Source organism: Lissotriton vulgaris, unplaced genomic scaffold (assembly GCF_964263255.1).
Source record: "Lissotriton vulgaris unplaced genomic scaffold, aLisVul1.2 SCAFFOLD_8166, whole genome shotgun sequence".
Lineage (NCBI taxonomy): Eukaryota > Metazoa > Chordata > Amphibia > Caudata > Salamandridae > Lissotriton > Lissotriton vulgaris.
The window spans coordinates 87-72175 of record NW_028255805.1 but is presented as its reverse complement, the minus strand read 5'-3'; the positions used below and the strand labels follow the sequence as shown (position 1 = coordinate 72175).

General features: G+C 44.9%; 1 protein-coding gene across 1 annotated transcript; it reads right to left on the bottom strand.

Annotated features, from left to right (window-relative positions):
• Window positions 1-35185: 35185 nt before the first annotated feature.
• On the bottom strand, window positions 35186-60517 carry LOC147658890 (uncharacterized). Its single transcript, XM_086952054.1, has 8 exons — window positions 59742-60517; window positions 58960-59060; window positions 57543-57634; window positions 56233-56306; window positions 47061-47120; window positions 37889-38326; window positions 36920-37135; window positions 35186-35443 (listed from the first exon to the last, which is right to left on the bottom strand). The coding sequence occupies exons 6-8, from the start codon at window positions 38324-38326 to the stop codon at window positions 35186-35188; spliced, it is 912 nt and encodes a 303-aa protein (XP_086808180.1). The 5' UTR covers window positions 47061-47120; window positions 56233-56306; window positions 57543-57634; window positions 58960-59060; window positions 59742-60517.
• Between the last annotated feature and the right edge of the window lie 11572 nt (window positions 60518-72089).

Sequence of the window (72089 nt, the reverse complement as noted above, 5' to 3'; positions counted from 1 at the left end):
CTCTCTGTGTTTCTTCTTCTCTCTGTCTCCCTTGTCTCTCTGCCCCTCTGTTACTCTTTGTCCTCTCTCTTCTCCTCTCTTGAGAAGGCTCCTCTCTGTGTTTCTTCTTCTCTCTGTCTCCCTTGTCTCTCTGTTACTCTTTGTCCTCTCTCTTCTCCTCTCTTGAGAAGGCTCCTCTCTGTGTTTCTTCTTCTCTCTGTCTCCCTTGTCTCTCTGTTACTCTTTGTCCTCTCTCTTCTCCTCTCTTGAGAAGGCTCCTCTCTGTGTTTCTTCTTTTCCTCTCTGTCTCCCTTGTCTCTCTGCCCCTCTGTTACTCTTTGTCCTCTCTCTTCTCCTCTCTTGAGAAGGCTCCTCTCTGTGTTTCTTCTTTTCCTCTCTGTCTCCCTTGTCTCTCTGCCCCTCTGTTACTCTTTGTCCTCTCTCTTCTCCTCTCTTGAGAAGGCTCCTCTCTGTGTTTCTTCATCCCTCTGTCTCCCTTGTCTCTCTGCCCCTCTGTTACTCTTTGTCCTCTCTCTTCTCCTCTCTTGAGAAGGCTCCTCTCTGTGTTTCTTCATCCCTCTGTCTCCATTGTCTCTCTGTTACTCTTTGTCCTCTCTCTTCTCCTCTCTTGAGAAGGCTCCTCTCTGTGTTTCTTCTTCTCTCTGTCTCCCTTGCCTCTCTGCCCCTCTGTTACTCTTTGTCCTCTCTCTTCTCCTCTCTTGAGAAGGCTCCTCTCTGTGTTTCTTCAGCCCTCTGTCTCCCTTGTCTCTCTGCCCCTCTGTTACTCCTTGTCCTCTCTCTTCACCTCTCTTGAGAAGGCTCCTCTCTGTGTTTCTTCATCCCTCTGTCTCCCTTGTCTCTCTGCCCCTCTGTTACTCCTTGTCCTCTCTCTTCACCTCTCTTGAGAAGGCCCCTCTCTGTGTTTCTTCATCCCTCTGTCTCCCTTGTCTCTCTGTTACTCTTTGTCCTCTCTCTTCTCCTCCCTTGAGAGGGCTCCTCTCTGTGTTTCTTATTTTCCTCTCTGTCTCCCTTGTCTCTCTGCCCCTCTGTTACTCGTTGTCCTCTCTCTTCTCCTCTCTTGAGAAGGCTCCTCTCTGTTTTCTTCTCCTCTCTGTCTCCCTTGTCTCTCTGCCCCTCTGTTACTCTTTGTCCTCTCTCTTCTCCTCTCTTGAGAAGGCTCCTCTCTGTGTTTCTTCTTCTCTCTGTCTCCCTTGTGTCTCTGTTACTCTTTGTCCTCTCTCTTCTCCTCTATTGAGAAGGCTCCTCTCTGTTTTCTTCTCCTCTCTGTCTCCCTTGTCTCTCTGCCCCTCTGTTACTCGTTGTCCTCTCTCTTCTCCTCTCTTGAGAAGGCTCCTCTCTGTTTTCTTCTCCTCTCTGTCTCCCTTGTCTCTCTGCCCCTCTGTTACTCTTTGTCCTCTCTCTTCTCCTCTCTTGAGAAGGCTCCTCTCTGTGTTTCTTCATCCCTCTGTCTCTCTTGTCTCTCTGTTACTCTTTGTCCTCTCTCTTCTCCTCTCTTGAGAAGGCTCCTCTCTGTGTTTCTTCTTCTCTCTGTCTCCCTTGTCTCTCTGCCCCTCTGTTACTCTTTGTCCTCTCTCTTCTCCTCTCTTGAGAAGGCTCCTCTCTGTGTTTCTTCATCCTTCTTGTCTCCCTGCCCCTTTGTTTCTCTGTGTCCACTCTCTTCTCTCTTAAGAAGGCTCCTCTCTGTGTTTCTTCTTCTCTCTGTCTCCCTTGTCTCTCTGCCCCTCTGTTACTCTTTGTCCTCTCTCTTCTCCTCTCTTGAGAAGGCTCCTCTCTGTGTTTCTTCTTCTCTCTGTCTCCCTTGTCTCTCTGCCCCTCTGTTACTCTTTGTCCTCTCTCTTCTCCTCTCTTGAGAAGGCTCCTCTCTGTGTTTCTTCTTCTCTCTGTCTCCCTTGTCTCTCTGCCCCTCTGTTACTCTTTGTCCTCTCTCTTCTCCTCTCTTGAGAAGGCTCCTCTCTGTGTTTCTTCATCCCTCTGTCTCTCTTGTCTCTCTGTTACTCTTTGTCCTCTCTCTTCTCCTCTCTTGAGAAGGCTCCTCTCTGTGTTTCTTCTTCTCTCTGTCTCCCTTGTCTCTCTGTCCCTCTGTTACTCTTTGTCCTCTCTCTTCTCCTCTCTTGAGAAGGCTCCTCTCTGTTTTCTTCTCCTCTCTGTCTCCCTTGTCTCTCTGCCCCTCTGTTACTCTTTGTCCTCTCTCTTCTCCTCTCTTGAGAAGGCTCCTCTCTGTGTTTCTTCTTCTCTCTGTCTCCCTTGTGTCTCTGTTACTCTTTGTCCTCTCTCTTCTCCTCTCTTGAGAAGGTTCCTCTCTGTGTTTCTTCATCCCTCTGTCTCCCTTGTCTCTCTGTTACTCTTTGTCCTCGCTCTTCTCCTCTCTTGAGAAGGCTCCTCTCTGTGTTTCTTCTTCTCTCTGTCTCCCTTGTCTCTCTGCCCCTCTGTTACTCTTTGTCCTCTCTCTTCTCCTCTCTTGAGAAGGCTCCTCTCTGTGTTTCTTCATCCCTCTGTCTCCCTTGTCTCTCTGCCCCTCTGTTACTCTTTGTCCTCTCTCTTCTCCTCTCTTGAAAAGGCTCCTCTCTGTGTTTCTTCATCCCTCTGTCTCCCTTGTCTCTCTGTTACTCTTTGTCCTCTCTCTTCTCCTCTCTTGAGAAGGCTCCTCTCTGTGTTTCTTCTTCTCTCTGTCTCCCTTGTCTCTCTGCCCCTCTGTTACTCTTTGTCCTCTCTCTTCTCCTCTCTTGAGAAGGCTCCTCTCTGTGTTTCTTCTTCTCTCTGTCTCCCTTGTCTCTCTGCCCCTCTGTTACTCTTTGTCCTCTCTCTTCTCCTCTCTTGCGAAGGCTCCTCTCTGTTTTTCTACTTCTCTCTGTCTCCCTTGTCTCTCTGCTCCTTTGTTACTCTTTGTCCTCTCTCTTCTCCTCTCTTGAGAAGGCTCCTCTCTGTTTTTCTACTTCTCTCTGTCTCCCTTGTCTCTCTGCTCCTTTGTTACTCTTTGTCCTCTCTCTTCTCCTCTCTCGAGAAGGCTCCTCTCTGTGTTTCTTCATCCCTCTGTCTCCCTTGTCTCTCTGTTACTCTTTGTCCTCGCTCTTCTCCTCTCTTGAGAAGGCTCCTCTCTGTGTTTCTTCATCCCTCTGTCTCCCTTGTCTCTCTGTTACTCTTTGTCCTCTCTCTTCTCCTCTCTTGAGAAGGCTCCTCTCTGTTTTTCTACTTCTCTCTGTCTCCCTTGTCTCTCTGTTCCTTTGTTACTCTTTGTCCTCTCTCTTCTCCTCTCTCGAGAAGGCTCCTCTCTGTGTTTCTTCATCCCTCTGTCTCCCTTGTCTCTCTGTTACTCTTTGTCCTCTCTTCTCCTCTCTTGAGAAGGCTCCTCTCTGTGTTTCATCGTCTCTCTGTCTCCCTTGTCTCTCTGCCCCTCTGTTACTCTTTGTCCTCTCTCTTCTCCTCTCTTGAGAAGGCTCCTCTCTGTTTTTCTACTTCTCTCTGTCTCCCTTGTCTCTCTGCTCCTTTGTTACTCTTTGTCCTCTCTCTTCTCCTTTCTTGAGAAGGCTCCTCTCTGTGTTTCTTCTTCTCCCTGTCTCCCTGGGCTCCCTGCCCCTCTGTTACTCTTTGTCCTCTCTTCTCCTCTCTTGAGAAGGCTCCTCTCTGTGTTTCATCTTCTCTCTGTCTCCCTTGTCTCTCTGCCCCTCTGTTACTCTTTGTCCTCTGTCTTCTCCTCTCTTGAGAAGGCTCCTCTCTGTTTTTCTTCTTCTCTCTGTCTCCCTTGTCTCTCTGCCCCTCTGTTACTCTTTGTCCTCTCTCTTCTCCTCTCTTGCGAAGGCTCCTCTCTGTGGGCCTTATTTATGAAGGACTTGCGCCGCCGGTGCGTCACTTTTTCCCATGTTAAAAGTGACGCACCGGCGGCGCAAGTCCTTCATAAATAAGGCCCCGTGTTTCTTCTTCTCTCTGTCTCCCTTGTCTCTCTGCCCCTCTGATACTCTTTGTCCTCTCTCTTCTCCTCTCTTGAGAAGGCTCCTCTCTGTTTTTCTTCATCCCTCTGTCTCCCTTGTCTCTCTGTTACTCTTTGCCCTCTCTCTTCTCCTCTCTTGAGAAGGCTCCTCTCTGTGTTTCTTCTTCTCTCTGTCTCCCTTGTCTCTCTGCCCCTCTGTTACTCTTTGTCCTCTCTCTTCTCCTCTCTTGAGAAGGCTCCTCTCTGTGTTTCTTCTTCTCTCTGTCTCCCTTGTCTCTCTGCCCCTCTGTTACTCTTTGTCCTCGCTCTTCACCTCTCTCGAGAAGCCTCCTCTCTGTTTTTCTTCTTCTCTCTGTCTCCCTTGTCTCTCTGCCCCTCTGTTACTCTTTGTCCTCTCTCTTCTCCTCTCTTGAGAAGGCTCCTCTCTGTTTTTCTTCTTCTCTCTGTCTCCCTTGTCTCTCTGCCCCTCTGTTACTCTTTGTCCTCTCTCTTCTCCTCTTTTGAGAAGGCTCCTCTCTCTTGTTCTTCTTCTCTCTGTCTCCCTTGTCTCTCTGCTCCTTTGTTACTCTTTGTCCTCTCTCTTCTCCTCTCTTGAAAAGGCTCCTCTCTGTGTTTCTTCTTCTCTCTGTCTCCCTTGTCTCTCTGCCCCTCTGATACTCTTTGTCCTCTCTCTTCTCCTCTCTTGAGAAGGCTCCTCTCTGTGTTTCTTCTTCTCTCAATCTCCCTTGTCTCTCTGCCCCTCTGATACTCTTTGTCCTCTCTCTTCTCCTCTCTTGAAAAGGCTCCTCTCTGTGTTTCTTCTTCTCTCTGTCTCCCTTGTCTCTCTGCCCCTCTGTTACTCTTTGTCCTCTCTCTTCTCCTCTCTTGAGAAGGCTCCTCTCTGTGTTTCTTCATCCCTCTGTCTCCCTTGTGTCTCTGTTACTCTTTGTCCTCTCTCTTCTCCTCTCTTGAGAAGGCTCCTCTATGTGTTTCTTCTTCTCTCTGTCTCCCTTGTCTCTCTGCCCCTCTGATACTCTTTGTCCACTCTCTTCACCTCTCTTGAGAAGGCTCCTCTCTGTGTTTCTTCTTCCCTCTGTCTCCCTTGTCTCCCTTGTCTCTCTGCCCCTCTGATACTCTTTGTCCTCTCTCTTCTCCTCTCTTGAGAAGGCTCCTCTCTGTTTTTCTTCTTCTCTCTGTCTCCCTTGTCTCTCTGCCCCTCTGTTACTCTTTGTCCTCTCTCTTCTCCTCTCTTGAGAAGGCTCCTCTCTGTTTTTCTTCTTCTCTCTGTCTCCCTTGTCTCTCTGTTACTCTTTGTCCTCTCTCTTCTCCTCTCTTGAGAAGGCTCCTCTCTCTTGTTCTTCTTCTCTCTGTCTCCCTTGTCTCTCTGCTCCTTTGTTACTCTTTGTCCTCTCTCTTCTCCTCTCTTGAAAAGGCTCCTCTCTGTGTTTCTTCTTCTCTCTGTCTCCCTTGTCTCTCTGCCCCTCTGATACTCTTTGTCCTCTCTCTTCTCCTCTCTTGAGAAGGCTCCTCTCTGTGTTTCTTCTTCTCTCAATCTCCCTTGTCTCTCTGCCCCTCTGATACTCTTTGTCCTCTCTCTTCTCCTCTCTTGAAAAGGCTCCTCTCTGTGTTTCTTCTTCTCTCTGTCTCCCTTGTCTCTCTGCCCCTCTGTTACTCTTTGTCCTCTCTCTTCTCCTCTCTTGAGAAGGCTCCTCTCTGTGTTTCTTCATCCCTCTGTCTCCCTTGTGTCTCTGTTACTCTTTGTCCTCTCTCTTCTCCTCTCTTGAGAAGGCTCCTCTATGTGTTTCTTCTTCTCTCTGTCTCCCTTGTCTCTCTGCCCCTCTGATACTCTTTGTCCACTCTCTTCACCTCTCTTGAGAAGGCTCCTCTCTGTGTTTCTTCTTCCCTCTGTCTCCCTTGTCTCCCTTGTCTCTCTGCCCCTCTGATACTCTTTGTCCTCTCTCTTCTCCTCTCTTGAGAAGGCTCCTCTCTGTGGTTCTTCTTCTCTCTGTCTCCCTTGTCTCTCTGCCCCTCTGTTACTCTTTGTCCTCTCTCTTCTCCTCTCTTGAGAAGGCTCCTCTCTGTGTATCTTCATCTCTCAGTCTCCCGTCTTCCTGCCCCTCTGATACTCTTTGTCCTCTCTCTTCTCCTCTCTGTGTTTCACCATCACCCCGTCTGACTCACCTTCTCCCCTTCTTGTTTCTCTTTCTTGCTCTTAACCTTTCTCATGGGGAGCTCGTGGCAGCTACAGATGGGTAAATAGATATATATAGAATAATTGAAGGATCGAACTAGAACCACAAGCTCTTTAATGCAACAATGACGATGATATGTTTCAGGGACAGATGCAAAGCAGCTCAGCAGCTCCTCTCCCCTCACTGTCCAAACTCTGTCCTATTTCACACAAATACAAGACATCATTTCAAAGATTCTTTCCTCGAATGAGCAAACCAAAGTCATTCTCACTGCAGATGACCCTGGGGGCCCCTGGTTTCCAGCAGGGTGGGGTGGGGGTGGCAGTAAGGGCAACTAACCATTGCCCAAAGGGCTGGTCTGACAGCTCAGTGCGTGGGTTTGTGTATTTGGTCTGCTGGACCATTTTTTTCTGTTGATTTCCCTGATATTTAAACAAACATTGTCTGCTTCAAGCTCTAATCCATACAGTCTCCCCTGCCCTGCTAAACATCTATAAAGCACATCTTTACAAGTTCAAAACTGCACTAATTTGCAAACATGGGTCACTTTTTTAGCCATCTCATTCACTAATTGGGGTCACTATTTTAGCTTTCTAATTCACTGATAGGAGCCACTTTTTATTAGGAGCCCAGGTCTACTTTCTATTCCAGTCCAACCATGTTTGCTGGTAAAAGTAGAAAAGGCTGCTCTAAATTGGGACTATACCAGCCTCTGGACCATCACCTCAGGGATCTGACACAACATGCATGTACATGTGCCCAGGACCATCACCGCCCTGATCTAACGTAACGTGTGTGTACGTGTGCTGAAGAACCATCACCTCAGGGTATGACACAGCATACAAGTACAGGTGCCCTAGGACCATCACATCAGATATGTGACATACCATGCATGTACATGTGCCGCAGAACCATCACCGCCCTGATCTAACATAATGTGTATGTACGTGTGCTGAAGAACCATCACCTCAGGGTATGACACAGCATACAAGTACATGTGCCCTAGGACCATCACATCAGATATCTGACATAACATGCATGTGCATGTGCCGCAGGACCATCACCTCAGGGATCTAACATAACGTGTATGTTCATGTGCTGCAGAACCATCACCTCAGGGATCTGGCATACTATGCATATCCATGTGCCCAGGACCATCACCTCAGGGATCTAACATGATATGTATGTATATATGCTGCAGAACCATCACCTCAGGAATCTGACATACCATGCATGTACAAGTGTCCCAGGGCCATCACCTCAGATATCTGACATAAAATGCATGGAGATGTGCTGCAGGACCATCACCTTGCGATCTGATATAACATGTATGTACATGTGCCACAGAACCATCACCTCGGGGATCAGACATAGCATGCATGTACATTTGCCGCAGGACCATCACCTAGGGGATCAGACATAACATGCATATAGATGTGGTGTAGGACCATCACCTTAGGGATCTGATATAACATGCATGTACATGTACCCAGGACCATCACCTCAGGGATCTGACAGACCATGCATGTACATGTACCCAGAACCCATCAACACAGGGATATGACATAACATGCATGTACGTGTGAGCAGGACCATCAGCGCAGGGATCTGACATAACATGCATGTAGGTGTGCCCAGGACCATCCCCCCGGAATCTGACATAACATGCATGTACATGTGCCTCAGGACCATAACCTCGGGGATCTGACATAGCATGCTCATTACTGCCATGGGCTACACATGCTTATTAGTGCCAGGGGCCAACATTCTTATTACTGCCTGGCACTGCACATGCTCATTACTTTCATGGGCCACAGATGCTTATTAGCACCTGGGGCCGACATACTCATTACTGCCTGGGCCTGCACATACTCATTACTGCCTGGGTTCGCACATACTCATTACTGCCTGGGGCCAAACATGCTCATTACTACCTGGAACCACACATGCTCATTTCTGCCTGGGGCCGCACATGCTCATTACTGCCTGGGGCCACAATAATCATTACTGCCTGGGGCCACAATACTCATTACTGCCTGGCGACGCGCATACTCATTATTGCCTGGGGCCGCACATGCTCATTACTGCCTGAGGACGCACATACTCCATATTGCCTGGAGCAGCACATACTCATTACAGCCTGGAGCCACATATACTCATTACTGCGTGGAGCCACACATGATCATTCCTGCCTGGGGCCACAATACTCATTACTGCCTGTGGCCACAATACTCTTTACTGCCTGGGGACGCACATACTCATTACTGCCTGGGGCCAAACATGCTCATTACTGCCTGGTGCCACACATACTCATTACTGCTTGGATCCCCACATGCTCATTACTGCCTGGAGCCACACATGCTCATTACTGCTGGGAGCCATACATGCTTATTACTGCCTGGAGCCCCACATGCTCATTACTGCCTGGGGCCGCAAACGCTCATTACTGCCTGGGGCCGCACATGCTCATTACTGCCGAGAGCCATACATGCGCATTACTGCCTGAAGCCCCACTGAAGAAATCAATACTCCTTCTCAGGGGTCTCACTGACTCTAATGCCCACATGCATCAAGGTAAATTGCATTCGTAAACGGTGTGAATCGCAAAATTCGGCCGTTTGCGAATGTAGTTTCATTTTTTGGAATGCATCATGTTTTTTTATTTTTTCGCAATTTAAGAAATCGCAATTATGTTGCGATTTCTTAAATTGCGATTGCATTTAAGAAATCGCAATTTGTGATTTCTTAAATGCAATGCATGAACATTTTTTTTTTGCGAATTCGCAAATAGGAAGTGGTAAATTACCATGAAGTTGAACTTCATGGTAATTTGCTAAAACTTTCAAAAATGCACAAAAGTGCATTTTTGAAAGTTTCATTTTACAGACACACATGCCCTTGGGGCATGTGTGTGTGAAAAATGTTCTTAAAGTTAAATTTCGGGGGGGCAGGGGGGGGTCCTTGGGACCCCTCCCTGCACCCTTGAAATAGCATTCTCATTTTGCGATTCCTTAATTGCGAATCGCAAAATGAGAATGGCTTCCCATTCATTCCTATGGGCCTACAGGCCCATAGTAATCAATGGGAAGGGATTCCTTAATTGCGATTCGCAAATTGTGAATCGCAATTATGGAAAATTAAGGAATCGCAAAAAATATTGCGATTTCTTAATGCATAGCATTTTGCGATTTCTTAATTGCAATTACCCCCAGGTCCCTACGTCCTCGACACCTTCCTTACAATATGAGATTATCCCTATCTCTGACAGAAAAAGAAAAAGAAGGAATGCTGGACCTACCCTCCCCCTCCCGCCGGGAGTACAAAAGGGTACATGTCCCAGCATTCCCTCTGTTTCTTTTTTCTGTCATTCTGACAGGGATTGTTGTGGCGCGTGGAGCATGGAATCGGCTCCTGCGCCGAACTTACCTTCCGCTGGGGCTTCGGTGTCATCGGCGGCGTGGATGGCCTCTCCCTCCCTGCCGGGCTTGGGGGGAGTGGCGCGGGCTTCTTTTTGGCGCTCCTGGGGGTCGCGCTGTGCTGTGGAAATGCGTGGACCTCGCGTCTGCCCGATGGCCGCCCCTCCTTCCTGCCGGGCTTGTTAGGGGGCGCGGCCGACTTCGCGTCTGGGATTGGCTGGTTGGAGGATGCCTTCCTGTGACGTCGATGCCTGACTTCCGGTTTGGGACTGGGTCAGGCGCTTCTGCCTGGTCGTTTTTCCTGATTATTTAAACGGGGGCAGCTGGTGAGTACCGCGTAGCGGTGTTTCTTTCCTGTGCATTTTTGCTGATTGCTACTGCCTCCTGGGTTGTTCCTTGCTTCAGGATGGGGAAGAGTTCGAGGAAGAGGCGTCATAGGGAGAGGTCCTCCTCTTCTTCTTCTTCTGCCAGTGGGTCACGTTCTCCTTCTCCTGCCCGGTCCAGACGCCGTGGTGGGGGTGGGGATGCGCGCTTGAAGCGCTTGATCAGGGAGACCCTTACTGAAATGGGTTCTGGTGGTGCCGGTCGCAAGGTGCCTGCTGCGGCTTCCGGTGATTCTGCTTCTTCTGCTGACGAGTCGGCTTGGGCTGGTGACTCTGAGCTGAAGGGGAAGTATATTGAAAAGGACGCACTTCCAGGTATCCTGATGCACGTGAAGCAGAATATGGGCTTTGCTGATGACGCTGTTCCCAGTACTTCTGGGGGTTCTTTGCTCCGCCAATTCCAGAGTTCTGCGGCGGTGGATGTTCCTGTTCATCCCTTTATTAGGGATGTCCTGAAGAGGGAGTGGGCGGATCCGGATCGCATTATGGTTCCGCGTTTTATGGCCCGTCTTTACCCACTCCGGGATATGGCTACGGATCTTCCTGATTCCATCCCCATTGACTCGTTTGTTGCGAGTTTGGTGGGTCGCACTTCCTTATCTGAGGACGCTGTGCTGAAGGACCCTGTGGATAAGAAGGCTGACGGAGCTCTGAGGAAGGTTTATTCTGGATCTCATCTGGCCTTGAGGGCCGGTGTTTATGGTACTTATTTGTCGCAGTCGCTGCTGTCTGACATTAAGTCTCTGTACCAGTCAATGGACGATGCCACGGACTGTTCAGGTCTTCTTGAACACATTGAGCGGCAGGTTGAACTTCTGTCCGATGTGTCTTTTGATGTAGTTCGAGCTGCTGCGCTTTCTGGTGGGGCCTGTGTGGCGGCTCGGCGCAGTCTTGTTCTTAAAGGCTGGAAGACTGACTCAGCGCAGAAGGCTTGTGCCTTGCGTTTGCCTTTTCAGGGTTCTATGCTGTTTGGGGGGGAGTTGGAGACCAAACTGCACAAACTGTTTAAGGAAAAGAAACATTCGTCTTCTTTTAAAGGGTCTGCTTCTGCTCCTGCTTCTTCTGCCCCCTCTAAGTCTAGATCTTTCTTTCGGCCTTCCTTTCGTGGAAAGTTTGGGAAGGGCCGTGGAAGGTTCTCTTCTGGCGGGGGTCGGGACCGTAAGGCTAGGTCTCCCCCTCCCCCGAAGCCTCGCTCCTGACTCTTTGGCTGTGGTTCCCGGGTTGTTGGTAGGAGGGCGGCTGCGCTTCTTCCTAGATGCCTGGGTTCAGTCATGTTCAGACGCTTGGGTGTTGGATGTTCTGCGGGAGGGTTACGAGGTGGAGTTTTCTGTTCCCCCTCCCGATTCCGGCCTCCGCCCGACACCCTGGCCTGCTTGCCGGTCCAGGAGGGACCACCTGGTTCAGGGGGTGGAGGATCTTCTTCGGAAAGGGGCCATTCAGGCGGTTCCTCCTTCGGAGGTGGGGTCGGGCTTTTATTCCCTGATTTTTCTGGTGCCCAAGAATACCGGGGGGTTTCGCCTGGTCCTGGATTTGCGGCTCATGAACCGAGGGGTGTTGCGTATTCCCTTCCGCATGGAGACCTTGCAGCGGATCATTCCGTTGGTTCTGCCGGGTCACTTCATGTGTACCCTGGATCTGCAGGACGCCTATTATCATGTTCCGGTGCATCCAAGGTCCCGTCGGTTCCTGAGATTTTGTGTTCAGGGGTGCCACTTTCAGTTCCAGGTTCTGCCCTTCGGCCTTCGCTCTGCCCCGAGGGTTTTTACGAAGGTTGTCGCCCCCTTGGTTGCCTGGCTTCATCTCCGGGGGGTGATGGTGTATCCATATTTGGACGATTGGTTAATCCATGCTCCCTCTCGGGCCCTGTTGTTGGAGGCGAGAGAGTTGGTATGCTCGGAGTTGAGGCGGCACGGTTTTCAGATCAATCTGCCGAAGTGCCACCTGACCCCTTCGCAGGATCTGGTGTTCATTGGGGCTCGGTTTCGCACGGACCTCAACCGGGTGTTCCTGCCGGAGCCTCGGGTGGTGACCCTGTTGTCCCTTGCTCGCAGATTCCAGGCGGGAGGTTCCTTTCGGGTGCGCCTCTGGTTGCGTCTTATGGGTCTGATGGCGGCGACTGTCTTTACGGTGGCTTGGGCTCGGTTTCACCTCCGCCCCCTGTGGTGTTACCTTCTGTCTCTCTGGGATCCGTTGTCCCGCAATTGGGAGTGTCTGGTGCCGGTGTCTCCTGTGGTTCTGCCTGCACTGCTTTGGTGGTCGGATCCGGGCCATCTGTCTCAGGGGCTCCCCTTGCAGACCTCTCCGTCGCTGGTGTTGACAACAGATGCCAGCGCTTTGGGGTGGGGGGCGACCTTGGGTTCTCAGTCCCTTCAGGGTCGCTGGTCCCTGCTGGAGAGTCGCAGGTCTTCCAACTGGCGGGAGTTGACTGCTGTGTCCCGTGCCGTGATGGGTTTTCGGGTGTGTTTGATGGGCAGGAACGTCCTGGTGCGGTCGGACAATATGGTGTCGGTGGCCTATCTCAACCATCAAGGGGGGATTCGTTCGGCTTCCTTGAACGCAGTGGTGATTCCGTTGTTTTGTTGGGCGGAGGGTCACCTGCTGTCTCTGACTGCGATTCATATCAAGGGGGTGGACAACTGTGCAGCGGATGTCCTGAGTCGCTGCTTTCCGGCTCCCCTGGAGTTGTCTCTCACCCGGGTTGCGTTTCGGCTTGTGTGCGGGATGTTTGGGCGTCCCTTTCTGGACCTCTTTGCCTCCCGGCTGAATGCGCAGCTTCCTCGCTTCTGCTCCCGGTTTCGGCAGGAGGGTTGTTGGGGGGTGGATGCCCTGTCGGTTCCCTGGCCGTCCCGCCTGCTCTATGCCTTCCCCCCCCTGGCGCTGATCCCCAGGTTTCTGTCCCGACTGTGTCTGGAGGATCGGGAGGTGGTGGTGGTTCTGCCCTTTTGGCCTCGGAGGTCTTGGTTTCCGACAGTGCGTCTTCTGGCGGTTCGGGCCCGTGGTTCCTCCCTCTGTCCCCGTCTCCCCTGCGGTCCTCACCGCCACTGTCTCTTCTCCGATTGCGGCTGTCGGTGTGGAGGTTGAGAGGCAGGGGTGGCGGCGGCGCGGATTCCCGGAACATTTAGCTGCTGCCATCCAGAGTTCCCGTAGGCCTTCCACTCTCCTGTCCTATGATCGCCACTGGGGTAACTTCAGTCGTTGGTGTGCGGCCTTGGACCTTTCCCCTTTGCACTGTTCTTTGCAGGCGGTGCTTCAGTTTTTGTGGGAAGGTTTTGAGAAGGGTTGGGCTGTGTCCACCTTGCGTGCCCAGTGGGCGGCTGTCCGGGCTTTTCGTTCCCCGTGGGGTAATCTGTCTGATGATGAGGATTTGGTCTCCAGACTGCTCCGTGGTTTTTCTCTGTCTCGTCCGGTTTCCCGGCCTTCCTTTCCCCTGTGGGATTTGCCCTTGGTCCTTCGGGCCTTGATTAGTCCTCCGTTTGAACCTTTGTCGGGGGTGGATTTGAAATTTGTGACCTTGAAGGTTGTGTTCTTGGTGGCCATCACGTCTGCCCGACGCCTGGGCGAGTTGGGGGCCTTGATGTCACGGGAGCCTTTCCTGTCCTTTTCGGAGGGCGGGGTGGTGCTCCGCCTTGATTCCTCCTTCGTGCCTAAGGTCGCTTCTCAATTTCACCGGTCCCAGGAGTTGGTCTTGCCTGAGTTGAGTTCTGTTATGGATTCCCCGGGTGGTCCTTGTTGGTCCTTGTTGGATGTGTGCCGGGCTTTGCGTATTTATCTTGAGCGCACGGCGGCTGTCAGGTTGACTGACTCCCTGTTTGTATCTTTTGGGGCTGCTTGCCGTGGACGTAAGGCTTCGTCTGTGTCCATTGGTCGATGGCTGAAGCAGGTCATTTCCTTGGCCTATTCTCTTTCTGGGTCCCCTCCTCCTGTGGGTGTTCAGGGTCGATCTACAAGGGGGGTGGCGGCCTCCTGGGCTGAGGTCCGGGGTGTCCCTCTTTCGGAGATTTGTAGGGCGGCCACTTGGGCGTCTTCTAATACGTTCATCAGGCATTACCGTCTCCTCAATTTGCTGGGTGATGAGGGCGGTTTTGCTTTGGGGGTGTTGGGTTGTGTTCGCCCATGATTTATGTTCTGTGCTCAATAAATGCCTGGTTTTTGCTGTACTGGTTGTTTGTTGTGTTTTGTGGGATGAATGCCGGGGTTTTGCTTTGGTATGTCTCATATTGTAAGGAAGGTGTCGAGGACGTAGGGACCTGGGGGTAATGTCCTATTACTTACGGTAATCTTCATTACTCCGGGTCCCGTAGTCCTCGACACCTTCCTGGCTTCCCTCCCTCCCGCCCTGTTTGCCGGCCTTCATCCTTTGGCTTGGTATTTCAGAGGGAATGCTGGGACATGTACCCTTTTGTACTCCCGGCGGGAGGGGGAGGGTAGGTCCAGCATTCCTTCTTTTTCTTTTTCTGTCAGAGATAGGGATAATCTCATATTGTAAGGAAGGTGTCGAGGACTACGGGACCCGGAGTAATGAAGATTACCGTAAGTAATAGGACATTCCTTAATTTTCGCAATTAAGAAATCGCAAAACGTAATAATGATGCATGTGGCCGTTAGTCCTTTTAAACCAACAAAGAAGAAATTGGCACAGAAGCTGAAATATAAAAGTACATCTTTATAAACCTCAAATGAGGGAAACTACGTCACACAGAAGCCTTAGCAACGGAATGAGGCAGTCTGAGGATTACAGAAAACAGAGGCCTTATATATGCTTAGAGTTACATAGTCATATAAGGCCAAAGGGTAGTCCTGGTACATGTAAGCATGCATAAATGACTAAGTTGGGCATACAAGAAATGCTTGCTCAACAAAGTGGGAGGGGAGTTACTTCTCCATACAGCAACAAAAATAGCCTTACAGTTATACTAGAGAAGCAGGTGCATTCTACTAGCTAGGCCCTTCTGGAGCCACATCTACTCATTACTGCCTGGAGCCACACATGCTCATTCCTGCCTGGAGCCACACAAACGCATTCCTGCTTGGAGCCCCACATGCTCATTACTGCCTGGAGCCACACATGCTCATTACTGCCGGGAGCCATACATGCTTATTACTGCCTGGAGCCCCACATGCTCATTATTGTGTGGGGCCGCACAGGCTCATTTCTGCCGGGAGCCATACATGCTCATTACTGCCTGGAGCTCACATGCTCATTAATGCCTGGGGCCGCACATGCTCATTACTACCGGGAGCCGCACGTGCTCATTACTGCCTGGAGCCACACATGCTCATTATTGCCTGGGGCCGCACATGCTCATTTCTGCCTGTGGCCGCACATGCTCATTACTGCCTGGGGCCGCACATGCCCATTATTGCCTGGGGACGCACATACTCATTACTGCCTGGGGCTGCACGAACTCATTACTGCCTGGGGCCGCACATACTCATTACAGTCTGGGGTCGCACATGCTCATTACTGCCTGGGGCTGCACATGCTTATTACTGCTAGGGGCTGCACATACTCATTACTGCCTGGAGCCTCACATACTAATTTCTGCCTCGGGCCGCACATGCTCATTATTGCCAGGGGCCGCATATGCTCATTATTGCCTGGGACGCACATACTCATTACTGCCTGGGGACGCACATACTTATTACTGCCTGAGGGCGCACATACTCATTACTGCCTGGGGACGCACATACTCAGTACTGCCTGGGACCGCACATTGTCTTTACTGCCTGGGGCCGCATGTACTCATTACTGCCTGGAGCCACACATGCTCATTACTGCCTGGGGCCGCACATACTCATTATTGCCTGCGGCCGCACATACTCATTATTGCCTGGGGCCGCACAAACTCATTATTGCCTGGGGCCGCACACGCTCATTATTGCCTGGGGATGCATATACTCATTACTGCCTGGGGGTGCACATACTCATTACTGCCTGGGGGTGCACATAGTCATTACTGCCTGGAGCCACACATGCTCCTTACTTCCTGGGGCTGCACATGCTCATTATTGCCTGGGTCCACAGATGGTCATTAATCCCCTGGGGCCAACATGTGTGTGTTATTGTATGATCTATGTCCACATGTGTCTTTGCAGTGAATTTCAATGCAGTCGTCATACAACATCAAGCACCTTGCTTTTGACAATGTTGATTATTATTATTTTAGTGTTCTTAAATTACTTCTGCATTGGGGTACGGGCAGTGCACATATGAAATGGATAGGCAAGTTACAATATATTATACTAGCAGCCCGTCCCGACCTTGTCCGGGAGCAACAGGCTTCCCCAACCCCTGCCCGCCCCGACATTGTCCAGCAGCCCGGGCCCCCGCCCGGCCCGTCCCCCGCCTGCCCCGCCCCCGTCTGCCCCGACCCCGCCTGCCACGACATGGGCCCCTTACCTCAGGCGCCGCTCCTCCCGCCTGTCCGCTGCTCGCACTGCCCCTGGCCTGTCCGCTGCTCCTCACGTCACCGCTCCTCCCCGCGCCATGTCTGCCGCTCCCTTACCTCAGCCACCATTCCTCCAGCCTGTCCGCTGCTCGCACCGCCACTGGCCTGTCCGCTGCTCCTCACATCACCGCTCCTCCCCCGCACCATGTCCGCCGCTCCTTGTCGCGCTCCTGGACGCCGCTCCTCCCCCGCTCCTGACGTGAGCACGCACGTCGCGGCCGGCGCTACTTCGGAGGGACTTCTTTTTTTTTTTACTGTCAATTTTTTAAATAACGTTTTTTTTTTAATGTATATAGCCTATAACCATCTACACACCCTGACGATTCCAACGGTGTATCGGGTGTGTGGATTGGCGCTGTGGTTCCCGACTTTTCCCGCCTCAAAGGCTGAAAGTTCTTCCTTTATTATAGTAGTATAGATATGCAAGAACTAGCCATTACTCTGGCAAGGAATAAGTGTACCTTAAGATGCTTGCGGCCCACAATATGCCTCCAACATGATTACAAATCCTTGAAGAAGGACATGAGTCCTGGATGAGGGAGGTGAGGCCGGCCTTCGGCCTGCCCAGCTCCAGGCTTCACTCCGTCAAAAAGATGGAGAATATTTGTGCCACATTTAACCTCTGGGGGCGCGCTTGAAAAAATGGCTGCTTTGGGAACAGTGTCTGTGATGTAAACATGAATTTGCATAAAAAGTGAAAGAAACTATTTTCATGACCAAGGAGGTATCGTTCTTTACATCCTGTTTGATCCCCTTTAAATATGTGCGTTGTTGTTTCCTGCGCGTTGCACTCGTCAGCTGGAAGGGGAGCTGGTACCAGTGAAAGTCACCGGGCATTGGTGAGCTGTGGCTACTGCAGTGTTAGCAACGTTTGATACGTTTCTCTCAAAACATAGAGGCAAATCCATGTTACACTCAATGCGGCGCAGCGCTGCACTGCGTGGAAGGACGTGAGCAGGACTGCGTCATATCTACAAAGAATACGGTGAACGGCTCTCTTCCAGAGCACGCGCACACTTACTGGCCGCACAGGCACCTTTGCACGTGTGTGCGAGACTCTAGCATAGGTCTTGCACTGAACTGGTATCCTCCGCCTCTGTACTTCAGAGGCGCAACTAGAACCAAATATGGGGGGGGGGGGGTGAATCTTTGAGCAACATGCAGAGTGGAGCTGCAGGGGCTCTTGGAAGGGGTGAAACAACAGCAAGGCCTCATTAACATGCAAAGGGTCTTTAAACACCTGTGAAGTGCCCGGGAAGTGTCTCATCGCGGGCAGCCACACACGAGGGGGGGGGGGGGGGGTGAAGCCCTTTCAGTCCAATGGGTGTTGCGCGCCTGATGTACTTCGACTCACTCTTAAACTTTCCACACTTTTTATGTGCGCTGTACAAGGCAGCGCTGTACAAGGCAGCGCTGTATGTAGAACGCAGCGCTGTACAACGCAGCGCTGTACAACGCAGCTCAAGTGCAAAGTGAGAACAATTCAGCTCTTGGAAACCAAACGGGACTTAATCCTAGCCCGCTGCGCTCGCGCTCCTGGGGCCTTATTTATGAAGGACTTGCGCCGCCGGTGCGTCACTTTTTCCCATGTTAAAAGTGACGCACCGGCGGCGCAAGTCCTTCATAAATAAGGCCCCTGGGATATAAATGGCCACAGCTCCTAATCTAGCCGATCCAGTGTTGTATAATTACCGATCGTCTTTTGATATCATTTTCTCCGGGAAACGTGGCGAATGGAGCCGGTCTTTGTACAGGGATATGTAGGTTTCTTCACACCAGCTACAAAACAAGCTCATTGCGGGCATCCCTCGGGAGGACTGGGGCCCTCCGCTTCGATGGCTCGTGGAGCTCAGCAAGAGCCCAGATCTTAAGGCCGCAGGAATGAACGCAGCAACATGTGCCATAAACACCAAAGATGCTGCGACAGACGTCACTCGGATCAACACTGACATTCACCCCCAAAACAAACTCAACGACAGTAAAAAGTTAGTGCACGAACTAACGAGATTGTTGGAGACAGTGAATACAAGCCACTGTATAATATCCGGGGGCTTTAATCTATACTTAATGGGCTCTTCTGCGAGTGATCTATTAATCTCCCAATCGGCACTCCGGTAATTACCGGGTCAGGGCAGCAGCACCCCAGGGAACCGGACGAGAAGATATAGTTTCCCCATATATTATCCGTTCAAATCATATAATGTAGAAAACAGACAACTCGTACTTGATAAAGTGTAGACGTATGAAGAGCGCTCCGGTCGGGTTTGAAACTGTGATGGACGCACTCCAGGGAATCTCAAACTGTGAAAATAAAGCGCTAAATATGTGGGAAACATTCTAAAGCAATAAACCCAAAGGTGCCAACAAAGTATATGAGGAAGGTATCACTGTAATAATACAGTAAATCGGATTTCTGAAGTTCAAAACTCGAAGTAACAAAGCCCCTAGGACACTAAGGAGGAAGCCGGGAGATTTAACAGCCTTTGCAGCTCTAAAGTCAAACAAAAAAAACGAACTGAGAAGCTAAAATGGAGAATCCAGAAAGAAATGATAAGGATCTGTGGGCTAAACTACTCTCCGGTGTAAAATGTAACAAGCATTTACAATGCAATGGTTTTGCCTTTGTTAAAGTTAGAGCTATTGGCATTGCTTTTGACACTCTGCACTCTGAAGCTCCACTCTGAAGCTCCACTCTGAAGCTCCACTCTGCACTCTGCATCTGCACTCTGCATCTGCACTCTGCATCTGCACTCTGTATCCCCACTTATTTTTTTAGGATTTGTTCCCTGACTATAACCCACCACCAAGCAATGCACATACCAGTCTGCTCCCAGCCTGCCCGCCTCTCTGAGGGACACATTTCTACACACAACCGCATTCACGCCAGTGAATGGGCGAGCCGGACAGGGCACGCGGATCCTGAAAGGTTGGGATTGTGCGATTCAAGTGCATTTAACGTAACATCATATTCGCATGCAGGGTTTCCAGATTTTTAGAGGTACAAGCTGTCTTCATGACTAATGAATGTTATGCCCTGTACGTTTCCTGTTAACCGGTATCTTGGTCCCGTTTGTTTAATTGAAACTGGCCAAGACTACATCTCCCACAATACAACAGGTTGATACATGAAAGCTCAACACTGAGGCCGTCTTGAAGCCCTATATTTTAACAAGCCATAACGGTAATGTTTCATTTACTATAGAACTCGAGATGCCTCATCGCACCCCCGGGCAGAGCTGTGGGTGGGACCTGCGATCACAGGCTCGAGTCCCGGTTCTTGCTTCGGTCCTCCCAACCCCAAGGCTGGTGACATTTGCAGCGCTTTGAAACTGCCCTTGCGTTGAACAGGCACTTTACAAGTAGCTAAGATATTTGCAAACTTTCCAAATTCATACATTTCTATGTCAAACATTAAGTAGTCCGTCTCTTCGCTAGTTTGCTCGTCAGGACTTTGCCAATGCTGTGCACTTGAAGGTGGCGCGAGTACTTGTACATTCGGTAACTTGCAATGCGCAGCTTGTCGTAGTGAGAACGAGCGAGAGCGAAGATATTGGCTGCCGGCACAATCATTTAATCTGTAACAAGTGGATAAATACATTTTGTGTGTACTACCTAAAAAGGGTAACAAACGAGAAGGGTTACACAAAAGAAAGGATAATGAAGAGGGGATGAACAGTGAAGAATAAGAGCGAGAAAGTAAACATCGAGCGAGATAAGGACGAAGAGCAACAAGGTCAGGAACCACGGGTGCGGAGAGAAAAATAAGAAATCGAGAAAAAAGTGATAAAGAAAAAAACTCCCGAAAGATAGATTGAAAAGGGGTGTGTCGTGTTTTTTGTAGTTTTTAAGTCGTGATCAAGGAGATGGAGGGGCTGAGAGGCAGAAAAGGGGATTAAGGAAAGGAGATGGGCCAGCTGGAGAGTAAACCAGGCAGGAGCAAGTATGTCAGAGACTAAAATATACCAGTGGAGGGACGAGAAAGGATCAGAAAAGGGGCAGATAAAGGAAGTATTCGGGAGTCAGAGGGCAGCAGGACAGGGGCGTATATACCTCAGATTGATGGTGCGTGTAAGGGCAGATGGAGAGGCAAGAGAAGGGCGGTTGGAGGAACAGATATGGGGCAGGAGGGACAGAGAATGTAAAGAAATGACGCTTCATGGAGTGGATGAGGGTTGGCCTCGGCAGGGTCAATGGAGGGCTGGGGCAGGTACAGATGCAAGAGAAGGCGCAGCTAGAGGAACAAATGGGACAGAGAGTGGAGAGACCGAGGTTGGGGTTGATGAGGGCAGGCACTGGAGGGGTCAAGGCCAGAGCGGGGGCTGGGGCAGGTACGGATGCAAGAGAAGGCGCAGTTAGAGGGAACAGATGGGGCAGAAAGTGATGGAGCAGAGATAACTGACACGTATATGGGTAGAAACGGGCAGGCACTGGAGGGGTCCAGGGCAGAGCGGTGTTTGGGGCAGGTACTGATGCATGAGAAGGGGCAGTTAGAAGAAACTTAAGGAAGAGATGGGGCAGAAAGTGGTGGGACAGAATAGAAAGAACTGACACTCACTGGGGTAGATGCGGGCAGGCTCTGGCGGGGTCAAGGGCAGAGCGTGGGCTGGGGCAGGTACGGATGCAAGAGAAGGGGCAGTTAGAGGGAACTTTGGGTAGCAGATGGAAGAGACTGGAGGGAGCCGATACTGGGGTAGATGCGGGCAGACACTGGCGGGATCCAGGGGGGGGGGTGTTGGGGACACGGAGGGGCAGTTAAAGGGACGCTGGAGTGCAGGGGTGGGCCCAGGGATGCGCTGGCCTCCTCCCCCCTCCCTGCTCACCTCGGGGGGGCCGGAGGCTGGGGCGCCCCCAGGGGGATGGCAGGACCGCCTCAGCCCCGCCGGGGGGCGTCTAGAGGGGGCTCCGGGCCTCGGCCATGGCGTGGATCCTGCAGCACAGGCTCTTCCATAGGGCTCCACGGGGGGGAGGGGAGCGGGGGAGGGAGGGAGCCTGGCCTTGTACGGTGGCCCCGCTGGCCCAAGCCGAGGCAGCATGGCCGCCGGAGAGGGAGGGAAGGGTGGGGGCCCGGGGAGCAGCGCCTGCCATGCAGCAGAGCACAGGGCGCGACAGGGGCCGAGCCGAGGCGCCGCAGGGACGATGAGAGGGAGCCCGGACCCGAGAACAAAGGAACAGACAGAGCGATGGAACAGAAATGTAACCTTCAAAGCACCCCCCAGACACCCCATCAGAGCCCTGCGACCACCCAGAGCATACCCCAACAACCCATCAGAGCCCCGCCACCCCCCCCCCCACACACCCCATCAGAGCCCTGCGACCCCCCAGACACCCCATCAGAGACCTGTGACCCCCACATCATACCCCAACACCCCATCATAGCCCTGCCACCCCATCAGAGCCCTGTGACCCCCACAGAACACCCCCCAGAGCACACCCATCAGAGCCCTGCCACCCCCCAAAGCATACCCCATCAGAGCCCATCGACACCCGCAGCACACCTCATCAGAGCCCTGCGACCCCCCGCAGCACACCTCATCAGAGCCCTGCCACCCCCCCACACCCCATCAGAGCCCTGCCACCCCCACAGCACACCCCATCAGAGCCCTGCGACCCCCCCCGCAGCACACCCCATCAGAGCCCCGCAACCCCCCCCCCGCAGCACACCCCATCAGAGCCCTGCGACTCCCTGCAGCACACCCCATCAGAGCCCATCGACCCCCAGACACCCCATCAGAGCTCTGCGACCCCCCAGACACACCATCAGAGCCCTGTGACCCCCACAGCACACCCATGAGAGCCCTGCCACCCCCACAGCACACCCCATCAGAGCCCTGCCACCCCAGACACCCCATCAGAGCCCTGCCACCCCCAGACACCCCATCAGAGCCCTGCCACCCCCAGACACCCCATCAGAGCTGGAACCGTTTCGGTAGGGTGAGGGGGCCAGGAGCCGGGTCCGTGTGGAGTGCAGCCGCCGCGCTGAGTCTGTGTCCTGGCTCCGGGGGCGGGGAAGGAGGAAGGCGGCCATGAGGAAACAAGCGGGAGGGGGCGGGAAAGGGGGAGGAGAGACGCTGACGACGGCCGACGACGGCCTTGGAGCAGGAAGGGGGAGGAGAGACGCTGACGACGGAAGGCGGGTGCCGGCAATGCCGGACCAGAATCGGGGGCGTTCCCGGCGTCGCGTGACGTCGGCAAAAGCCAAAGAATGTCGGGAACGCCCCCGTGTCTGGTCCGGCATTGACGGACAGGCCCCTCATCCAATGGCTAGGCTCCATTTACGGAGCCATCCAATGAATGACGAGGGCCGACCCAAAGCACACTACAGTTCTCATCAGGTTTTCGCCTGCGCGAAAAAGATGCGCAGAGCGCATCTTTTTGGCGAGGCAAAACCTAACAAGCATTTACAATGCAATGGTTTTGCCTTTGTTAAAGTTAGAGCTATTGGCATTGCTCTTGGCATTATTTTTATTTATGTTTTTTTTAACATAAATAAATGGCATTGTCATTTTCAATGCCAATAGCTTAATCTCTCGCAAATGCCACACACAAACACCCACAGAGAGCCCCCCCCCACACACACAGAGCCTTCCACACACACACCCACACAGAGCCCCCCACACACACAGCCACACAGAGCCCCCCCCACACAGAGCCCCCCCCACACACAGCCCCCCACACACTGCGAGCCCCCCCACACACTGCGAGGCCCCCACACACACTACGAGCCCCCCCACACACACTGCGAGCCCCCCCACACACACTGTGAGCCTCCCCCACACACTGTGAGCCTCCCCCACACACTGCGAGCCTCCCCCACACACTGCGAGCCTCCCCCACACACTGCGAGCCTCCCCCACACACTGCGAGCCCCCCCCACACACTGCGAGCCCCCCACCCACTGCGAGACCCCCCACGCGGCGAGCCCCCCCACAGTGCAAGCCCCCCCCACACACTGCGAGCCCCCCCACACACTGCGAGCCCCCCCCACACAGGAATGACTGGAGAAGGCCAGGCGGTGCGGCAAGTAAGGATGGTGGGGAGAGGCTTTTCTGCGTGGCCAGAGTCCAGTGGCGGTACATTTCTGTTCATGGGCCATTGAGCACAGCTCCCAGGGATCCAGCGACCGGACAGTCTCCACTGTGTAGGTAGGCAACAAGGCGCAGAGCAGGCACCAGGAAGGGCAGTCGGAAATAGCCAGTGCCCGCTTTGTCTGAGAAGGCCGCCTAGGAGCAAGATAGCAACGCAGCCCACGGCCAGCAGAGCAGGTAGGCCCCAGCAGAGCTGTAGGGGTCTCCCCCTAGACTACAGGAGCCGCACCTGCACCTGGGGACGCCCGCCCCTGCTCCCTGAACCACCTCTCCCAGGGCGAGGTGCCCCGCAACAGATGCTAGAAGAAAAGGGGCCCGGTGGTGTAGCAGCGCCGTAGTTACTGCGTCCCCGCCGGGACACCGGTTGGATAGTCATTTGATTCGAGTAGTGTGTATGGTGAGTGTCCCGGGCCTCAGGCACAGCAGTGGGCAGGGATATATTTCACGGTGCTCACAACTCTCCGCACCTAGACTCTGGTCAGTAGGCTCCTCCGTGGTCTGGCAGGGAGCAAGTTAGGGCCTGTGATGTGCCACGTTCGCCTGGTCCCGCCAGCTCTCCCTATCCAGACACCTTGTGGCAGCAGGCCTTGATTAGGGTCTCTGCGTTGAAGGCTTGGAGATAAGCTAGGCTATAGATCACAAACTCAAAGAAAAAGATTTGGCAGACCTAGCTACCCAAGACCACCAATGCCTCAGGGAAGCATGTTTAAAGTGCTACACAAATGGCACGGGCCACCCCGCAGGTCCCTAATAAACCCTAAAGCGTGTTGGAGGTGTGGATCACCGAAGGGGGACAACAATCAGTTTTGGGGGGGGGTGGGAGATGCCGAACTTGGACCACATACTAGGCTTCTACTACGACCACATTCATACAGACTGTAACCATCAAGGGCACCCTAATAGCACAGAATAACTTTTTTACAACTCTGATCAATATCCATTTATTGCAAACTAAAAATACAGATGGTTTGGTATGGCCTTGGCCAATATCTGTATACTACCACTATGCCGAAACAAACTAGCCCTACGTCTAACACCTTGCTACAGGAGATGTACAATATAGCTGCATACAAACAATAGCCGACTTGAACCACCAACTTGGCAAGTTTAGGGACATATGGAGAGACTTCCTCGCTGAACACAGAAACCTCGTTGAACCCCGATACTCAGGCGCCTCTGAATCGGATTACGCCCCCCTATCTCAGGCTGGGCGACAAGACAGGCAGGACTAAGAAACCCCTCAATGGATACCAAGTTTCTGAGGCACTCTTTGGACAGCTTCCCCTCAGAAGACACAGTAGACCAAGGCCATACTGGGTCCTTTGTGGATAATTGGAGGGGGAGGGGGGTTAAGAAAGGCAATCAGGGAGCTGCTGGAGAAATGTACACTCTTACAGCAATTTTATCAACATCTATTCCTGCAGTTCCCTATTCTCCTCCCTCCACTCACCCGTACCCATCTCCCTTGCCCCATACAACCCCAGACAGCTGAACATGGAGTCTGACCCCCAATGGGAAGGTGCAGGTTGTACAACTGATCACACCCCTTGAAGGCTTTTATAACTGTTCTTGTTCTTTGCACTTCTGATATATAATGTAGGTAATCATGAGGCTAATGGGGTGTCTAACTGCAAAAGTTGATTCCAGCATGTAAACTGTGGGAAGGCTGCGTTAAGTACAGATTTTAAAGCAGTACTCCTTGAGCGCACTCATGCTCATTTCCACCCAAGAGGATTGATCACCCATGGAAATAGAGGTTGGAACTTGACTAGTTCCTTTAGTCAATACAAATGAATCTAGGAAAAAGCAAAGCACTGAAAACATAGATATTTCAGACATGACCGCTGGATTTTATGGTCTAATTTGTCAAACCACCAACTGGCCAAGTAGCACCATTTCCCTGGAGCAGCGCGTATTCGCTGTTTTTTTTAGTACACTGCAATTGATTCCATCACGTAGGAACCTATCAAAAATAGTGAACAGCAAAAACATCTTTAGTTATATCAGAGGCTTGTTTTAAGTTGAAAGAATCTCTATAGCGTACCCGAGAAACCAACATCTTTCCACCTCCCTAACTGATGGATTAATATTTTGACGTTTGGGTAACAAGCTGGTGTTAATCTGATGACAGAGCAAGAAGTTCCAGTCTGAAGGGCTTACAGCTAGCATATGTGCCCCCTACCAACATAGACGTGCTTGCCACTAGCAGACCTACTAGTTGGCCACACATCACTATTATATCCTTGCAGGTTGGAGAGCTGGAACAGTACAAGAAAGCTGAAACCCATCAAGATGGCAGCACAAGAAGATAAGCAAATAGCACAATAAAAGCAGAAAGCAGAAGAGACCAACTAACTAAATGTAAACATGTTGAGGGACAACAGACTAGCATTAGCAGATAGCCTTCAAAAACCAGGTTAAAATCACTGTAATACAATCTCACTAGCACATAAAAAAATTCACATCAAATAACGGAATCCATTTAATACAAGACTCAACGTATGGAAAAGAGGAATAGAAAATAGAGTGTGCCATTATAAAGGAGGCAGATGAAGCAATTATTCAGGTAAGCAAAATGATGTGCTGTAAATGCATTCTGTTGCCCTGTCTCATTTAACTTGTCTACGGGAAAAAGCGTTACACTTCAATCCATGAATACCCGAGACGCTTCAAGAGAAAAAGCATTTGCCTAAGAATACTTAGAAAAGCACAAATGAGATTAATTAGGATATCTTTACTGGCAAATCAAACTATAACAAACATGCAACAGAACTATGTATTTGCAAGTAGCACCATTCCACTTCTTTGTGAAAATCGATTTCTGCTTGGCAGCGGTATATAGGCGGGCACTGGAAAAGAAGCACACCAGGTCCTAATTGGTTGGAACTTTGTGTGAGGTGCAGTTAACTAGTTCGCCGTTGGTGTTTGGGTTGTTCGTACTATAATAGAATGTACTCATGATAGAATGCATGTGTGTAAATTAAAGTCTGATGCTTCACCACATAATCACGCCCCCAACAGTTTATCCATTGCTTCCACCACGCACAAATATGTTTTGCTATACAAAAGTCCTATTCGTTTTTTTGCACCAAGCTGTGCTTTCTTTTGCAGGTAGAAAAGGAGAGCGAGGCACCAACTCACTCATTGGGCTAAGAGATGCATTGTTTCAACAATCAGATGTGCACTTATGAAAAACGTTTCGCTGTTTCTTTGTCTCTGAGGCACTGTTCCATGGCAGCGAGATAATAGGACGTGCAGCAACTAGTAACATTAATGGAAATTAAGTACAAATCTAATCACAAATTATATCATTACACCATGCGAGTGAAATATTTGACAGGCGTGACAGAGCCATTACTTGCTTACGATAACCACAGGCTAAGTAAATTGTTTATACTTACATTAAGCGTATTTTAGTTTATCCCAGAGGCGAGGAGCAGGGGAGCAAAGGCCAGCAGAGGAGCAGAGGAGCCGAGGCAAGGAGCTGAGGAGCCGAGGAGAGGTGGGGAGAGGAGGACACCATCTCACTCACCTTCGCTTTTAGTGAGAAGCGACTCAGCATCCAGCCTTTAGCCTCCAGACTCCTGCTGCCTGCCTGCGTGTATTCGGCGGCGGGGGAAGCTCCGTGCTCCGTGTTCCTGCAGCCTGCAGTCTGCAGCGGGAGAGGACACGGACGGCGGTCGGTAGCCCTTGTTTTCTTCAATACTTGCTGTGCAGGGTCAGAGCATCGAACGAGCGAGGAGCGAGGAGGCGGAGGCGAGGAGCAGGGGAGCAAAGGCCAGCAGAGGAGCAGAGGAGCAGAGGAGCCGAGGCAAGGAGCTGAGGAGCCGAGGAGAGGTGGGGAGAGGAGGACACCATCTCACTCACCTTCGCTTTTAGTGAGAAGCGACTCAGCATCCAGCCTGTAGCCTCCAGACTCCTGCTGCCTGCCTGCGTGTATTCGGTGGCGGGGGAAGCTCTGTGCTCCGTGTTCCTGCAGCCTGTGGAGGGTAACTTCCACAACCCTTTTGCACTCTAGGTCCTCGGATGCAGAGCATTACATGATCTTAACAACAGACTGCCTCATACAAACACCTTGGTCACCAGAATATCCAGTCTCTTAGCCTACCTGTTAGGAAGAACATAGAAAGAAAAATACTTTGCTTTTACTTGGCAGAAGGTGCCTGATCAACCAAACTTTGTAGTGTAGAACAGAAAGACTGGAACGGCACATCAGAGGGATCTGAGGCAACGTCCTCCGCATCTCCCGGGGTTCCCTCCAGGCCACGGGAGCCCCGCGGGCGCCGCCATACTTTTTGCCGTCTTCCTTCTTCCCCCGGGCTGCCGGGGGCGGGCACTTCCGGCCGGCCGCGCTAGGATTGGCCGGCCGGCCAGTCACGGGGCGGGAAACGGGGGAGGAGAGACGCAGAAGTGCTGGCAATGCCGGAACAGATTCGGGGGCGTTCCCGGCTTTCGCCTGACGTCGCGTGACGTCGGCAAAAGCCAAAGAATGTCGGGAACGCCCCCGTGTCTGGTCCGGCATTGACGGACAGGCCCCTCATCCAATGGCTAGGCTCCATTTACGGAGCCAGCCAATGAATGACGAGGGCCGACCCAAAGCACACTACAGTTCTCATCAGGTTTTCGCCTGCGCGAAAAAGATGCGCAGAGCGCATCTTTTTGGCGAGGCAAAACCTAAAAACGGCCCTAGATTCTGGACCACAGTGAATCAACTCCTGAACCAGGCATTGGAGGAGTAAACTCACATATTACAGAGGCTTTCTGGGTCTGCTACCGAAAAAACGACTTCAATGATCCATATGGAGAATATTTGCAGACAAATTCTCAGTATATTCCATCAAACGCGATATAAAGGCTTGTCGGAATCACATTCAGATATTATTAAAAAACAGATAATGAAAGAACGGAAAGAGGGAGTTCCCAGGGCCCAAACAGCGGACCCCCTGCGGGCTCCAAATATAACCCAGGGGGCAGATTTATGAAGGCCTTGCGCCACCGGTGCGTCATTTTTAACATGGGAAAAAGTGACGCACCGGCGGCGCAAGTCCTTCATAAATCTGCCCCTAGATTTTTTAGCCGAAATTCTGGCACCAGAATTTGCGGAAGTTAGGAGCACACAAATTATTCCTGCGTCCTGGAAGGGGTCGATTATATCCAGGGGCGTAACAAAGGCCCCCGCAGCCCACGCTTTGCGGGGGGGCCCCCGGGGGGCCCCTGAGCTCCGTGGGCCCCGTCAGCACACAAAGTAGTAATTGAATTAATTTGTACTCTAACACAGAAATGCTTAAATAAAACAAACAACTTTTTTTTAACTGCAACTCGAAATCATGCAGTCGACATTGAGAGCAGGGTGCGCACAGTACTGGGACATCACGTAGACGTATTTTAAATGTTACGCCACGCACGCTTCAGTCCAATCAAATGAATGAAATTTCGCGCAGGGCGCAGCTTCTTAGTCTTCAGCTTCAGGGTGAGGCAGAGCTGATCTAGAAAGTTCATGCGCAGCCGGGGGCACTGAGACAGTGAGTGAGGCCTTAGTTAAAATTGCATTCCTGGTAGTTACTAGGGTCTTCGAGTTCCAGGCTATGATTGCAAAATAATTCCCACCAAATCATGTCCGTGTGTGTCCTGTGTCCTTGCTGCTTCTCTGGTGACTTTACTTTGCTGCGGGCTGAGCGAGCCAGCTTCCCTGAGGCACTGCGTGATTAATGGTTGCCAAATTTCACACGGTGCAGAAAGTCTCACTGCCACATACAAGTTTACAGTGGGCTTTGCAGTCTCTTTTTCATGGAATACGACTTTGAACGAACACTCACAAGCCCCGGGGTCTGACTCTTGAGACCTTGGCCTAGTGCAATGTACGTGCTCTACTTAACTGTCCACGTTATACTGCATGCTTTCTGTGCACTTCTTGCTGCGCACTCTGCACCACCAACTTGCACAATCGACCCTACTTGTTTGCAATTGCATAAACAAACTCAGAACCGACAAAGAAGCTATAGTTCTTAGTGCGTAGGCGCTCAAAATAATGTTTCAGCTCTGATACCTAAGATTGGGCTTAATTTGTATAAAAATAACAAAGAACAGAAGCAAATAATTGACTAAAGAAGCTAGCGACGGGGCCAGAGTGGCTTTTAAGAGCCCACCACCAGCATAGCTCTCAAATGTGAAGTTACAGAAAACCAAGCGCTGCCTTTTTCACCACCCAACTTATGTCTCGTGATTTCACTCGTGCAGTTTCCTTTTCTCTTTCACCATTTGTCACGGTTATCCCATCTTTTCCTTCTTCTTTTCGATTTGCTGCCTTTCTCTTGTTGACTTTGGATCTAAGTCTGGTGATTAGAAAGTAATTCCCATGTCCCAAAATTGAGTTCAGGAGCCCACCTCATTCTACTTCTGAAACAAACTAAGCACTGGTTTTTGAGCTCCTATAGGCTGGCGTTGATGGCATACATCTTACTGCAGCCGCATCCGAGTACTTTACAGGTCTTTAAAATACCAAATCTCCACTCTGCCTGTTGATGGAAGAATTAGCACCCTCCCTCTAAAATATTATTAGACCCCTTGTTATACCCTACTGTTAGTATTAAAAGCAAGCAAGCATTGGCAAAGCTAATAGATATCAGCTACGTGAGCTGTTAGATTTGTCAATCTTTTAGTGATATTGCGACGCTGCGCCGTTTTGCATGCCTAACTTTGAAAAAAGAAAAGCTCCATGAAGAAGCTATTAGTGTCCTCGTCATAGGACATTTTTGTATAATAGCAAGGTGGGGTCAAGCTCAAGCAGTAACCACAGGGATGGGGGAAAGAAATAACAACAAGAGGGATGGAGGAAGGGATTGATCTATCTATCTATCTATCTATATATCTATCTCTATATATATATATATATATATATATATTTTTTTTTTATTTATTTTTTTTTTTTTTTAAAGCTCTGATGCAGCCAGCACTGGCCACGTCCTTGCATTTTTTGTTATGCCATGTGAGTGAAGAGGGAATATGGACAATGGCACGAGGCCTGGAAGAACAGCTCGGAGGGGGTGGTGGGGTGAGAGGGGTAGGTAGGGCAAGAAACAATCCGGAGCAAGATGGGGCAAGCAACTGCACAGATAACAACTGAAGGCAAGCAGCAGTATGTGGTGGAAGGGGGCAAGCAACAGCATGTGCAGTTGGTGGTAGCAAGCAATAACACATACAGTAAGTGGGTGCAAGCAACAGCAGCAAGGGGGTCAAAGGTACATGGGTAAGGAAGGGTGGAGAGTAGCACAGGAGGGAGACAGACTTCAAAAACATGCACTCTTATGGAGTACTTCAACAAAATAAAACAAGCATTTACAATGCAATGGTCTCGGCAATATTATATGTAGAGTTTTGGTATTGCTCTTTATTTTTTTTTTTTTTTTTGTATCCCTAAATAAATGGCATTGGCATTTCTATCGGCATTAGCTTTTTTTGCATATGTGATACCTATTGCATTAGCAGAGAGAGAGTGAGGTAGTGAAAGAGAGAGAGTGAGGTATTGAAATAGAGAGAGAGTGAGATAGTGTGAGAGAGTGAGGTATATAGGAGAGTGAGGTAGTGAAAGAGTGAGGGAGGGAGAGGGATGTTGTGAGGTAATGATCTAAGCATAGAGTGATGTAGTGAGAGAGAGAGGTAGTGAAAGAGAGTGAAAGTGAGTTATGTTATTCGAAACTTTTGAAGCGCATAGACACCCAGGCTTTTTATGGCGAGTTAGTGAGATAGAAAGAGTGAGGTAGTGAGAAAGAGAGTGATTGAGGTAGTGAGTTAGAGAGAGAGAGTGAAGTTGTGAGCTAGAGGGTGAGGTAGTAAGAGAGTGAGGTAGTAAGAGAGTGAGGTAGTGATGTTTTGAGAGAGAGAAGTTGTGAGATAGAGTGGTGTGTATTAGTGTGATACAAATCGAGATATTGAGGTAGTGAGTGAAGTAGATAGAGTGAGGTAGAGAGTGATGTAGTCAATAAGTGCGTTTGTGAGGTGTAGAGAGAGTGATGTAGTGAAAGAGGTAGCGAAAGTGAATTAGTGAGATATAGAGTGAGTGAAGTAGTGAGAGAGATAATTTGCGAGGTAGTGAGATAGAGAGAGTTAATTTGTGATGTTGTGATATAGCTATTAGGTGTACTAAAGAGCAGGTTGAGTTACAGTTGTTTACCTCTGCTCACCTATATGTAATCTTTGTAGATTGTAGCATAAATCAGAATCTCACCGATCCCAACGTAAAAACTTCCTTTTTTTTAGTTTTAATATGAAGCCACATTTTTTGTTTAAGTGTTCACATACTACAAGATGTCCCATGCACATGCTGCTGTATCCACCTGAATGGACCCGTGGTGTCAGATTTGCAGGAAGTTGGCGTGGTAAGTAATGTGTACCTTTATGAATCTTGTAATCAAAGAGACACAGCTCACACTACAGACTTCATTTTCTCTCCCCTCCTCCTATTGTTAGGCACCATTAATGTGAGAAGACATCAGAAAATGATGCAATTATAACAGACCCTGTTCAAATAGCGCACAGCTGAAAAGTTTCCAACATACTGATCTAATTGATGGTGGAAGGAGTACACTAATTGTTGAATTTTTTACATCCCTGTTCACTTTTTATTAGCTGTTTACTGTTCAGAATATAGTCACAGTGGGCTGTAGAGGCATCCAAAATTATTTGACTGAAGCATCATGAGGCAGTGAGATTCACTAGCAAATTCTTCCTATTTGTTTTGCTGAGCTTTTAATTTTTCTAGGTCCTCATTTCATCAGCACATAGATCCTAGTTTTTTTGCTTTCCATTTTTTTTATTATATCAATCTAGGACTACAAGGCCCAAAAAGCAAAGTAAAAGTGTAGCCTAGGTGAGGTACTTGCATATTAGCCTAGAAACTTTGGAGGCATGAATTTTATGCTGTTCATTTCAGGTTGTAGCAAACGTTTTGTAAGTGCAGTACGTTTTGCCCTGTGTTAATACTGTAATGTCATTAAAAAAATGAACACTTGTGTCGGCACTATGGCCATGAGCACATTAGATGCCTTACTCATAACACACATTTGTAGTTATATAACCCCTCCCTATGTGCACACATCAAACTTTATGACAATCCGTGGGCGTCCATCACCCCCCCCCCCAAAACCCCATATGGGATACTTATTGCATTAGTAGAGAGCGAGTTAGGTAGCAAGATAGAGTGTGATATTGAAATATTGAGTTAGGTAGTGAGAGCGAGTGATGTAGTGAGATAGAGTGTGAGGTAGTAAAGAGTGATGTAGTTAGAGAGTGGGATGTTGTGATGTAGTGAGATAGGGAGGTAGTGATAGAGAGATTGAAAGTGAGTTACTGTCATAGAGTGATGTTGTGAGATAGTGATTGATGTAGTGAGTTATAGTAAGAGAGTGAAGTAGTGAGAGAGTGAAGTTGTTATATTTTTAGAGAGAAAAGTTGTGTGATAGTGAAGTACTGAGTTAAGTATAGTGTAGTAGACTGAGTTATTTAGTGAGGTAGACAGAGAGTGAAATAGTGAGATAAGGAAAAAGTGAGTCCGTGAAAGAGTTCTGTATTGAGTTAGTGGAGGCTTTAACGGTAGTGAGATGTAAACAGTGAGTGAGTTTGTGTGTTAGTGAGATATAGAGTGATGTAGTTAAATAGAGTGAAAGTGTCTTAGTGTGATACAAATAGAGATAGTGAGGTTGTGAGAGTGAGGTAGATAGAGTGAGTTAGTGAGTGACTGAGAGAGTGAAGTAGTTAAAGAGTGAGTTTGTGCGGTGTAGTGTTGTTATATGTAGTGAGATTGAAACACACCATAGACTTATTTTTCCCTTCCCTCCTCCGACTGTTAGGCACCATTAATGTGTGAAGACATCATAAAATGATGTCAGTTTAACAGACCATGTCCAAATAGCGCACAGCTGAAAAGTTGGCAACATACTGATCCAATTGATGGTGGAAGGAGTACAGTAATAGTTGAATATTTTATATCACTGGTCATTTTTTTGTAGCTGTTTCCTGTACAGAATATAGTCACAGTGGGCTGTAAAGGCAGGCAAACTTATTTGACTGAAGCATCATGAGGCAGTGACATTCCCTAGCAACTTCTTTCTATTTTTTTTGCAGAATTTTCAATTTTTTCTGTCTACATATGTGCTGCACATAGATCGTATTTTTTTTGCTGTCCCCTGATTTTTATAATAGAAAACTAGGACTACAAGACCCAGAATGAAAATTAAAAGACTAGCCTAGGTGATCTACTTGCATATTAGCCTTGAAACTTTGGAGGCATGAATTTTATGATGTTCATTTCAGGTTGTAGCAAACGTTTTCTTAGTGCAGCACGTTCTGCCCTGTGTTAATACTGTACTGCCATTAAAACAATGAACACTTGTGTTGGCACTATGGCCATCAGCACATTAGATGCCTAAGTTATAATACACATTTGCAGTTATATAATCCCTCCCTATGTGCACACATCAAAGTTTCTGACAATCCGTGGGCGTCCATTCCCCCCCCCCCCCCCCTCTCAATCAAAATATGGGATACTTATTGCATTAGCAGAGAGAGAGTGAGGTAGCAAGATAGAGTGAGATATTGAAATAGAGAGTGAGGTAGTGAGAGAGAGTGAGGTAGATAGAGTGTGATGTAGTGAGATAGAGTGAGTTAGTAAAGAGTGAGGTAGTTAGAGAGAGGGATGTTGTGATTTAGTGAGATAGGGAGGTAGTGATAGAGAGAGTAGAAGTGAGTTACTGTGATAGAAAGAGTGAGGTAGTGAGATAGAGTTATTGATGTAGCGAGTTATAGTGAGAGAGCGAAGTAGTGAGAGAGTGAATTTGTTATATTTTTTGAGAGAGAAGTTGTGAGGTAGTGAAGTACTGAGATAAATATAGTGTAGTAGACAGATTTATGTAGTGATAAAGATGTAGATGGAGAGTGAGGTAGTGAGAGAAGGAAAAAGTCAGTTTGTGCAAGATTTTGGTATTGAGGTAGTGGAATCTTTTATAGTAGTGAGATGTAAACAGTGAGTGAGTTTGTGTGGTAGTGAGCTATAGAGTAATGTATTGAAACAGTGAAAATGTCTTTGTGTGATACAAATGGAGATAGTGAGGTAGTGAGAGTGAGGTAGATAGAGTGAGGTAGTGTGTGACAGAGAGTGAGGTAGTTAAAGAGTGAGTTTGTGAGGTGTAGTGTTGTTATATGTAGTGAGATTGAAACAGAGAGTGACGTTGTGAGGTAGTGAGCTTGAGAGAGAGTGATGTAGTGAAAGATGTTTTGAAAGTGAATTAGTGAGATATAGAGTGAGTGAAGTAGTGAGTTAGAGAGAGAGAGTGTATTTGTGAGGTAGTGAGATAGATATTGTGTTAGTGAGTGAGGTATTGAGTCTTTGATTGTGTGAGTAGTGAGTTAGTGATATATATTTAGTGGATTAGTGATGTTGAAAGAGTGAGTTAGTGATATTGATAGAGTGAGATTAGAGAGAGTGAGTGACGTTGTGATGGGAAGAGAATGAGGCAGTGAAAGTGAGAGTTTGAGATAGAGTGAGGATATACATAGCTACTGACTTACACATACAGAGGTAATCCTAGACTATTTGTAAATATGCATTGATAGTTCAGAAGATCAAATACATTGTTGTTGTTTGTAAATAATTAGTACTGAAAAGTGTTTAAAAATTTTTATTAATTAGAATTTATATAGAGTTTGATTTACATTTCTTAAAGTTTGCATTAGTGTTCACTTTAAATTACATTTTAGTAATTTTATTCGATTATTTCAATAATGGAGCCATTTTTAAATACAACATTGACATTTTTTGGTAATTTTAGCATGAGAGCTTCACTAAAGTCTTCTACGTCTGTAGGTATATCGAAGTAGTCCATTATAATAGTATTTTCGATGTCCATTGATTTTAAAAGTTCAGTGTCTTGAATGTGTACCGTTAGTGTACATTTTTCTTGCGTCGTATTTTCAATCCCATATATTGTAATATTTATTTTTTCCAAAGGTGGTTCTATTACCTGCAAAGTAAAAAAAAATTGTTAATAGAGGCATATAGTGTGCATTGTGATTATTCTGTTATTGTAGTAGTCCAGATGGTAAGTTAAATAGAAACTGATAGTTTTAAAGATAGAGAGTGAGGTAGTGAGAGCGAGAGAGAGTGATGTACTTATTTAGTGGGAGATTGTGTAGTTGTGATATTTTGCGAGATAGATGTTGTAGGATAGTGAGGTAGTGAGATAAATTGAGTGGAGTTTTGAGTTATATTTATTGATGTAGTGAGAGAGCGAGAGTGATTTGAAGAGACTGAGCGAGTTGTATTTTGAGTGAGGTGTTGAAAGTGATGTAGTGAGATAGAAAGTAATATAAAGATGTAGTGATATAGAGATAAAGTGATGTAGTGAGATAGAGTGAATTTGTGATGTAGTAAGATAGAGTGATGTAGTGATATTGAGAGTGATGTAGTGAGAGAGTGATGTGATAGATAGTGCTGTAAGATACAGATCTACAGTTAAAGAGTGAGTGTGGTATATTGCGAGTTATGTAGTGAAAGTGAGGGAGTGAGATAGAGAGTAAGAGAAAGTGAGGCAGTGAGATAGAGAGTGAATTTGTGATGTAGTAAGATAGAGAGTGATGTAGTGAGTTAGAGAGTGAGGTAGTGAGAGAGTTCGGTAGTGATAGATAGTGCTGTAAGATATAGATTTAGGTATAATACATATTGAGGCATCTACATAGACATAGAGAGTTAATTATACTCATATAGCGCCACTTAAAGAAACACACATAGACACCTACCCACTTATTGAGCTTTGCATACATACAGGTAAACGCACTCAAATCTACATATACACAGAGCGCGGGGGCAGAGAGTGCGGGGGGCAGAGAGTGCGGGGGGCAGAGAGCGCGGGGGGCAGAGAGCGCGGGGGGCAGAGAGCGTGGGGGGCAGAGAGCGTGGGGGGCAGAGAGTGCGGGGGGCAGTGAGCGCGGGGGGCAGAGAGCGTGTGTGCAGAGAGCGCGGGGGGCAGAGAGCGTGTGTGCAGAGAGCGTGGGGGCAGAGAGTGTGGGGGCAGAGAGCGTTGAGGAGAGCTGTTGGGGCAGAGAGCGTGGTGCAGAGAGCGTGGGGGCAGAGAGCGCGGGGGCAGAGAGTGCGGGGTGTAGAGAGCGCGGGGGGCAGAGAGGGTGGTGGCAGAGAGCGTGGGGGCAGAGAGCGTGGGGGCAGAGAGCGTGGGGGCAGAGAGCCGTGGGGGCAGAGAGCCGTGGGGGCAGAGAGCCGTGGGGGCAGAAAGCGTGGGGGCAGATAGCGTGGGGGCAGATAGCGTGGGGGCAGATAGCGTGGGGGCAGAGAGCGTGGGGGCAGAGAGCGTGGGGGCAGAGAGCGTGGGGGCAGAGAGCGTGGGGGCAGAGTGCGTGGGGGCAGAGTGCGTGGGGGCAGAGTGCATGGGGGCAGAGAGCATGTGGGCAGAGAGTGTGGGGCAGAGCGTGTGGGTAGTACTTACCTCTATATGTGTATTCCGCGTAGTATTTAACATTTTCTCATTGTTAAACTCGTGGACAGTTAAGTGTGTCATTTTGACATACGTTCCAAGTGTTATTGGGAATTCTGTTGCATTTCTCCATAATGTTATTTTGACAGAGTCTGTTGTGTCTATAACTGTAATAGATTTTAATTTTGTTTCTTGTCCTGACACAAAAATGTTTTTAGTTTCTTCTTCCTGTAAAAGATAAAGTAAATATTAGTTTTTATTAGTGATGTAGGTGGCGACAGAGTGCGGTGCAGACAGAGTGCGGTGCAGACAGAGTGCGGTGCAGACAGAGTGCGGTGCAGACAGAGTGCGGTGCAGACAGAGTGCGGTGCAGACAGAGTGCAGTGCAGACAGAGTGCGGTGCAGACAGAGTGCGGTGCAGACAGAGTGCGGTGCAGACAGAGTGCGGTGCAGACAGAGTGCGGTGCAGACAGAGTGCGGTGCAGACAGAGTGCGGTGCAGACAGAGTGCGGTGCAGACAGAGTGCGGTGCAGACAGAGTGCGGTGCAGACATATTTTTGTGAAGAGAGTGTGTTGAAGAGAAAGCGTGGGGGCAGAGAGCGTGGTGTCAGAGAGCGCGGGGGCAGAGAGCGCGGGGGGCAGAGAGCGCGGGGGGGCAGAGAGCGCGGGGGGCAGAGAGCGCGGGGGCAGAGAGCGCGTGGGGGCAGAGAGCGCGTGGGGGCAGAGAGCGCGGGGGCAGAGAGCGCGGGGGCAGAGAGCGCGGGGGCAGAGAGCGCGGGGGCAGAGAGCGTGGGGGCAGAGAGCGCGGGGGCAGAGAGCGCGGGGACAGAGAGCGCGTGGGCATAGAGCGCGGGGGCAGAGAGCGCGGGGGCAGAGAGCGTGGGGCAGAGAGCGTGAGCGTGGGGGCAGAGAGCGTGGGGCCAGATCGTGTGGGGCAGAGAGCATGTTTGAATAGAGTTGGTGTTGTACTTCTTAACATACCTCGGATATTGTCCCTGTTATGCTCATCAATGTCCTTAATTTTGCTTGTCTTATTGTTTTAATCGGTGATACTGGTGGAGCTGGTGGTTCTAGTATATTTTTAGCTTCGTCCAGAATCTCACTAGTAAGCGTTAAAGGTATCATCCTTGATATTTTAGTATTTTTCGTTAAAAGTACAACATTGTTCTTTGCTAGAAAATTTCTTATAATAATTCCATGTCCTTGTTTTGTTTGATTGTAAAAATCGTCATTATAGCATGTTGCTTTTATTGTACCACTTTCATCTGCTAGGGCAAGGTGGTATAAGATTTTGTTTTCTTTCTTAGCATTTTGGTAGTTTGTTTTTTGAGAACATGTTACAATGTTTGCTTTTGTAGCCTTTTGATAAGGTTTGCTCTCATCTTGTTTGCCCATCTTAATTTCTTGTATAGAAATCATCTGAAATGAGAATAAATTGTGAGTATACATTTTGAATATAACTGTTGAATACATTGTACTTTATCTTGAAGTAACATAAAGTAAGCTATGAAATTATATAACTGGCTTATTAAATAGAGAGAGTTATGTAGTGAGAGAGAGTTAGGTAGATAGAGAGTGAGGTAGTGAGAGACAGAGTGAAGTATTGAAAGAGTTAGGTAGTGATGCTTACGAATGTAGAGATATAAACAGAGAGTGATGTTGTGAGTTAGTGATATAAGAGTGCGTTAGTGATAGAGAGTGGGAGTTATTTAGTGTGATAAAGAGATTGTCAATCTGATGAAGTGAGATTGAGAGAGAGTGATGTAGTGAGGTAAAGAGATAGAATTTGTGTGTTAGTGAGATAGTGATTATGTTAGTGAGTTATTGACTGACTGAACTTTAGAGAGAGCGAGGCGTGATATAGTGATGTAGTGAGAGTGAAATTGAGAGAGAGTGATGTAGTGAGAGACAGTGATGTAGTGAGGTAGAGAGTGAAGTTGTGAGATAGTGTGTTAGAGAGTGATGTAGCAAGAGAGTGATGTATGTAGCAACAGTTATTTAATGAGCTATTGAGTGAGAGTTAGTGAAGTAGTGTTATTGTGTTGCTGTTATTTAGATAGAGTTGAGTAGTGAGATAGAGAGTGAGTTAGAGAGAGTGAATGAGTTAGTTAGCGAGTCAAGTAGTATGTGAGATAGAGTGAGTGATGTAGTGAGAGAGAGTTAGTGAGAGAAAGTGATAGGGAGAGAGCGAGTGAGGTATATATAGAGAGAGAGTCTACCACAGACAGATAAAGTGTATCACTCAGACATACATATAGAGCACTACATATTGATACATCCATAAACTTCCATATTCTGAGACAGCCATACACACAGAGAGCTATCAACACATATACAGAGCTACATATATACCCATAGAAAGCCACTGAGTTAGTACTTAACATAAATATTGCTTTAGCCACATAAAGATAGCGAACTATTTATACACCCATATATATACACCATGCTTACTAAATTGCAACCCATAAAGCTTTGTGATCACTATAATATGACTCTAATATACCATAGTGACTTAAGTTTACATTACTATAGATATGATCTAAAGTCGATTTGTAGTCAGTTGTATATTCTGTTACTTTCTGTTCACATTTGAATTCGTTTACCATATATTGTCGCAGTATGTCAGCATTTTGTGATGTTTGTGTTAGATCTATGTTGAAGTCACCCATTATGCAGTAATTATAATTAGGGTAAAAGTTCAATATCGTACTTAAAACTTGTAATAGTATTTGTATGTGTACATGTGGTGGTTTGTATAGTATAACAAATAAGTAGTTGCAATTATTAAGCTGCAGAGTAAAATGTAGAATGTCAATTTCGTGTTGTGTTTCATATATAGGAATTAAAAAAATATTTTTCCTGTAGTAAATTGCTATGCCATGGTTTGTTACTTGATGGTGGAATTTGTCAAATATTAATAGATGGTACTGTTCTATTAAGAAAGTATTGCTATCAGCTGGTCTAGTAGTGTTTATTTCAGTGAAGCATAGAATATCTGCATTCATTAGATTTGTGTCTGCTTTTATAGCTGTGTAATTCTTTTGCAGTGAACGTATATTTTGCACTATCAAATTACACATTTGGCTGTAGTTACATAATTGTGGTACAGATATTTGCAATAGCATATCTGTTCGAAGTCTTGTCATTTCGTCATGTACTTTAGCATGGACAGCTATTTTGTCAGGGTTAAAGTTTTTAATATATATGTTAGCTAATGATTTTGCTCTGCTTAAAGCCACATAATGCATATGATGTACTTTGCTATTGTTAAAGTGTATGTAAAGTGGTTCAATAGTAGCTCCTTGTGTTCTATGTATAGTACGTGCAGATGATTGTCGTAGGGGAAATTGTTTGCGTATAATGGTGATAAATTTTTTGGTAAATTGGAAATGGCGCGATATAGCATGTATTGGTGTCCAAGTAGGCAAAATGTTAGTGTTATATATGTGTTTATTTTCCTGCCTTGTATATTTACCAACATTTGCATCATCAAAATGAATCCATATAACATTAGGGGTGTTATTTATTGTTTCTACAAATTCAACTATGCCTGTAGCACCATTAGTTAATCCATCATTAACATTAATATTGCTAGTTAGATCATATCTTAATTTCAAGGCAATATGGACAACGAATGGCAGGCCCATTGTTTTTGTTGAGTCTGTAGGCAATTGACTAAGAATTTTCTTTTTAACAATTTCAGTTAAGTCAGATGCAACTGTATCTACTGCTGTTGCTGTGTAAACTGGGTAATGTTGTATATGTTGCAATAAAACTGCACTATTAATGCTATTAACTTCATTGTTAGTTCCCATTATGTAAGGTATAGTTTTGATAATGTTTTCTGGTGGTTCTAATTCTCGTGTTTGTATCTGTATTATATCTTCAGTAGTTTGTTTTCCTTCTCGTAATCTGTTTAGTAGTTCAGCAAATGGTAAGTCATTGAGCTGTCTCATTATTTTAGTTAACTCAAATAACTTAAAATGTTCTTGCCATAGATTAGTACTTAATGGTCTGTATGAATATTTAGAAGTTTCAAAAATGTATGGGTCAAATACTGGCTTTAATTGATAAAAATCTCCAATTGCTAAAATTGATACACCACCAAAAGGGAGGTTAGACATTTTTATTTCTTGTAGTCTATTATGTATGAAATTGAATATATTTGCTCCTACCATTGAGATTTCATCAATTATTACTATTTTTAGATGCATTAATTGGTTTTGTAGTGTGCTCCTGTTCTCATGAGTTAGTGGTTTGTGATCTAGTGTTTGCGAAACAGGTATTTTAAAAGTACTATGTAGTGTTTTACCATGAATGTTATGTGCTGCTTTGCCCGTTGGAGCTGTAAGCAATACATATATGTTGTCTGGATTTTCTCCTGCTTTAGTATTGTAGTATCGTAGTAATGTTTGGTAAAGCGCAGTAATAAGGAAGCTTTTACCAACTCCTGCACCACCTGTACAAAATGTGTAGCAGGGTGTATCTTTTGTTTTGATCCAATGTAAGTGATGGTATATAAAGTTAAGTTGTTCATTGGTAAGATTTTGCATTATACTGTTATATTGCTCATTTGGTATTAAATTATTTGTTAGTTCTTCTTCAATAGTTGTACTTCTAATTCCTAAATCGAATGATAAGTCATAGATTATTTGTTCATTAGCTTGTATTTCTGGACATATGTTGTCATCATTTTCTATTTCTGTGCCAGGTATAAGTAATGGATCTAATGTACTATTTTCATTTTCGTTTGTTGTTAATGTTTTATTATATTTATTATGATAATAGTCAATTGTGCTTTGAATTTCTAGATAGCGTTCATAATATGTTTCTTTCTGACCAATTATTTGATGTTCAACTCTCCATGGGTAATAAAGCATTATCAATTCTCTATAATAATTTTCGGAGTCATTGTTTTTGTTAAATCTACAATATCGAATAATTTTTTGCTTTTTGCGTTTTGCGTAGTCTACTTCTATTTCTTCATTTTGCAGATTAATCTCAAGTTCTTCCTCATCTGAGCTATAAAAGTTATTTTCTGCAAGAAAATTTTCATGGTCGGTTTCTTTATTCTTTTTTTTTTTTTTTTTTTTAACATCATACATAGATGCATAGTCAGCTAATGTACATGTTTCTAATATTTCAGGGCGTTTGCTGTACTTTACTATAATATTTTCATATTGAATGTTATTAGAAGTATCTGGCAATAAATTTATAGCCTCAATGTCTTTTAATAGGTATGTCCTCTTTTCTTGTGGGCTTGTATTAATGAATACAAAAGATCTCGAACTTTTTCGTAAAGGGATTTGAAGTATGAGATAGGCAGCTTCTTGTGCACTTATCTCGGTACAGTTTAAGAATTTGTTACCTATATGCTTGAGTTGTTCTTTTATACTTGGATTGTGATATACTTCTTTTGCAGCTTGTGCAATTATTTTGCTCATTCCACGTTGAGATTTACTAATATATGAAACAATATATACAGCACAGGCATATGCATCTAAGATGTATTGTATATCTATGTTTGCTTGCCATGCTTGTAAAATTGTAGGATTGTAGTTATTAATAAAGCATTCAGCAGGTGTTCTTTGTAGAAAAATAGTTTTCTTTTCAATAATTGATTGTATACATTTAAGATACTGTTTTATATCTAGTTGCATTGAATCTAAAAACTGACTAAAAGTGTAATTTTGAAATTCTTGTGAGTTCATCGTTAGATGTATTAGTTCAATTTGCTGAAGGAGTTCTTGATCTGTTTTGTCTAGCTCTAATTGTTCTAATATATACGTTTCTGGCATTGGATATTTTGGGTACTGATATTTGCATGTTCTTTTATGTTTAATACGACAATTCTTTGTATGGCCGTGCTTTTGGAGCGGTAATAAAGACTCTATATTTGGATCTTGAGTTTTTGCACATGTTACATACTTATTGATAAAAGTAATAACTTTATTGAGTTCAGAAGTTTCATATTGTGGGGCATTCTCGATCCATATTATGGCATGTATATGTGGGGATCCTCGTTGTTGGAATTCTACTCTATAAAAGTAATCTATTATTTTGCCAATTGGATTACTTTCATGTAATAGTATACAATTAAATAGTTTTCTAACTTGGAAGTCAAAATGTCTTGCACAAGTTATAGGATTTTGTTGTATTAATGCACATTTTGTTTCCCATGACATATTTTGAAATTCTTCTTTTGTACATTCCTTTTGGTTTTCACTACGCAATAAGATGTTAATTAAATGATACCATTTTGTTTCAGCAGCTGATAAAGTCAGAAAGAAAGTTGGTATCCCTAATTGTCTGATCATAGCAAATAAATCTTTTTTGCATTGCTCCCAATATGGTGGTGAACTACGTACAGTTTTAAGTATTTTGTACCCCTCATTAAATTGTAGAATTTTGTCTAATTTTTGTTTGATGTCTTTTGCAGTTATAACATGGCCATTATTAAAGTATTTCCTAAGGGAGATATATATTTTGCTATGTATTTGCTTTATGCGCAACTTAGTCAATTTAAAGAAAACATTAGTTATAGACTTTGCTACTCTTTTATCATTACTCCTTAATTCCCATTGACAAATTGTGCTGTAATGTACTGGTACATGCCTTTCTTTATTTGTTAGCCTTCGCTTGCCACAAAATATTGTAGGGAAAGCTAAATATTCAGAATCTATGTCTTCATATAGACCTCTTGGTGTGTTATGTTCTGCAGGTGCTAAATTTAAAATATTAGTATTTTCTGTAGTTATAGTTTCATTCGTTAACATAGTATCTAAATTCCCTGCTGCTATGTTGTCTTCAGAATCTGATGTATCGTTAGTATCAGAAGTGTCATTACAAGGTGTTATATTTGCTGGTGTATATTGCCAATCTGGATTAATGGTGACTCCATATTCTTTGAACATATTGCTAGTACTTGCCAAATATATTGCAGCGTTTTTAACTTTATTAGGTCTCACATTCTCAAAATGTGTATAAGATTTGTAACTTAATTTTCTTTTTAATTTAATGGGAATCGTCATGTTATCATTAACTTGCCTAGGTAAAACAGTAACAGTTGTCATAACATCTGCAGGTACATTAACTACTGCACCTGATAGAGATTTTTGGGACCCACGTGGTAGTGCTCTAATTTGTAAAAAAGGTATTCTTGGTGATACTAATCTTTCTTCTAAATTATGCAACTGTAAAGCTGCTGGAATATTAGGAAAAGTCATACCATTATAAAAAGAACAAGGGGGTATTTTGTTGCTATTGATATATGTGTAACATGTTTTACATATCTCATCAGTTTTGAATTTGCTAATGTTACACTCTAAGAATTTTGCTTTCTTTGTAATACTGTGTGTTTTGACTAAATTCTGTTTATGCCATAATTGATTGCAAATAGTGCAAGCATACTCCGGACCATATCTTATTTGGGCATGGAATCTACTTATTATTTCAGTTGTTGTTTCTAACCTTATATTAGTATCAGTGTAATCTGAATTTTCTGCTTCTTGTATATGCTTTCTTTTCCTGTTACTTTTTTGCGCCTGTACCCTACTAGTTTGTGTTTGTAATTGTACCCTACTAGTTTGTGTTTGTAATTGATCACTATGTGTAAATGATACAGTTATGACATTGTCATTGCTATTAGTTATGTCGGCAGTGACATTACTGTGTGTTGTTAAAAGCTCTTCATTTGCTTGACTATTGCTGTTTACTGTGTTTGTACTTGTATTTCTGACTTGTATGTTTGTAGTTGTAATATGTGTTAATGCATTTACCAATACTTGTGTAGTATGGACATATATGTTTTTTTTAGACTTCATTTTATTATCGCTATTGTTTTTTAGTGTTGCGTTAAGGGATTTCCGGCTAATTGTTATAATTTTTACAGGAGTTAATTGTAAACTAATACTTTGTGAATGTGTTAGTCTTCCTTTATTAGGTAACTTAATGATGTATTGGATAAGTTGATTAATAGATTCTATTTCTATAGCAATACATGTTCCATTAGGATGTGGTATTGCTTTTTCATCTTGGCTATGTGAATCAAATATAAAGTAAGAATGGTTATTTTTAAATACAGAAATTGCATTATTTTCTATACTGATTAAAACACCATTTTCTAAATTAATTGTTGAAGTTAATGCTGACATTAATTTAGCATTTTTACTTTTGTTTTCTTCATTTATCTCACCTTGAAAGTTTTTTTTCAGCTTAGTCGAATATATTATGTTATTGTGAACTATGTAATTAGGTAAATTATGTAGTAGTTCACAATTATCGTTATTAAGAGAGTGCATTTCAGTATATAAAGCATCTCCAAGATCCATTATACAATTAACATCCAAAGTGTCCCAAGTAGATGCTGGTTTACAGTAGTTGTGTAGTATAGCAAATAGACTCATTGTTAGAGATTGTGAATATTGAGATGTGTTTTCAATGGTGTTTTGTTTATGCTCCTGTGTTCTATTAAGTGTATCTATATTTTGTGGAGTTTGTGCCAAATTATCATTATTTCGGTCTCTATTTGTGTCTGTTAGACTTTTAGTCAATATGCTATTGGCCCTATTTTCAGGAATTATTATTGTATTACTTACAGGAATACGTTTATAAACATGATCATTACTATCTGTATATGTGTTGGCATGTAAATTACCTTGTGATGTTTGTTTTTCTAAATGTTTGTTTATGCTATTTTGGTGAAGTGTTTTTCTAACTATACTAGCATATGTGTTAGTTGTAGTATTATTCTGTGGTGTAGTAGTATATTGTGGTGGATCTATGTGATGGCTGTTAGTCGTAGTTAGTTCTGTACGTGTTGTAGGAGTTGAAAATGCATTTGGATCTGATCTTGTACTAAGAGTATTAGCTAATGATGTTGATGGCTGTTCTACATTAGTAAAGGTTCTGATTTTTGATTCACGTATGATATTTTTTGCTCTTTCTATACGTGTCAGAAAGGCGTGTGTAAAAAAATTAGAACATGCTTCAGTAGAATGCACATATATATATTTTCTTGGTATAGAATTTCTATTTTGTTCATTATTGACTATTGCTTTTTGAAGCGTATCTTTTTTAATAGTAGTTATATTTATAGGAGTTAATTCATATGGCACGCAATTATCATTTGGACCTTTAATGCTATGTGCAAGCTTAGTTATGTAGTCTAGAAGATTTTCAAATGGTATTTGTATAGTAATACATGTTCCATTTGGGTGAGGCATTCCTGTGTTATCGCGGCTATGTGAATCAAATACAAAGTATGAATTGTTATTGTTTATAATAGAAATAACATACTTTTCCATGCAAAGTAAAACACCTGAGTTGCAATCTAGTGCAGCTTTTAATGTTGTTATTAATGTTGGTGTTGATGGGTCAAAATGTTTCAATATGTCTCCATATGATGGTTCTTTAAGCTTAAGTGCATAGATAGTGTTATTGTGTTGTATAAAATTAGGCAATTCGTCTGGATGCATAAGTATTTGACTATTAATTGAATGCATATCTGTGTATAAAGCTTCACCTAAGTCCATAATGTGATGTAAATCTTCTTTAGTCCATGTATTTGCAACTTTGCTATAGTTGTGTATAATAGCAAATGTGCTATTTGGTAAACATTGTCTCCCTCTTGAATTACTTGAAAATCTTAAATGCCCCTGATGATAATCTGCTTGCAGTATTTGGATCATATTTATTGCTACACTGATTTTGTTTTCTTAAACTCTTGTCTAAAGAGTATATTGACTATGTTCTATTTGTATATAGTTACAGTTTACTGGCAAATTGCTATATTTATATTATAGTTATTAATGAGATTTATTTTTATAGCTTTTAATTTCTAGCCTATTTTTTTCCTAGTAATCTTGTAAGTATTAGTTTTATAATATTTAGGTCTTTTATTTATACTAGAGTATTTTTATTTTTACTTTAAGTAGGCTATTCTATAAACATATATATATATATAAATATATCTATATACATGCACACACACACATATATATCTATATATATATATATATATAGATATATATGTATATATAGAGAGTAAATGAGTTATGTTATCTTGTTTATAGATCTATACTATTTGATGTTGTTAAAATTCTTTTTACTGTTACAAGTGGATAGAGAAACAAAAACAGTTATGTACTTTTACCTCGATGTTGTTTGGACACGCAATTAGCAACTTGTGATCTTGTAAGGAATAATTGGCAACCTATGAAAAATGAGAAAAATGCATTAGTTAGTACTTTTAATAATAGTATTTATTAATGTATTGTATTACAAGAAAGAAGGTAAGGTAATGAAAGTGTTTAGTAAAGTGTATTTGTATTTTTGAGCAAGTCATAAATAATAGTGAGTTGCATTTGTACTATAGTGTTTTTCGATAAGCATGTACTTAATATTGTGTAGTTTATTGTCGTAAATAGTGTTGTGTGGATTTTGTGCTTTTAAAGCGTGTTAGACTGTGTGTGTGTGTATAGAGAGTGTGAGAGCATAATACTGAGAGAGTAATATAGGAAGTGTGTACAGAGAGTATGTAAAGAGATTGTGTGTTAGAGAGAGTGTGGTACAGAGAGTATGGTACAGAGAGTGTGGTTAAGAGTGTATGTAAAGAGTGTATGTAGTACAGAGGGTGTATGTAGTACAGAGGGTGTATGTAGTACAGAGGGTGTATGTAGTACAGAGGGTGTATGTAGTACAGAGGGTGTATGTAGTACAGAGGGTGTATGTAGAACAGAGGGTGTATGTAGAACAGAGGGTGTATGTAGTACAGAGGGTGAGCGTAAGAGACAGAGCGCCAGACAGAGAGTGCCAAACAGAGAGCGCCAGACAGAGAGCGCCAGACAGAGAGCGCCAGACAGAGAGTGCCAGACAGAGAGCGCCAGACAGAGAGCGCCAGACAGAGAATGTATAGAAAGTGAAAAGATGTGAAAAAGTTGGCAATGCCTCACGTAAGCAACCCAATTGGAGTTTGCAGATTGGTTCTCACCTGCACTCACTTTATCATCATCAGCGATTGCCAACTTATAGTGCACCATACTCTCTGCATTATACTTTTTGCATCATGCTCTCTGCACCAGACTCTCTGCACCACGCTTTCTGCACCACGCTTTATGCACCACGCTTCCTGCACCACGCTTTCTGTACCATGTTCTTTGCAACACACTCTCTGAACTACTCTTACAATGTAGTACAGAGAATGTGGTACAGAGAGTGTAATACAGAGAGCGTAATGCAGAGAGCGTAATGCATAGAGCGTAATGCATAGAGCATAATGCACAGAGCGTAATGCACAGAGCATAATACACAGAGCATAATACACAGAGCATAATACACAGAGAGTAAGAAAAAGAGAGTAAGAAACAGAGAGTAAGAAACAGAGAGTAAGAAACAGAGAGTAAGAAACAGAGTAAGAAACAGAGTATGAAACAGAGTAAGAAACAGAGTAAGAAACAGAGTATGAAACAGAGTATGAAACAGAGTAAGAAACACAGTAAGAAACACAGTAAGAAACAGAGAGTAAGAAACAGAGCGTAAGAAACTGAGAGTAAGAAACAGAGTAAGAAACAGAGTAAGAAACAGAGTAAGAAACAGAGTAAGAAACAGAGTAAGAAACAGAGTAAGAAACAGAGTAAGAAACAGAGCGTAAGAAAAGGGCGTAAGGAACAGAGTGTAAGAAACAAAGAGCGCTAGATAGAGACCATAACACAGAGAGCGTAACACAGAAAGCATAATACATAAAGCATAGATAACAGAGCGTGATATATATATAATGTGTAACAGAGTATATGTTAGAGAGCGTGTATAAACAGTGTGCTAAACAGAGTGTAAGAAACAGAGCGTAAGACAGAGCAGAACACATAGAGCATAACACAGAGAGTATAATACAGAGAGCATAGATAACAGAGCGTAATACATATCATGTGTATCAGAGTGTCTTTTAGAGATCGTGTATGAAGATTGTATGTACAGAGAGTGTATGTAGTATAGAGGGTGTATGTAGTATAGAGTGTGTATGTAGTATAGAGGGTGTATGTACTACAGCGGGTCTATGTACAGATAGCATTGTACAGAGAGCGTAGTCCAGAGAGCGTAGTCCAGAGAGCATTGTACAGAGTGTGGTACAGAGAGTTTAATACAGAGAGCATAATACAGAGATCATAATAGAGAGTGTATTTGGGGGCCTTTAAGTTTTGCTGTTCTTTAGACAGTGAGTGTCGTTATGTGTTGCTCAGAACAACCAAAGCACAGACCCAGCACATACCAAACTCTGAAAATAGCTGTAGATATGTAAAGGCCATTTTGCTCTGACCCTCTCTGAAAGAAGTTTCTCAGTACTCCTTTGAACGGTACGTATGTTTTTTTTAGTTTACTAATTTTTTGGAAAAGGTATATTTTCGTATTTCTAGGTCCAACATCGCCCGTGCATCTCACTGCAGCGATGTGCACCACTATTCACTGAGTTGTTCAGATCCGCGGCTCTTTTGCAGTTTGAGGTAAGCTATCTTTTCGTTTGCAATAATCTTATTTTTTTTTGTCTTTTTGTAGATCCAACATGGCCCGTGGCGTCTCCCTGCAGCCGTGTGCACCACTGTGCACGAAGCTGTTGAGACGGGTATGTATGTTGTTGTTTTCGTTCAGAGGTAAGCCATGTTTGTTTTTTTAGGCTAATCTTATGTTTGTTATCTTTTTTGTAGGTCCAACATGGCCCGTGGTGTCTTCCTGCAGCGATATGCACTACTGTGCATGAAGTTGTTTCGATATGCTGTTTTTGTACAGTTTGTGAAAAGTTATCTTTTCAATTTGGCTAATGTTATGTTTATTCTCTCTAGATCTCTGTACAACGCTCTCTGCACTATGCTTTTTGCCTTATGCTCTGAGCACCACAGTGGAGGGATGATGCAGTGAGAAGTTGATGAGAGTGCAGCAGTGAAGGGACAATGCAATGGGTAGCTGAGCAGAGAGTGCATTAGTGAATGTACGGTGCAGGGAGAAGGTGAGTAGAGAGTGCATTATTGAAAGGACGGTGCAAAGAGAAGCAGAGGAGCGATTGCAGCATTGAAGGCATGGTGGAAGGAGAGGTTGAGGATGTCAAGCGTACTCTACAACAAAGTATTGAAATGTGCTAGAAAGTGTGTAATAAATTAAAGAGAGCATAATGCTGAGCGAGTAATATAGGAAGTGTGTACAGAGAGTATGTAAAGAGATTGTGTGTTACAGAGAGTGTGGTACAGAGAGTATGGTACAGAGAGTGTGTTAAAGAGTGTATGTACAGAGTGTATGTACAGAGTATATGTACAGAGTGTATGTACAGAGTGTTATATAGTACAGAGGGTGTATGTAGTACAGAGGGTGTATGTAGTACAGAGGGTGTATGTAGTACAGAGGGTGTATGTAGTACAGAGGGTGTATGTAGTACAGAGGGTGTATGTAGTACAGAGGGTGAGCGTAAGAGACAGAGCGCCAGACAGAGAGTGCCAAACAGAGAGTGCCAGACAGAGAGCGCCAGACAGAATGTATAGAAAGTGAAAAGATGTGAAAAAGTTGGCAATGCCTCACGTAAGCAACCCAATTGGAGTTTGCAGATTGGTTCTCACCTGCACTCACTTTATCATCATCAGCGATTGCCAACTTATAGTGCACCATACTCTCTGCATTATACTTTTTGCATCATGCTCTCTGCACCAGTCCTCTGCACCACGCTTTCTGCACCACGCTTTATGCACCATGCTTTATGCACCACGCTTCCTGCACCACGCTTTCTGTACCATGTTCTTTGCAACACACTCTCTGAACTACTCTTACAATGTAGTACAGAGAATGTGGTACAGAGAGCGTAATACAGAGAGTGTCATGCAGAGAGCGTAATGCAGAGAGCGTAATGCACAGAGCGTAATGCACAGAGCGTAATGCAGAGAGCATAATGCAGAGAGCGTAATGCAGAGAGCATAATACACAGAGCATAATACACAGAGAGTAAGAAACAGAGAGTAAGAAACAGAGAGTAAGAAACAGAGAGTAAGAAACAGAGAGTAAGAAACAGAGAGTAAGAAACACAGTAAGAAACAGAGTAAGAAACAGAGCGTAAGAAACTGAGAGTAAGAAACAGAGTAAGAAACAGAGTAAGAAACAGAGTAAGAAACAGAGTAAGAAACAGAGTAAGAAACCGAGTAAGAAACAGAGCGTAAGAAAAGGTCGTAAGGAACAGAGTTTAAGAAACAAAGAGCGCAAGATAGAGACCATAACACAGAGAGCTTAACACAGAAAGCATAATACATAAAGCATAGATAACAGAGCGTGATATATATATATAATGTGTAACAGAGTATATGTTAGAGAGCGTGTATAAACAGTGTGCTAAACAGAGTGTAAGAAACAGAGAGCGTAAGACAGAGCATAACACATAGAGCATAACACAGAGAGTATAATACAGAGAGCATAGATAACAGAGCGTAATACATATCATGTGTATCAGAGTGTGTTTTAGAGATTGTGTATGAAGATTGTATGTACAGAGAGTGTATGTAGTATAGAGGGTGTATGTAGTATAGAGTGTGTATGTAGTATAGAGGGTGTATGTACTACAGCGTGTCTATGTACAGATAGCATTGTACAGATAGCATTGTACAGAGAGCGTAGTCAAGAGAGCGTAGTCCAGAGAGCATAGTCTCAAGAGCATTGTACAGAGAGTGTGGTACAGAGAGTTTAATACAGAGAGCATAATACAGAGATCATAATAGAGAGTGTATTTGGGGGCCTTTAAGTTTTGCTGTTCTTTAGACAGTGAGTGTCGTTATGTGTTGCTCAGAACAACAAAAGCACAGACCCATCACATACCGAACTCTGAAAATGGCTGTAGATATGTAAAGGCCATTTTGCTCTGACCCTCTCTGAAAGAAGTTGCTTAGTACTCCTTTGAACGGTATGTATGTTTTTTGTTTCTTTTCAAATTTATTTGGAAAAGGTATATTTTCGTTTTTCTAGGTCCAACATCGCCCGTGCATCTCCCTGCAGCGATGTGCACCACTATTCACTGAGTTGTTCTGATCCGCGGCTCTTTTGCAGATTGAGGTGAGCTATCTTTTCAATTTTAATAATCTTATGTTTCTTATCTTTTTTGTAGGTCCAAGATGGCCCGTGGCGTCTTCCTGCAGCGATGTGCACCGCTGTGCACGGAGCGCTTCAGACGGGTATGTATGTTGCTGTTGTTTCCGTGTAAAAGTAAGCCATTTTGTTTTTTTAGGCTAATCTTATGTTTTTTATCTCATTTGTAGGTCCAACATGGCCCGTGGTGTCTTCCTGCAGCGATATGCACTACTGTGCATGAAGTTGTTTCAATATGCTGTTTTTGTACAGTTTGTGAAAAGTTATCTTTTCAATTTGGCTAATGTTATCTTTATTCTCTCTAGATCTCTGTACAACGCTCTCTGCACTATGCTCTTTGCCTTATGCTCTGAGCACCACAGTGGAGGGATGATGCAGTGAGAAGTTGATGAGAGTGCAGCAGTGAAGGGACAATGCAATGGGTAGCTGAGCAGAGAGTGCATTAGTGAATGTACGGTGCAGGGAGAAGGTGAGTAGAGAGTGCATTATTGAAAGGACGGTGCAAAGAGAAGCAGAGGAGCGATTGCAGCATTGAAGGGACGGGGGAAGGAGAGGTTGAGGATGTCAAACGTACTCTACAACAAAGTATTGAAATGTGCTAGAAAGTGTGTAATAAATTAAAGAGAGCATAATGCTGAGCGAGTAATATAGGAAGTGTGTATAGAGAGTATGTAAAGAGATTGTGTATTACAGAGAGTGTGGTACAGAGAGTATGGTACAGAGAGTGTGTTAAAGAGTGTATGTACAGAGTGTATGTACAGAGTGTATGTACAGAGTGTATGTACAGAGTGTATGTACAGAGTGTATGTACAGAGTGTATGTACAGAGTGTTATGTAGTACAGAGGGTGTATGTAGTAGAGGGTGTATGTAGTACAGAGGGTGTATGTAGTACAGAGGGTGTATGTAGTACAGAGGGTGAGCGTAAGAGACAGAGCGCCAGACAGAGAGCGCCAAAGAGAGAGCGCCAGACAGAGAGCGCCAGACAGAGAGCGCCAGACAGAGAGCGCCAGACAGAGCGCCAGACAGAATGTATAGAAAGTGAAAAGATGTGAAAAAGTTGGCAATGCCTCAGGTAAGCAACCCAATTGGAGTTTGCAGATTGGTTCTCACCTGCACTCACTTTATCATCATCAGCGATTGCCAACTTATAGTGCACCATACTCTCTGCATTATACTTTTTGCATCATGCTCTCTGCACCAGACTCTCTGCACCACGCTTTATGCACCACGCTTTATGCACCACGCTTTATGCACCACGCTTTATGCACCACGCTTCCTGCACCACGCTTTCTGTACCATGTTCTTTGCAACACACTCTCTGAACTACTCTTACAATGTAGTACAGAGAATGTGGTACAGAGAGCGTAATACAGAGAGTGTCATGCACAGAGCGTAATGCACAGAGCGTAATGCACAGAGCGTAATGCACAGAGCGTAATGCACAGAGCGTAATGCACAGAGCGTAATGCACAGAGCGTAATGCACAGAGCGTAATACACAGAGCGTAATACACGAGAGTAAGAAACAGAGAGTAAGAAACAGAGCGTAAGAAACAGAGCGTAAGAAACAGAGCGTAAGAAACTGAGAGTAAGAAACAGAGAAAGAAACAGAGTAAGAAACAGAGTAAGAAACAGAGCGTACGAAAAGGGCGTAAGGAACAGAGTGTAAGAACCAAAGAGCGCAAGATAGAGACCATAACACAGAGAGCCTAACACAGAAAGCATGATACATAAAGCATAGATAACAGAGCGTGATATATATATAATGTGTAACAGAGTATATGTTAGAGAGCGTGTATAAACAGTGTGCTAAACAGAGTGTAAGAAACAGAGAGCGTAAAACAGAGAGCGTAAGACAGAGCATAACACATAGAGCATAACACAGAGAGTATAATACAGAGAGCATAGATAACAGAGCGTAATACATATCAAGTGTATCAGCAGTGAGTGATGGTGCAGTGGATAAATCAGAGGTGCAGCCTGGATGCGGGGGTCTGAGCAGAGAGGGCAACAGTGAAGAGACCGTGCAGGGAGAGGCTGAGGAGAGAGTGCAACAGTGAGTGATGGTGCAGTGGATGAGTCAGACGTGCTGGCTGTATGCGGGAGTCTGAGCAGAGAGGGCAGCAGTGAAAGGACCGTGCAGGGAGAGGCTGAGGAGAGAGTGCAACAGTGAAGGGACCGTGCAGGGAGAGGCTGAGGAGAGAGTGCAACAGTGAGTGATGGTGCAGTGGATGAGTCATGGGTGCAGCCTTGATGAGGGGGTCTGAGCAGAGAGGGCTTCAGTGAAGGGACCGTGCAGGGAGAGGCTGAGGAGAGAGTGCAACAGTGAAGGGACCGTGCAGGGAGAGGCTGAGGAGAGAGTGCAACAGTGAGTGATGGTGCAGTGGATGAGTCATGGGTGCAGCCTTGATGAGGGGGTCTGAGCAGAGAGGGCTTCAGTGAAGGGACCGTGCAGGGAGAGGCTGAGGAGAGAGTGCAACAGTGAGTGACGGTGCAGTGGATGAGTCAGACGTGCTGGCTGGATGCGGGAGTCTGAGCAGAGAGGGCAGCAGTGAAAGGACCGTGCAGGGAGAGGCTGAGGAGAGAGTGCAACAGTGAAGGGACCGTGCAGGGAGAGGCTGAGGAGAGTGCAACAGTGAGTGATGGTGCAGTGGATGAGTCATGGGTGCAGCTTTGATGAGGGGGTCTAATCAGAGAGGGCTTCAGTGAAGGGACCGTGCAGGGAGAGGCTGAGGAGAGAGTGCAACAGTGAAGGGACCGTGCAGGAAGAAACTGAGGAGAGAATGAAGAGATGTTGCAGTAAGAGGCAGAAGAGAGAGTGCAGCATTGAAGGGATGATCCAGTGAGACGTTGAGGAGAGTATGCATGGAGAGGCTGAGGAGCGATTGCAGCAGTGAAGGGACGGTGGAGGGAGAGGTTGAGGATGTCAAATGTACTAAACAAAGTATTGAAATGTGCTCGAGCGTGCGTGGTCCGTCACAAACGAGACACGATTTGGTGTGCAATCTGTTGACAAACGGATGGATTGTAATAATGCGCTATTACTTTACTAATATTATTACTTTCGGCTCATTTCCAAAAGTTTACCCAGCATGTCACAGAGTTAGACTACTGAATACAAATGGGCATTTTTACAGGAAGAGCAGTTGTTTCGCACAAGAGAATGTCATCTGTTTGTTAAAGTAAAAGTTACCCCATGACACTGATGATGACAGACGGCACACGAGGAGACGGGTGCTTTACGTAGAGTCCGGGGTTACAGCATGCCCCCTCCCGCTCTCCACAGCTACGCGACAGGGCTCTTTGCCGCATGGCTATTTACTGTTAATGCTTTTACAAACAAAGTAAAAGTTACCCCAGGACACTGATGATGACAGACGGCACACGAGGAGACGGGTGCTTTACGTAGAGTCCGGGGTTACAGCATGCCCCCTCCCGCTCTCCACAGCTACGCAACAGGGCTCTTTGCCGCATGGCTATTTACTGTTAATGCTTTTACAAACAAAGTAAAAGTTACCCCAGGACACTGATGATGACAGACGGCACACGAGCAGACGGGTGCTTTACGTAGAGTCCGGGGTTACAGCATGCCCCCTCCCGCTCTCCACAGCTACGCGACAGGGCTCTTTGCCGCATGGCTATTTACTGTTAATGCTTTTACAAACAAAGTAAAAGTTACCCCAGGACACTGATGATGACAGACGGCACACGAGGAGACGGGTGCTTTACGTAGAGTCCGGGGTTACAGCATGCCCCCTCCCGCTCTCCCCAGCTACGCGACAGGGCTCTTTCCCGCATGGCTATTTACTGTTAATGCTTTTACAAACACTGGTTACTACAAATAAGATCTTTTAAATACACTCATTTCTTACACTGCAGCTACTAAAGAACATGAGATATGGCAAAAGTTGCATCACTTTTCCGTTCATTCAGATAACATTTGTATACGTTGAGGAGAGTATGCATGGAGAGGCAGAGGAGCGATTGCAGCAGTGAAGGGACGGTGGAGGGAGAGGTTGAGGATGTTAAACGTAGTAAACAAAGTATTGAAATGTGCTCGAAAGTGTGTAATAAATTAAAAGGTGCACGTATATTTTGCAATTAAAATGCAAAGGTATAACATTGTTACATATATCGTAAGTCAAAATATAAGTAAAGTTAAAAAGGTAAACCCTTAAAAGTCAAGCATTGTCTTATTTTTAATGTATAAAATTACTTACAGTTCTGCAACAGAGATATATCAGCTCTCGAAATATACTGCCTGGTTACCACTCGAGAAAAGGTCGCTCGAATGCTTGAAATACAAGGAAATAAAAAATAATGTCAGTTACTTGAATAAAATAATTCAAGAAGTGTGGCATTGGGCAGACAGCGCACGAGGAGACGGATGCTTTACGTAAGGAGTCTGTAGCTACCGCATCCTCCGTTCCTTCCCCCAACCCCCCCCCCCCCCCCGCCCCCCCTCTACTGACAGCAAAGCTACAGGCTGTTTTTGCGAACACTAGTGCTGCTATTTAAAGAGTTTATACGAGGGATAAGGTCTTTGAAATACACTCCGTCTAAACACTGCAGCTACCAAAGAGCATTCGATACGGCAACAGTTTCATTATAATGAACGCTTTTTACAACAAATTAACGAAATGTGCTAGACAGAGTTTTACAAATTACAGAGTGCATCAGTGAAGGGACGGGGCAGGGAGACTCTGAAGAGAGAGTGCAACAGTGAAGGGACCGTGCAGGGAGAGGCTGAGGAGAGAGTGCAACAGTGAGTAATGGTGCAGTGGATGAGTCATGGGTGCAGCCTTGATGAGGGGGTCTGAGCAGAGAGGGCTTCAGTGAAGGGACCGTGCAGGGAGAGGCTGAGGAGAGAGTGCAACAGTGAGTGACGGTGCAGTGGATGAGTCAGACGTGCTGGCTGGATGCGGGAGTCTGAGCAGAGAGGGCAGCAGTGAAAGGACCGTGCAGGGAGAGGCTGAGGAGAGAGTGCAACAGTGAAGGGACCGTGCAGGGAGAGGCTGAGGAGAGAGTGCAACAGTGAGTGATGGTGCAGTGGATGAGTCATGGGTGCAGCTTTGATGAGGGAGTCTGAGCAGAGAGGGCTTCAGTGAAGGGACCGTGCAGGGAGAGGCTGAGGAGAGAGTGCAACAGTGAGTGATGGTGCAGTGGATGAGTCATGGGTGCAGCCTGGATGCGGGAGTCTGAGCAGAGAGGGCAACATTGAAGGGACCGTGCAGGGAGAGGCTGAGGAGAGAATGAAGGGATGTTACACCTAGACTGAGGAGAGAGTGCAGCAGTGAGTGATAGTGCAGAGAGGCTGAAGAGAGTGCAGCAGTGAGTGATGGTGCAATGGACAAATTATCTAAAAGTACAAGATAGTGTTTTAAAAATTACAGAGTGCGCGTAAATTTGACAAATAAAAGCTAAAGGTATGACAGCGTTACATTCCTCGTAAACAAATGTAAGTGAAGTTAAAAAGGCCCAAAATGCAAAACAAAGCATTACTGTCTTTCCATTGTATGAAGTTACTTACAGTTCTGTAAAATTGAGAGATGAGCTCTTGAAGTATACGGCCTAGCTTCTTTTTATAAAATATTCAGAATGTTCGCTCGTGTGCTTCAAATACTGCGAAAGGAAGAAATAATGTCAGTTACATTAATCCAAAAAAAGATGAGCACGTGTAATGTACAAAAACAGCATGTATGTGCCCTGTGCCTCTGAGACGCGCTGGAGAGGGGCGCTATGGAGGTGGTCAGCCCCGGAGACAGTCCCGAAGCAGATAGGGGATGCGCGAGCAAGGTAAGGTAGCATGAGCGTTCGTGGCCCCTCACAAACGAGACACGATTTGGTGTGCAATCTGTTAACAAACGGATGGTTGGTAATAATGCGCTATTACTTTACCAATATTATTACTTTCGGCTTATTTCCAAAAGTTTACCCAGCATGTCATTGAGTTATACTACTGAATACAAATGGGCATTTTTACAGGAAGAGCAGTTGTTTCGCACAAGAGAATGTCATCTGTTTGTTAAAGTAAAAGTTACCCCAGGACACTGATGATGACAGACGGCACACGAGGAGACGGGTGCTTTACGTAGAGTCCGGGGTTACAGCATGCCCCCTCCCGCTCTCCCCAGCTACGCGACAGGGCTCTTTCCCGCATGGCTATTTACTGTTAATGCTTTTACAAACAAAGTAAAAGTTACCCCAGGACACTGATGATGACAGACGGCACACGAGGAGACGGGTGCTTTACGTAGAGTCCGGGGTTACAGCATGCCCCCTCCCGCTCTCCACAGCTACGCGACAGGGCTCTTTGCCGCATGGCTATTTACTGTTAATGCTTTTACAAACAAAGTAAAAGTTACCCCAGGACACTGATGATGACAGACGGCACACGAGGAGACGGGTGCTTTACATAGAGTCCGGGGTTACAGCATGCCCCCTCCCGCTCTCCACAGCTACGCGACAGGACTCTTTGCCGCATGGCTATTTACTGTTAATGCTTTTACAAACACTGATAGTACTCTTTATGGAGTTGCTACAAATGATAAGATCTTTAAAATACACTCATTTCTTACACTGCAGCTACTAAAGAATATGAGATATGGCAAAAGTTGCACTATTTACTGTTAATGCTTTTACAAACACTGATAGTACTCTTTATGGAGTTGCTACAAATGATAAGATCTTTAAAATACACTCATTTCTTACACTGCAGCTACTAAAAAACATGAGATATGGCAAAAGTTGCATGATGTTGAAAGTTTCCCGACAAAAAATATTCTAAAATGCTTTAAAGTGTTTATTAAAAAGCCATGTGCACGTAAATTTTAGAAGTAAAAGTTATAAAATTTATACAAATATACTAATTGAATTATTTATTGTAAATAAATTTAAAACGTTAAAAGTAAAGCATTCTCTTATTCTTAATGAAAGCAGTTACTTACAGTTTTTAGTTAGAGATCGATCAGCTCTCGAAGTATACCGTCGGGCTTTTTCCCAAGAACTGTCCCGAAAGTCCGCTCGTCTGTTTTAAATAGTGCGAAAGCTAAAAAAGTGTCGTTGCTTGAATTAAATAACAAAAGAAACCACATGTAGTGTTGAAAAACAGCAAATAGGTAAGAGGTTGCCCTGTAGCCGTATGTTAATGTTTGGGTGCGGTGCTTCCTTCGAGCAAACAAAGGACTGTCTGGCAAGAAGTGTATTCCATTGTGAGTGCAGAGGTGCGAATTCTGTGTTAAGTATACGCGAAGGCCTGTCAGTTGCTTGAATTAAATACCAAAAGAAGACCACATGTAGTGTTGACGTTGCCCTGTAGCCGTATGTTAATGTTTGGGTGCGGTGCTTCCTTGTAGCAAACAAAGGACAGTCTGGAAAGAAGTGTATCTTATTGCGAGTCAAGATGTGGCAATTACATGTGAATTGAGTGTGAACGCGCGCGGATGCAAGAGACAGGTCCCACCCTCCCAAAAGAATTAAAGTGGCACCAAGTAGTCTGGGCAGTTACTACAAAGTCGTGCGTGCATTAAAACCAATACGCAAGTGCAGTGTAAAATTTAATAAAATAAAAACGCAGTTCCATGCAAGCGTGTTAACAAAACGTTAACGTAAACTTGCAAGCATAACAGTAGGCATATAATTTGAAACAGTAGCTCACAAATTAATGATACTACAAATTGTGGCAAAATATTTTTCTTTTATATTACTAATATGGCGCTCTGCACCTAACCTGTCAATCGTAGCAGTAAATTCAGTGAACTGTAGAAATTAGACAATCGTTACACAAATAAAACATGAACAGTGCATAAATGTATTAAAATATATCACTTACCTGTCGATCGTAGCAGCACAGTCAGTGGGGTGTATAAATCAGAGAAACACAAACAGAACATGGACAGTGCATACATATACATTTTTAAAAACAAGAGGTAAAGATCATAAAACATCAGCTACTTAAGGCAAAACTAGTACAGGACCCGAATACCAGGACGACATCGCGCAAACATCAGTGAAGATATCGGGAAATTACGTTAACGTGAAAAAGGGAGACGCCACGAGCCATGTTGGACCTTGAAAAAAAAAATTTAAAAACAAGAGGCAAAGATCAGAAAACATCAGATACTTAAGGCAAAACTAGAGTACAGGACCCGAATACCAGGACGACACCTGCGCAAACTTCAGTGAAGATATCGTGAAATTACATACATACCTGTCTGCAGGGACACGCCACGGACCATGTGGAACCTACAAAAGACAGAAAAAAAATAAGATTACTACAATAGAAAAGATAGCTGACCTCAAACTGCAAATAAGCCTCGAATAGGAACTACTACGTGCACAGCGGTGCACATCGCTGCAGGGTGACGTCACGGGCCATGTTGGACCTAGAAAAAAGATAAAATAATATTAGCCTACAAACAAAGTAAACCTTGTTTACCTGTAAAGGAAAACAGTACATATAACTAAAAATATTTAAAACATTACATCAACAGACAAAAGTTGCTCTCTTAGTCTCGACGGAAACATAAGATGAACCGTAAAAAACAAATAAACCTGGCTTACCTGTAAATGAAAACCGTACATGTAACACAAAATAATTAATACATTACATCAACAGACTAAAGTTGCTCGCTTACCTGTAGAACTTTCCAGACGAGATCGGGAAATGACGTTAACGGGAATAAACGTGCCCCGCCCATGCCGTATTAAAATCAAGTACTCCCCCTATTCAATTATTAATAGCACTTTCGTCAAACAAATAAAAAATGTAAAGATCGGAAACATTTTTTTTACAAATTAAATGACAGCTATTAGGCAATACAATAAATAACAATATCATAAAAAAAGGGAGATAAAAATATTTTTAAAGAAATAACTTACTTTTCTGTCGCAGGAGCCGCGGGTCGGAACCACTCCGTGCACAGCGGTGCACATCGCTGCAGGAAGACGCCACGGGCCATGTTGGACCTACAAAAAAGATAAGAAACATAATATTAGGCATAATAAACAAAATGGCTTACTTTTACACGGAAACAACAGCAACATACATACCCGTCTGAACAGCTTCGTCCACAGTGGTGCAATCGGCTGCAGGGAAACGCCACGGGCCTTGTTGGACCTACAAAAAAGATAAGAAACATAAGATTATTAAAATTGAAAAGATAGCTCACCTCAATCTGCAAAAGAGCCGCGGGTCGGAACCACTCCGTGCACAGCGGTGCACATCGCTGCAGGAAGACGCCACGGGCCATGTTGGACCTACAAAAAAGATAAGAAACATAAGATTATTAACATTGAAAAGATAGCTCACCTCAATCTGCAAAAGAGCCGCGGGTCGGAACCACTCCGTGCACAGCGGTGCACATCGCTGCAGGAAGACACCACGGGCCATGTTGGACCTACAAAAAACATAAGAAACATAAGATTATTAACATTGAAAAGATAGCTCACCTCAATCTGCAAAAGAGCCGCGGGTCGGAACCACTCCGTGCACAGCAGTGCACATCGCTGCAGGAAGACACCACGGGCCATGTTGGACCTACAAAAAACATAAGAAACATAAGATTATTAACATTGAAAAGATAGCTCACCTCAATCTGCAAAAGAGCCGCGGGTCGGAACCACTCCGTGCACAGCGGTGCACATCGCTGCAGGAAGACACCACGGGCCATGTTGGACCTACAAAAAAGATAAGAAACATAAGATTAGCCTAAAGAAACAAAATGGCTTACTTTTACACGGAAAAAAAGCAACATACATACCCGTCTGAAGCGCTCCGTGCACAGCGGTGCACATCGCTGCAGGAAGACGCCACGGGCCATGTTGGACCTACAAAAAAGATAAGAAACATAACATTATTAAAATTGAAAAGATAGCTCACCTCAATCAGCAAAAGAGCCGCGGGTCGGAACCACTCCGTGCACAGCGGTGCACATCGCTGCAGGAAGACGCCACGGGCCATGTTGGACCTACAAAAGAGATAAGAAACATAAGATTAGCCTAAAGAAACAAAATGGCTTACTTTTACACGGAAAAAAAAGCAACATACATACCCGTCTGAAGCGCTCCGTGCACAGCGGTGCACATCGCTGCAGGAAGACGCCACGGGCCATGTTGGACCTACAAAAAAGATAAGAAACATAAGATTATTAAAATTGAATAGATAGCTCACCTCAATCTGCAAAAGAGCCGCGGGTCGGAACCACTCCGTGCACTGCGGTGCACATCGCTGCAGGAAGACGCCACGGGCATGTTGGACCTACAAAAAAGATAAGAAACATAACTTTAGCCTAAATAAACAAAATGGCTTACATTAAGACGCCCATGTTGGACCTACAAAAAAGATAAGAAACATAACATTAGCCTAAATAAACAAAATGGCTTACTTTTACACGGAAACAACAGCAACATACATACCCGTCTGAACAGCTTCGTCCACAGTGGTGCAATCGGCTGCAGGGAAACGCCACGGGCCTTGTTGGACCTACAAAAAAGATAAGAAACATAAGATTATTAAAATTGAAAAGATAGCTCACCTCAATCTGCAAACGAGCCGCGGGTCGGAACCACTCCGTGCACAGCGGTGCACATCGCTGCAGGAAGACGCCACGAGCCATGTTGGACCTACAAAAAAGATAAGAAACATAAGATTATTAACATTGAAAAGATAGCTCACCTCAATCTGCAGGAGAGCCGCGTGTCGGAACCACTCCGTGCACAGCGGTGCACATCGCTGCAGGAAGACACCACGGGCCATGTTGGGCCTACAAAAAAGATAAGAAACATAAGATTATTAACATTGAAAAGATAGCTCACCTCAATCTGCAGGAGAGCCGCGTGTCGGAACCACTCCGTGCACAGCGGTGCACATCGCTGCAGGAAGACACCACGGGCCATGTTGGGCCTACAAAAAAGATAAGAAACATAAGATTATTAACATTGAAAAGATAGCTCACCTCAATCTGCAAACGAGCCGCGGGTCGGAACCACTCCATTCACAGCGGTGCACATCGCTGCAGGAAGACGCCACGGGCCATGTTGGACCTACAAAAAAGATAAGAAACATAAGATTAGCCTAAAGAAACAAAATGGCTTACTTTTACACGGAAACAACAGCATTTTATGTCGCAGGAGCCTCGGATCGAAACAGCAGGGCGATGCCACCGGCCATGTTAGACCTAGAAAAAAGAAAAGAAACATAACATTAGCCTAAAAAAACAAACCTGGCTTACTTGTAAAGGAAAACAACAACAATATACATTGACCATGTTAGACCTAAACATAAGAGAAAAAACATAACATTAGCTACAATACAAAGATGCCTTACTTGGATCCTAAAAAAAACAAAACCATACATACCTGTCTGCAGGGAGACGCCACGGACCATGTGGAACCTACAAAAGACAGAAACAAACATAAGATTATTGCAATAGAAAAGATAGCTGACCTCAAACTGCAAAAGAGCCTCGGATCGGAACAACTCCGTGCACAGCGGTGCACATCCCTGCAGGGTGACGTCACGGGCCATGTAGGACCGAGAAAAAAGAAAAAAAACATAAAATTAGCCTAAAAAAACTAAACCTGGGTTACCTGTAAAGGAAAACAGTACACCTAACTAAAAATATGTTAAACATGACATCAGACAAAAGTTGCTCTCTTACCTGTAGGACTTTCGAGAAGATATCAGGAAATGACGTTAACGCAACGTGCCACGCCCATGCCGTATTAAAATCAAGTACTCCCCGTATTCATTTATTAATCGCACTTTCGTCAAACAAATAAAGTAGAAATATCGCAAAAACATTTTTACCAAATGAAATAACAGTTATCATTTAATACAATAAATAACACACAATATAATGAAAAGGTAGATACAAATATTTCTAAAGAAATAACGTACCTGTAATAACGTACCTGTATGTCGCAGGAGCCTCGGATCGGAATTACTCCGTACTTACCGGTGCACATGGCTGCAGGAAGAATCCAGGGACCATGTTAAACATAGAAAAAAGAAAAGAAACATAACATTAGCCTAAGAAACAAAAACTGGTTTACCTGTAAAGGAAAACAACAATAACATACATCAACCATGTTATACCTAAACATAAGAGAAAAAACATAACATTAGCTACTATAAAAAGATGCCTTACTTGGATCCTAAACAAAAAAAAAAATACATACCTGTCTGAAAAACTGCGTGCGGCTGCAGGGAGTCTCGACGGACCATGTTGGAGCTAGAAAAAAGATAAGAAACATAAGATGAGCCGAAAAAAAATAAAACATGGCTTACCTGTAAATGGAAACGGTAGATGTAACAATAAATAATTAATACATGACATCAACAGACAAAAGTTGCTCGCTTAGTCTCGACGGAAACATAAGATGAACCGTAAAAAACAAACAAACCTGGCTTACCTGTAAATGAAAACCGTAGATGTAACAATAAATAATTAATACATTACATCAACAGACAAAAGTTGCTCGCTTACCTGTAGAACTTTCCAGACGAGATCGGGAAATGACGTTAACGTGAATAAACGTGCCCCGCCCATGCCGTATTAAAATCAAGTACTCCCCCTATTCAATTATTAATAGCACTTTCGTCAAACAAATAAAAAATGTAAATATCGCAAACATTTTTTTTAACAAATTAAATGACAGGTATTAGGCAATACAATAAATAACAATATCATAAAAAAAGGGAGATAAAAATATTATTAAAGAAATAACGTACTTTTCTGTCGCAGGAGCCTACATCAACAGACAAAAGTTGCTCGCTTACCTGTAGAATTTTCCAGACGAGATCGGGAAATGACGTTAACGTGAATAAACGTGCCCCGCCCATGCCGTATTAAAAGCAAGTACTCCCCCTATTCAATTATTAATAGCACTTTCGTCAAACAAATCAAAAATGTAAATATCGCAAACATTTTTTGTAACAAATTAAATGACAGGTATTAGGAAATACAATAAATAACAATATCATAAAAAAAAGGGAGATAAAAATATTATTAAAGAAATAACGTACTTTTCTGTCGCAGGAGCCGCGGGTCGGAACCACTCCGTGCACAGCGATGCACATCGCTGCAGGAAGACGCCACGGGCCATGTTGGACCTACAAAAAAGATAAAAAACATAAGATTAGCCGAAAAAAAAAAATGGCTTACTTTTACACGGAAACAACAGCATTTTATGTCGCAGGAGCCTCGGATCGAAACCGCTCCATGCACAGCGGTGCACATCGCTGCAGGGCGACGCCACCGGCCATGTTAGACCTAGAAAAAAGAAAAGAAACATAACATTAGCCTAAGAAACAAAAACTGGTTTACCTGTAAAGGAAAACAACAATAACATACATCAACCATGTTATACCTAAACATAAGAGAAAAAACATAACATAAGCTACTATAAAAAGATGCCTTACTTGGATCCTAAACAAAAAAAAACATACATACCTGTCTGAAAAACTGCGTGCGGCTGCAGGGAGTCTCGACGGACCATGTTGGAGCTAGAAAAAAGATAAGAAACATAAGATGATCCGAAAAAAAATAAAACATGGCTTACCTGTAAATGGAAACGTTATATGTAACAATAAATAATTAATACATTACATCAACAGACAAAAGTTGCTCGCTTACCTGTAGAACTTTCCAGACGAGATCGGGAAATGACGTTAACGTGAATAAACGTGCCCCGCCCATGCCGTATTAAAATCAAGTACTCCCCCTATTCAATTATTAATAGCACTTTCGTCAAACAAATAAAAAATGTAAATATCGCAAACATTTTTTTTACAAATTAAATGACAGCTATTAGGCAATACAATAAATAACAATATCATAAAAAAAGGGAGATAAAAATATTTTTAAAGAAATAACTTACTTTTCTGTCGCAGGAGCCGCGGGTCGGAACCACTCCGTGCACAGCGGTGCACATCGCTGCAGGAAGACGCCACGGGCCATGTTGGACCTACAAAAAAGATAAGAAACATAATATTAGGCAAAATAAACAAAATGGCTTAATTTTACACGGAAACAACAGCAACATACATACCCGTCTGAACAGCATCGTCCACAGTGGTGCAATCGGCTGCAGGGAAACGCCACGGGCCTTGTTGGACCTACAAAAAAGATAAGAAACATAAGATTATTAAAATTGAAAAGATAGCTCACCTCAATCTGCAAAAGAGCCGCGGGTCGGAACCACTCCGTGCACAGCGGTGCACATCGCTGCAGGAAGACGCCACGGGCCATGTTGGACCTACAAAAAAGATAAGAAACATAAGATTAGCCTAAAGAAACAAAATGGCTTACTTTTACACGGAAAAAAAGCAACATACATACCCGTCTGAAGCGCTCCGTGCACAGCGGTGCACATCGCTGCAGGAAGACGCCACGGGCCATGTTGGACCTACAAAAAAGATAAGAAACATAAGATTATTAACATTGAAAAGATAGCTCACCTCAATCTGCAAAAGAGCCGCGTGTCGGAACCACTCCGTGCACAGCGGTGCACATCGCTGCAGGAAGACGCCACGGGCCATGTTGGACCTACAAAAGAGATAAGAAACATAAGATTAGCCTAAAAAAACAAAATGGCTTACTTTTACACGGAAACAACAGCAACATACATACCCGTCTGAAGCGCTCCGTCCACAGCGGTGCACATCGCTGCAGGAAGACGCCACGGGCCATGTTGGACCTACAAAAAAGATAAGAAAGATAACATTATTAAAATTGAAAAGATAGCTCACCTCAATCAGCAAAAGAGCCGCGGGTCGGAACCACTCCGTGCACAGCGGTGCACATCGCTGCAGGAAGACGCCACGGGCCATGTTGGACCTACAAAAAAGATAAGAAACATAAGATTAGCCTAAAGAAACAAAATGGCTTACTTTTACACGGAAAAAAAAGCAACATACATACCCGTCTGAAGCGCTCCGTGCACAGCGGTGCACATCGCTGCAGGAAGACGCCACGGGCCATGTTGGACCTACAAAAGAGATAAGAAACATAAGATTAGCCTAAAAAAGCAAAATGGCTTACTTTTACACGGAAACAACAGCAACATACATACCCGTCTGAAGCGCTCCATCCACAGCGGTGCACATCGCTGCAGGAAGACGCCACGGGCCATGTTGGACCTACAAAAGAGATAAGAAACATAAGATTAGCCTAAAAAAACAAAATGGCTTACTTTTACACGGAAACAACAGCAACATACATACCCGTCTGAAGCGCTCCGTCCACAAAGGTGCACATCGCTGCAGGAAGACGCCACGGGCCATGTTGGACCTACAAAAAAGATAAGAAACATAACATTATTAAAATTGAAAAGATAGCTCACCTCAATCTGCAAAAGAGCCGCGGGTCGGAACCACTCCGTGCACAGCGGTGCACATCGCTGCAGGAAGACGCCACGGGCCATGTTGGACCTACAAAAAAGATAAGAAACATAAGATTAGCCTAAAGAAACAAAATGGCTTACTTTTACACGGAAAAAAAGCAACATACATACCCGTCTGAAGCGCTCCGTGCACAGCGGTGCACATCGCTGCAGGAAGACGCCACGGGCCATGTTGGACCTACAAAAAAGATAAGAAACATAACATTATTAAAATTGAAAAGATAGCTCACCTCAATCAGCAAAAGAGCCGCGGGTCGGAACCACTACGTGCACAGCGGTGCACATTGCTGCAGGAAGACGCCACGGGCCATGTTGGACCTACAAAAAAGATAAGAAACATAAGATTATTAACATTGAAAAGATAGCTCACCTCAATCTGCAAAAGAGCCGCGTGTCGGAACCACTCCGTGCACAGCGGTGCACATCGCTGCAGGAAGACGCCACGGGCCATGTTGGACCTACAAAAAAGATAAGAAAGATAACATTATTAAAATTGAAAAGATAGCTCACCTCAATCAGCAAAAGAGCCGCGGGTCGGAACCACTCCGTGCACAGCGGTGCACATCGCTGCAGGAAGACGCCACGGGCCATGTTGGACCTACAAAAAAGATAAGAAACATAAGATTAGCCTAAAGAAACAAAATGGCTTACTTTTACACGGAAAAAAAAGCAACATACATACCCGTCTGAAGCGCTCCGTGCACAGCGGTGCACATCGCTGCAGGAAGACGCCACGGGCCATGTTGGACCTACAAAAGAGATAAGAAACATAAGATTAGCCTAAAAAAACAAAATGGCTTACTTTTACACGGAAACAACAGCAACATACATACCCGTCTGAAGCGCTCCGTCCACAGCGGTGCACATCGCTGCAGGAAGACGCCACGGGCCATGTTGGACCTACAAAAGAGATAAGAAACATAAGATTAGCCTAAAGAAACAAAATGGCTTACTTTTACACGGAAAAAAAAGCAACATACATACCCGTCTGAAGCGCTCCGTGCACAGCGGTGCACATCGCTGCAGGAAGACGCCACGGGCCATGTTGGACCTACAAAAGAGATAAGAAACATAAGATTAGCCTAAAAACAAAATGGCTTACTTTTACACGGAAACAACAGCAACATACATACCCGTCTGAAGCGCTCCGTCCACAGCGGTGCACATCGCTGCAGGAAGACGCCACGGGCCATGTTGGACCTACAAAAGAGATAAGAAACATAAGATTAGCCTAAAAAAACAAAATGGGATAAAAAACAAAAGACTCACCCGTTCAAAGAGATTTGTAACAACGACTTCTCGCATAGACGATCAAGGGAAAATGGCATTTAGGATCCTTCGGCAAATTTCGGACTTGGGGGCGTGTTTTGATGTTCTGAGTGACAGGCAACGTCACTGTCTAAAGAACATCAAAAATTACGCCCCCAAATCCGAAAAGGACGGAGCTTGTTTGGAGTGACGCATCTCTCCTCCAATGGCTGGCCTCCGTTTAGGAAGCCAGCCAATGAAGGAGAGAGGGGGCACGGAGGAGGGACATTCACCGCTACTCAGACTCATTAAATCTCCGGCCTAAGACTGCGCAAGCGCAGCCTTTTAGGCCTTCGACCTAAAAAGGAGGTCCAAATGCACAAGCAGTGGGCTGATGCAAGTACTTAGTCATGCTTCAGGAAAGGGACAAATAAACAAAGAGTAAGGGAAGTCTGCATGTGCTGACCAAAGAGAAGCAAGCAAATCAGAATGACAATTAAGCCAACCAAAGGTAAGCGATGGGCAGGCTCTAAGCCCACTGTAGGTTAACAAATTGCCTTGAAAGCAACAGCGCATGCACTGTATCATGTGATGCCTAAAGAAGGGGGCAGAAACAAGGGAGAGCTGCCACTGAAAATGAAAGCGTTTATTCTCCGAAACCCCTCTAGTAAATAATCAGGAAGAGGTTTTCAGAGTCCCTTCTTTTTGTCAATGTAGGTTCTTTTCCCAAAGATCCTGACCTAGCCCCATTCACCCTTGGCTTGTTTTTCAATTTGTGATTTGTATGGTAATTTTGGTCAAAGGCACAGTTGATTGGGAATGGTTGTCACACTACATTGTACACAGTGCTGAGACTGCAATGAGTATTCAATTTTAACATCTGCAGCATTTCCCGTCCTGACCCTACATGCTTTACAATGCTTAATTTATCCCCACATTTCTCCAAAAATGAGATGCCTGATACTAACCAAGCAATGTTTTGTGAAAAGCTGCACTCCACGAATGTGAGCCCCTTTTTATGGGTTGCCCAGGCCAATTTTTGGTCCAAATCCGACCATGCTCATATAATGAGCATTCACACAGCCTCCCACATCACCTCATCACTAAAATAACAGCAGTACATATTTGTCTTTTTGGGATTAACTGCTTGTGAGCTCTGTGTCCAGGGTAATCTTCAAGCGCCTTTGGGGTGCAAAAATGAGTTATTTGTAACTGAAGCAAACACGGCCAGGTGACATCAAGTCAAATGCTCCTCAGCTTGCCTCTCTTCTTTCTGATCTGTTTCTTTCTGAACTTGGGCCTGCTCCCTTTATTCTTTACTTTCACTTTTTTCTCTTTATAAATTCGTTTTTCCCCATCCCTGTGTTTTTTTAAAAAAAACATTTTTTTTTCCTTTTCTCCATTATTTATCTTTCCTCCTTGTGTTTTCTCTCACTGGCTCCATTCTTTGCAGTGCTCTTTTCTTCATATTTCACATTACATAATTATTTCCAAAGGCTTGCTGCATGTGTTTTTCTTTAGATTCAGGTTCATTTACACCCACTGATGCCTCTTTTCACTTGCCAAGGAGGTGTGGTTATGCTTTGTGTGTGCTGGACACTGCAGTCTGCTGCATGCTGGGAGCCTTTATTATTTGTCACATTTGCCCATATAAATGATTTGCTTGGCTAGCATGGCTATATTGATGGGATGTTTGGGGTGTACTTGTGGCTTACCTAAATCTAGAGTTCTTGTTGCTCGTTGTAGTATTGTGTATGCCTCAATTAGCTTTGCACATAGTGAACAAAATTATTTCCTTGGAGAACTGAAAAATCCCTGAAAAGGATAGCCTGAAAAGGTGTAATCGGCATGGACTGCTGTGCATTATGTCACAAGGTATAGTTTTAATGACAATACCCATAGTTTACTATCTAAATGTTTAATATCTAGCAAATTAAAATTCGAATTGAGGAGCAAAACATAAAGTGATCGTAACTGATCAAATGTAATTCCCATAGCCAGTGCTGCATCCTGCACAGACAACCCAACCTACTTTGTTTACCTGGTGGAGCAGGAATGCACACTAGGAATGATCACTAACAATGCCAATAGATCTGGCTTTAACATGCCAGCACATGCAAACACACACCTACATAATTGCACACTTGTGTAAGCTTGTGTTTGCACGTTTTATCACTTTAAAGACAGAGCCATTAGCATTGCAAATGCTTGTTTTAATAGTATACTATGCCCTCACCAAACTCCCACTGTCCTCCCTCCATTTTCTATCCCCTTTCCTTTGAGCTCTGAAGTTCTTTTTTTAATTTGCAAAGGGCCCTAGGACTGAATGCAAATAAACCCTGATGATCCTCAGACAAAGTTAAAGTCCTCCAACCTGCATAAGAAACCAGCCGCCTCGAATATGCAAGTGTCATCCTTGGGTTTTACTGGTGGTAAAACCTAACATTTAAATACACAAAAGCCTAAAATGAGAACGTTCCCCCAATGAGCTTTGCAAATCGTAAATGACAAGGTGAAATGGGGATGGGACTGACCTCACTATGGTCACTGGTTACCCTCAGAACAGCCAGGAATCTCTATCCCCGAAGTGTTAGCTTCTTGTTCATGTCCTGAAACCCACAAAGAAGCCAAGGGCCTAGAAAAGAGCACCCCAGAAGACAATGCCATGGTATTTGGCATGCAGATTGCGGTCTAAAGGTCACCACTGATTACTTCCCCTATCCTTGGTGTGTGAGGGCTCAGGTGACCACATTGGCCTGATATCTGAATCACATGACATTACGTAGCTCAGGCTGTCAATAACAGCAGAGACTGATCTTCCATCTGATGATGAGGTCTGGTGAAGAGGACCATATAATACAGTGTGAGCAGCATCCCTGCTTCTGTAATCAAACCAATCAGCTGTGAGGACAGGGTTTAGTCTAAGGAACAATCTGGAGTGGCACCCTGTACCATGCCACTTTGCGAGTTCCCTCTATACTTAGGATGATTGTGTTACTGGCCCACATTCATATTTGGCTGCCAGTAGCGGGTTGCACTCCATGCTGCACAATAATCACATGAGGTACACGTGCAAGCACACTGCATGTATCTCCAAATATTTCACACCACGCTGTGGGTAAATAGTAGCCTCAGAGCAGTGCTTAATTTGTAAACAAAAATAAGTGCTAGGCCCCTCGTCAGGAGATAACTGCAGCTTGCAACACCTATTTCCCTGTCTAGTGCTGCAAATGCCAGTACCAATATACCTACTAACCATCACACTCCTACAAGTGTGAAATTTCAGAATATTCCATGCTCCAGTGCTATAAGAATGGCTTGGGTGGCAAGGATGTGTCATTTTTACTGCTTATTGAATGAATAGACAACTGTTGTTGTCCGCATCTCTAAATTCGATATACAGCTGGGCTGTGAGGCAAAGTGG

Coding starts and splice junctions, on each gene's coding strand:
- LOC147658890 (XM_086952054.1), bottom strand. CDS start 38,326: ATGATTTCTATACAAGAAATTAAGATGGGCAAACAAGATGAGAGCAAA. Junction 37,136..37,888: donor TAACAGGGACAATATCCGAG/GTATGTTAAGAA, acceptor TATCTTTTACAG/GAAGAAGAAACTAAAAACAT. Junction 35,444..36,919: donor CGCGGAATACACATATAGAG/GTAAGTACTACC, acceptor TTTACTTTGCAG/GTAATAGAACCACCTTTGGA.